We start from the raw sequence: 70,025 nt of genomic DNA, 5'->3' as shown, positions 1-70,025 counted from the left end.
TCGTTCAATCCATAAGGAAATCAATGTTTGAGCTGATCCATACCTTCAAACTCACACATGAGCTTGTTGCGTGACTCTGGGTAGAAGCAGGAGCAGATGAGGGAGAGGACAGACAGCTCCTTCATCTTCTCTTTGTATGCTGTGGGAACATGAACACATAGCACAGCATCCAGGTGATTTTCTCTGTGATACTCAATATATACAAAAAAAAAGGGATAATGAATGAAAAAGAAAAAAAATATTCCCAAAATCTATAAATTTATAGATTAAGATATTAAGGAAAATAGCTCAATAGACCAATTACCATGAAATAACCACAGTGTTAATGATGGCTGGACTAAAGTCTAAAATGTTTAGATAAGTGCTGTGTTGTTTAATATTTTGTATTTTGTATAAATGTGTCCTGTAGAGTGGTTTAGATCAGGCATTTATAGTTAAGGTCGGACGTTACAACATCACAAACAGAAATGACCCCACCCAACTTCCTCCCATAATCTGTGACAGGAAGAAGACTTGTAAAGATGAAAATATAAAGAAAGGCACAATAATGAAACAAAAATAAATTAATGGATAGATTCCTAAATAAAACATAGTTCACACGTGCTAACAGCACCATTTGTTGGCAAAGACTGTTGCACATTACCATTACTGTACTGTCTGTTATAATAATACATTTGTGATACATTTCAATGGAAAAATCAGAATGACCTGTCCAATATAAATTTGTATTCTGCATAAAATGAGTGGCAGTATGTAGTCAAGTTGTTCAATGTCCTGTGTAATGTCAAAAAGCTGCACTTACATCAATTCTGCTCAATGACTGTGAATATAGTGGATTCATGATGCTGACGTTTTGTCTCCAGATCCTTTGGTTATTTTTAATTTCCCTGCAAATTCTCTCACTTTTTCCATGCTCTCCCTGTGTTTGACAAAGTGCCCACCTGGCTCTTCATACAGGACTACAGATTGTCAGGGCTGCTAAGCCTTCTGCTGCAAAGGCCAGTGTGTGAAGCGGCCCCTTGCTGCAGGGCTGGCCTGCCTCCCACCCTGCCATGCACCTGTCTACTCTGCTACATCTATGCCACCACACACACACACACACAGCATGATGAAGGCAGCCTGCACACCATACTGTTTCTTACAATTACTAAACTGTTGGCCTATGCTAATATGCTATAAATGCTGTAGATACACTGAGGCTAAAGATACCATGGAAACAACAGTGACAAATACCTGGCCTACCACAATAACTGTCCATCAGAGGGGATGACTAATGCTAGTCTAGTTATTATCTGTTGACTAAGTGTTCTCATTCTTAGACACAATTGTCTTGAATTGGACACATTTTATGATGCACATAAGTCTATTTTAGCGAAATAAATGGCAGCACATCTGCCACAGCTGGCGATGCATCCTTTGCGTGCAAGACATAGGAAAAGCAATAAAGATGAACAAAAGTAGAAATATCAAATAGATGAAAGGATCAAACAATCACGTCTAGGTTACAGAAAAACCTTTTTATATACAACCTGAAGCTGTTTAGGCTTAATCATAGCGAGGTACATAAAAGTCTGACCGATGAAGCCTTCTCAGCTTCGAGAACGGCTAAATGGTGGGCAGCCCAGCATCTTGGGTGGGGTCCGTCTGCATTATGCTGCATGTTGGGGCCGCTGTAGCATGAACAGCAGGTGCAGCGTTGTAAATAAAGCTGTCTACGCCGGTTTACCTCGTCTAATTTTCCACTGTTTCACAATATAAGCACCGATCAAACGAAAAATAAAAATTAGATATAAGGACAATAAAGGAGATATTCCAGGAGCCTAAATGACGGAGGATGCTCGGTTTTTAAACCCATATAAATCCATTGCTATCATTACCAGACTCATGCTGAGACAATAGGCTAATATAGTCGATAGAAAAATAATTAAAGTTAGCGAACCAATTTGAGTTTTAATATCTGAGAAGGGAAGAAATATCTCAATGGAGACATAACGGAGGCACGACCACCGGGCGGTAGACTACACCGGGGCCGACACAGAGAGATTGCATCTATCACAATTCCACCCATCCATACATCCATCCATGCATCGATTACAATAGGATCAGCCAGAACAATGCTTACCGGTTGCTGTTTTGGCCATGGCTGATGTATTTCTCCGCAGGGGATGCTGTAGCTCTCTTCAGGTGAACGGTGATGCTGCTTAAGGCACTGAGTCAGCGAATAGACCGGGGTAGGATCGGATGGCAGACAGGAGGTGGGCACGCACGGGAGCGCGCAAGCAGACCCTCCTCTGTCCTCTGACGCGCAGCGCGGTTTCCAGCATCCACTGTAGGCCTAACCTTGTACAGCTGGCGGTTAAAGGACACATACTCCAAGCTGATGATAAATATGTTCTCCAGACTGGATACATGTGTTAGGCTTTATGAAGAAAAAAACAAACAAAAAACAGGTTGACCACGATTCAACCAAGCAATACAACTAAACCCCATGCCCACAATACAATATTCGCCTTACCACGTATAAAAAGGCATTAAATAATCAAATTTTGCAAGCACAGGGGGTCACTATCTAATCACACCTATTCAGTAAATAGCCTAACGCTTGGATGTGTCATCTAAAGTCAACATTGGCCAAAATGTAGCTCTTACTTTAACAAAGGCAATCAAAGGCCTATATAGGCCTATAAAAACAGATATTTGTAGGAATTAAAATGGAATCCAGCAGCACCACCACTCTAAAATCTTGAACTCTATTGATCAGTTATTTAAATATCTGTGTTAAAATTAAAAAAGGTTCAAACTAATACCAGATAATAAAGGCTTACAGCTTTAGTTTAAAGGAGGCGCCTGCAGAGACAGGACTGTGTCTAACCATCATGTTTGGTTTCCTCCTGGTGATGATAGAAATAAGGCTCAAGCATTCAAGGAGGAGAAGATTAAACTGGGCCACTGGGCCATTTTGGTGGAGTGCTGTGGTGAGAGTTGCCCTTCTGGAAGTTTTTCTTATCGCCACACAGGATCTCTGGGGCTGAGCTAGCGTGACCATCAGGATTTTTGGTCACCTTTCTTACCTAGGCATACGTTGTTCCACACCTCTTCCATTTTAAACATTTTGGCAGCGACTGCTAATGGAGACCAATTACTGCAGGATATTTTCTGTAGTCTTTCCTCGATCTGTGCCTCAATACAAGTCTGTCTTAGCTTTGCAGGCATTTCTTTCCTCCCCATGGCTTGGATTTTGTTCTGATAAACATTGTGAGATGTGAGGCTTTCTGAGACAGGATATACATTATACTGGGCTTCATTAGATCTGTAATTAACAACCACATAAAATCTTCCACCTTCAAGTATTGTGTTTCATGCACAGAGTGAAAACAGCAGCATGTTGTGAACTTTAACAAAAAGTAGAACAAAAAACTATTTCAGGTTGCATGACACTTTATTATAAAATGAGTGACAGGTTTTAGATTGATGGTCACAAGGACATGTTTATCCACATCCATCATTTTGTAAGTAAGCATTGATTGAAGCAGTAATGGTAGTATGATGATTATGGCTTTACAGAATTAAAAAAAACATGTTGTAGTATAAAACAGAAGCAAGCTTTGCTAAGACATATGATGACCTTAGGCTTACATGACGCTCTTAGGTTCAATGGTTACCAAAAGAGAATACAAAAGTGAAACCGCTCATTGTCAGTAGTTCATTGTCATGATTTATACTTATCAAAATCAAATATCCCAAAACAAATTATGTGATAGTTCTGCACTCACTGGAAGTATAGCTTCTGGTGAGCAGGTATGCATGCATACATCAAGAGAAAATACCTGGAACTTGATGTACTTTGCAAACAGTATGATACTGACTATTTCTTTTGAGCTGCTGCTTGGGCAGCGCTCAGCTGCTTCTTTATATAGTGGCCAACCAGTATCTGAGGACGTTCTTGGTAACTGACAAAAACTTCATGACTGCTGGTCAGCTGATCCCCCTCCAGCCGATCCAGTAACGTCACACATACCACAGCCGCTTTAAAAAGAAAAACAAACAGACAGAAAAAAAGAAATGAATGATACAAATTGAGCAATGTTGACAAATTTGTGCATTATGACACTGGAAATTGCCATAAAATTATTGGATCGCGTTTTCTTACCTCGAAGACCACTCATTTTGGACATAGCAGCAAAGACTGTTGACTCCATTTCAATATTGCGGATTCCTGCTCCTCTGACTTTCTTTAGATAGTCCTGTTTATCCTTTTCAGTGTATTTGCAGAAAGCACCATCCAAACGGGCTTGCCCTGAGAGAGTGGACACAGAGAGATAGACAAGAGGATGGCAAAAGATGCACGTTACAGACAAAACACTGTACATCTCTGTGAATGAAGTCATTAATTTATACAGCAGGACATACCTTCATAGAAATCCAGCGTACACATGGTGTTGCCTACCACTGTCACAAACTTGTTCAACTCTCTACTACATTGCTCCAGCTCCTTAGCCAGGTCTTGGTCCAGATCAGTACTACGCTCCACCACTTGCCCCAGGATCACCTGCGCAAATCTGGGCTTGAAGGTGTCATCCAGAGCCTGTTTGGTCACAACAACAGTGCCAGGGTCGACCTCTAAACACCAAGAATGGCAAACAAGGTAAATACTTTAACAACTAAAAGAACAAAAATCATAAATGAAAATATATTTCTCATATTCAAGTGACACAATGGACTAATATGTTAAGTTGATTAAGCATCCTGTTCATTTTCAAACTGAACACAACCAAATTAAATCATAAAGATGCTATTTGAAGATATTTAATACCATGATGGTTTGAATTAATTATATGGTTCATACGGTTCAACCTGAAACCTTCAACAGGGGATACCAGGTTTATAGCTTAGGTTAAAGTGTAATGAGAAACAAAGAAAACAAAATAGTTTTCTCACTTTAACAAAAATGGAGAAATAACATTATCCATCAGCAGAAAGCCATGTTGTGCAATAATCTTAGTGAATTTTGCCTCCCTATTGTGGTAAAAGGTTTAAATCATTCTCTTTAGAGAAAGCAAAACCAAGCACTCAACTATCATCTGACTATAAAACCTAAGCCATCCCATGGAAAGGACATGTGACCATACAGGAAGTCTTGGGCAAGTCCTGGAATTTCCTTTCACCTCATTTGGTAAATTCATGCACAGAATAAAAGGAACTTACGATTTCTGGAATAATAGCAGTATTAATGGTTTGATAATGCACCAAATGAGAAAACAGATTTTAATATAAAAGAGAAAAAAAATCTAAGCTTACCAATTCCTCCTGAGGTCCCAATACGGAAGATTGTGACATCTTCGCATTGTGCATAATGGAGGAGTTTTATTAGCTCGTGCATCATTATGGCAATAGAGGAAATTCCCATTCCGTGCTGAAAATAAAGCATATAGTTATATATATGAATATAATATATATAGATACATTTGAAGGACACAAAGCACACACAGTTTTGTGATTGGTTGAGATTTTTGTTCATACATACGTTGATGGAGAGTACAGGGCCAACTTTGTACATCACATAGCGATCTGTTCCTTTACAGAGGTTTGGGTACTCTCCTTTAGGATCTTTCATACCAAGCTCAGCAGCAATATACTCAATAAATATTTTCATCCTTGTGGCACTGCCACCAACACAGACAAACTAGGAGAGAAGGAAAGGAAACAAGGAAATATGAATATTGTAAAAATGATTAAAGATGTAGGCCTATGTGTTTTTTATTTTTCTCACAAATGAATGAAATAAAAATGATTACCTTGACATCACCAAACATAGCAGGTAGGTCATGAGTTTCTGTTCCAAGATTGAAGTGGTAGAGGAAATCCTCCTTCAGTGAATCCAGGTTTGGGTTCAGGACTTTAACACGCCTAGGACCAGGAGGAGAAGGAACAAATATTGATGGGTCAGTTATTCCAAGTAATTTGATTGGCGATAAGAGACATTCTATGAGTGCTGATCAGCTGGACAGGAGCTAAATCAGAGCCACGCTCCCCAAACAGGAGCTGCCCCATCCTTCTGTTGCTCCGGTGCTAATCAGGCACTGGCTCCGAACCAGCACTGGAACCAGCTCGGTGGAAAAGGGGCCACTAGTAGCAAGCTTGTGTGTAAGAAATGTTTATGTGTTGCCTGGCAGCAGCCTTGCCTCCCTTCCTCGGTCTACGGCCTCGTGCCTACGACAGAATCACACCAGTGCTGATATTCAGTACAACAGCACTCCCTCTCGTGTGATATTGCTTTAATATTCAGAATTTCCAGAGCACGTAGAGGTAAAACCAGACTAGGGTCATTCAACCAAACCCCCCATCATGAGGGTTATATTGGTTGCAGGACCACTATTTTCTGAATGCTTGACAGCTAAAATAAATAAAGTAAATCACTTATGAAGGTTATTAAAACAAACAAAAAAGTAATGGATTTGAGGACCAACATTAATATCTTGATATCAACTCAATTCAAATTTGCTTTATTGGCATGAATGTTACGAGAAGTATGTTGCCAAAGCATCAAGAATCAATGAAAAAAAATACAACTCACAGAATCAAATATAATAAAATTAAAATAAGAAGTATACATTTATATACTGTGTGTGTGTGTGTGTGTGTGTGTGTGTGTGTGTGTGTGTGTGTGTGTGTGTGTGTGTGTGTGTGTGTGTGTGTGTGACGGTGTGTGTGTACTGATGAAGTGCTGTCTCTCTCTCTTATACATTGAGTTATACACAGATTGTGTCATTAGGCAAGTTGCAAGTTGTTATAGGCTATATAATGAAAAATATATTATCTCATACCAAGCCCATGACAGTAATTTTCTTGTTTGAAAATAAACAAGAGAACATAAAATGGGAAAATACCACAGATACCTTTTTGTTAGACGTAAATATGAGAAAGGGCTAAAGAGTCTCACCTGCTTGACATGTTTGGCTTGTGGTCCTTTGAATCCATCTTCCTGAAACCTAAATAAAAAATAAAATAAATAAAAATACAATGAAAAACAAAAAAAAAAGACTAGCTTAGTTTCAAATATACAACACCTAAGAATTTAAATAGCTACTGCATTTTTAGGAATTAGAAACAATTAGGACACATTTTTGACATTAACATCCCAGCATATTTACATCACCACATAGCTCTCAGATCTGTCTCCCAGGGGGACAGATCGATTACTGCAATAAATTATTAAATCTGGTTGTTCAATCTTTACCTTCAAAATAAAACTAGGACCATAGAAAATGCTACGACATAAATGAGAGATGCTCACCTTTTGTATGCCACTGGTGAAGTGCCTTCTTTCAGCTGATCGCAACTTAATTTCACTTTCTGAACATCAGACGTCAGCAGAAATACAGGGAGGAGACTGCACCAGCACGTAGCTAGTTTCAATATGACTTAGTACGGTGGCGAAATATTTGTATTATTTTATTTGTTGTCATTCATATCACGGTGCTGTTAGTGTATCCGGGCTGTACATCCCTCCCATTGTCTTTCCCAGTCAATTTTGACCACGGGGAGACGGTAGATATGAGCAAGTGTAATCGCTGGCGGGGTGCGCGTGCGCGTGCGCGTGTGTGCATGGGAAATGGGAGAGAGAGGGTCTGTGTGTGTGTGTGAAGGCTTGTGTGAGAGGGGGGCAGAGTTTTCAAAAGTACTTTTTTTTTAATGTCACCTCATTGCTGTGTTGTTCCACAGTGTGTTTACATAGCTGAATCACAGTGACACAATACAAATAGGCTAAACAAAAACTGAAAGTTTATTTGAAGAACCTACTGCAGAGTAAAAACCTTACAGCACTTTGCCAGTAAAAATGACCATAAATAACAAGTGGATCAATCGAAGTGCAGCTGATGTTGTAATTCTTGATGTAACAAAAAGTAACAAAAATATAGGCTGCCCCACTGATTTCTCTCGCTTTTATTGGCCACATTAAATCTTTCACATTGTAAAGAAGATGACCTTTTTATTTTCAACTGTCAGTGTCAACATTAGAATTATAATCAATCAATAATCAACTTTAAGTTGTAAACAAGAAGTCTCTCACAAGGAACAGCAATATCTCATACTCTCGCAGAAGTTAGAGCTCAGCATCTCAGTGTTTTGCGTGACAGTCAGTCAATGTATGCAGAATAACTAGAAAAAGCATTACTCAAAATGTGAAATTGAGAACAATAACAATTTAATACAATTTTTTATTTAAATTTACAACACACAACACTATAGGATGTTTGCTGTACAGACTTCAAGAGCCAGAACTTACCATTAGTCAATCACCATTGGGGAAGGGCACACAGAGTGGCCAATCAGATTGCCCACGGTGGAAGAGTTGGCAATGCAATTGCAAATAAAAGCTCTGCTTCAGCTTTGCAGCAGCATCAAGCATCAATGAAAAACAATCAACAACAATAAATACAAAGCAATAAAACACAATATTTATCAAAAAGTAGTTCAATATTTGAACTGCGCATACTTTTAAGTGTAGTAGAGCAAAAGTCAGAAGTTTAATAGAAGAACACACAAGGTCCTACTGGACTACGCTGGACTACCCTGGACATAAGTTTGATATTATTATATTATAATTACAGGATTTTATTGCTGTTATTTTTGTTTTCTTGCAATTTTTGTTATTCATGGTGGTTTGGCAACATCATAGGTTGTTTCTCTGTATAAACAAATCATAACCACAGTTGTAACATGAGAATTTAAATATAAAAGAAAAGTATATGCTCTTGCTTCTTGCTCATACTGTATACAGTAGCCTATCAATTAAAACAATCAATAGAAACTTCAAAGAGTGAACACAAAGACTACAAATAACTCAGTTGTTGTTGTTTTTCTATTTTTGTTTGACTTTAACTTTACTTTAACTTGTCTCAAGTCAAGTGTGTATTATCCATCAATTGTTGATACACCTGCCACAGGGCCAACATGTAGAGACACACATTCACATTCACACCCATGCCATAGGCAACTTCGCCGCTCATGCATTCAGACTGTGGGAGGATGCCTATGTTGTAGGCATCCTCCCACAGTCACAAGGAGAACGTGCAAACTCCAAACAGACAGATCTGGGAATGTGATCCAGATTCTTCTTGCTGTGAAGTAAAAGTGCTAACCATCGTACCACCATACCCGCACCATACTTCTTTCTCCTCTCAACCCAGCAGGGCAAGGCAGATGGCCCCCCACCCCGAATCTGTTTCTGTTGAAGGTTCCTGCCTGCTGAAAAGGAGTTTCTCCCACTCTTGCCAAGTGATTGGCCAAACTGTTGAGATGACATATTTGGCATTACAAAAAAAATTGAATTTTGAATTCGGTAAGTGAATCTAACTGAATCTCTGCATCCCGTCTTCACAAGTAATGAGGCCATCACTTCCACCTTCAGTCGTCTTTCATGCACAAAAGACTTCAAATTAACCCTAAGGATACTTATAATCTTATTTTGGTAGTGGTGATAACAGCACACACAAACCCACAAGAAAAAGGGCAGGGTGGGAGTTAAAAAAAAAACAAAAAAAAACTTGGACTTGGACTGGCCCACCACTTTTTAGGTGTCACACAATTCAAGTAGTAAACACACTATGAATTAAGAAAGTGTAAGATTAGGATTCAGATTGGATAGTACAAGTAGCCTATACAGTACCAGACATATCTAATTTTAGTGTTTTATTTATTGGACTCTTTATACTTAAATTAGTTTATTCAACGATCAGAGAAGCCGGTGCATATTCTCATTTGTCCAGGTCATAGTATTTCAAAGGAGGTTAAATCGAAAGCAACTGGACTTAGTTATTGGTCTAGGACAAATAACCTAGACAAATAACTAAGTCCAGTTGCTTTCGATTTAACCTCCTTTGAAACGATCAGAGAAAAGAACAACAGGACATTATCCTGATAAACTCCAGTTCCCCATTGTCTTCAAACTGGACAATGTGAGCTGTGGCCTCCAACACTCTTTGTACTGACTTCACAATTTGTCTTACTAACTATGGATGGAGTCTTTGATAGGGAAACGTCTGGTAGGAAGTGTTTGTTCAGCCAAGAAGGCTTTGGAAGCGACATTGCCTAATCACATCTGGACAGATATAGGCCTAAATTTTGTTTCTTAGGCAACATTTTGAGTTCTGGTAAGAGAGGTCTGTTGGGCAATATTTGGTGTAAATGTGTAAATATCCTCTGCTCTTGTAAAACAGATTATGGTCTTTTAAAAGTGTTTTTCATCTAAAGCGGCAGATGTTAGACAGCCCAGTCCCAGGTGACATAGGTTGGGGTACACCCTGGACTGGTCATCAGTCTATAACAGGGCAGACATAGAAGTGGTCAAGGCATGCATGCTCAGTCATACTTACACCTATAGGCAATTTAGAGTGTGTACTGTGCATGTCTTTGGACTGTGGGAGGAAGCTGAGGAACCCAGAAAAAGCCCACACGGGCACAGGGAGAACATACAAACTCTACCTGGGAGGCCCCAGGCTTGGGAATCGTACCTGCACCTGAACCTGACTGACAATCCGGCACAGCTTATCAGACACAGCTACATCTTTCCCTTCTTCTTTCTCTCTTTATCAATTTGCCTCTTTTCAGATTTAGATATTGGCTCATCAGAGTAGTAGTAGTAGTAGTTGTAAGTTTATCTACAGAACTTAACATGTGACAGCCTCCATGATCTATTGATAAATGAATTGCGTATATCGTCATCTGGAATGGTTTCAGCTCAAACCCTGTTTGTTTTAACATTAAGCTGTTGGAGGATAATTTTGATCCCAGTCAAATATTTTCTTTAATTTTTAGCAAACTTGATTCAGTAGATGAAAAGGCAATTGTACCATGCTACAGGTTGAGTAGTCCAAGACCAGTCCTGCCATGGAATACGTTCTTAAAAACATACGTGTTGGTACACACTGTCAAGTGAAACTGAGACTTGAGACATGAATCAAATGACATTCTTTGGTTAATGTTTAAATGACATTGCTGAGTGAGTTAGAATATGAGGACATTAACCTCCATGAAAGTCAAGATATAGCACACATAAATGATTTAATAAAACTCTATCCAGTTTAGGTCATGTAAGTCATTTTAATGTGGCAAAGTAAATGGATAAACACACCTTCATAATGATGTTACTGCACTTCTTCATAGTTCCTCCTCAGTAAAAACGAAACTTATCAACCAGCGCATCCAGCGTTTATCATTAATAAAGTCTGTGGCAGCCGCGACAGCTCTCTCTCTCTCTCTCTCTCTCTCTCTCTCTCTCTCTCTCTCTCTCTCTCTCACACACACACACACGGACAGGTCGCATTATGAAGGTAATAAATATATGCGCCAAATCGCTAATGTGTTCAAATCAGACCAAAGCACTCATCGCCGGCCAGTCACACAGGAGTGTCACGGAGCTGCTCCGCTGCCGCCAGAGACCCGCACCGCTGCACTCCACGCTGCCACACTCCCCAGATTTGCCTACAAATATACTTATTTAGCAGTAGAAATAATTTGGGAGACATGCCACACTGCAGAGTAGGCTACCGGTAAAATGAGCGGATTGCCACTTGACACAAAAGTGCATTTTTCTCTGAAACTAGAGCGGGAGCTCCGTTTTTGGAGAAACCGAGCTCTCTTCTTCTCCTTCGTACTCACGAACGAAACGGCGGAAAAACTCGCCGTTTTTTCGAGGAGCACGTTGGAAAGTCACTTTTCAACCACGTGAAAACCGTTTGTTTCTAGGTGATGTACAGAGTTCGGTTCGACGTGAGAAAAAAGGTAAAAAATAGCCAAAAACATGTGGTCCGGAGCGGATGTGCTGAGCAATTAGTGTGGTCGCGAAAGAGTTAAAAAGCAGCAAAAATATACTTTAAAAAAAACAACAACTCTCCTGTCCATTAAAGGCAAAAAAGCCCCCCAAAAATATAGGAACTTTGATAATGGAAGGGCTGCTCATCAGCCAGTCATAGGTGATGACAGTCATTTGTCATCAATGAACACAGTACTGCTGGAGTTGGAACAGATCACAGTGTCATGTTTTTCTATTGTTTTGTTTTTTAACCAATGCTATACAGTTGCTGCCTCTGACCTTGAGACTTCAAGATGATTCTAAAAAGGCAAAAGTTTGGCAGAAAAATACTGTGATCAGCTGTTCATGTTGAATGATCAGCAGTTTTATAAAATAAGGATTGTGATTTCTAGCAAATAAAAGGTTACTTTCGATAACTCTTGGCATGAAAAGTGCTGCAACTGCTCCCTGCTAAACCATATAAACCACGCCTGAGATAAGAGGAAGTTGCCCTCACGAAGACACAGTCTGTTCAAAGTTATGCTCTTGCTTGCAAATGTGACAGTAAAACTCAGAATGAAAGCGCAGTGTCACAATGAAACTCAGAGCCTACGTTTTGCAAAAAATCCCACTGCATACAATTAAGTGTGCAATGATGCTTGAGGCTCCAAACACTCATCAGCATGTCCTTCCCTGTGTTAAGTGCGTGCTTGGATCAATGCATGATAGGCACTGGAAAGTAGGTTTAGGTGCAGGGAGGGGCATTTTGTGCATTAGATTTGATCTTTAGATGATTTCTCAAAGTGCCATTGTGCATATTGTGAATCCTTCAAGCAGTGTGTGCAGTGCCCCTACTCACTTCCACGAGGTCATCCACTGCTCATTGGTCCAGATCACAGAGACCTGATTTTTTGAGCCAACATGCCTCAGCTCACCATGAATCCCAGCAACAGTTAGAACTTGCAAGAGCCTTCAAACACCTTCAGGGTCAGCATTCAACCTCTCACAGCTATTCATTGTCTCCTTTACTACCGTAGAGCTGTTCGGCCAAGTAGAAAGCCGGTGAAAGTTGGACAGTACACCCTACCCTTTCTTAGCAAGAGGATATTAAGAGGATCAAAACCATAGACTGTAAAAAGAATGGACGTAGCGTCCGTGACGTCACCCATTGGTTTTGGGGAGTCTGTTTTGTGCCGCTACTACGGGGGTTAGAACCGCGCCATGTTGGATTCTACTTGCCATATTTGGAGCGGTGCGGCCGTTGGCCGGCCGAGAGCCCGCCCACTGGCCTCGTAGCAGCGGTTGCCGGACCTGTCGCTCAACGGTTCTGCGCCCTGATTGGCCAGAACTTTAACCCTAATAATAGTAAAACGGTAGAGTTTAAAAAAAATTCACCCCCCTCAGAGTGTGTGCGGGGGTAGAAACTATCGATTGAGACCAAAAAAATAAAATGTACCAGGCTGTAAATATGTTTTTTTAAGCTGTAAAATCGGCTATTTTAACATGGGGCTCGATTGGAGTTGCTCCCTTCTGGAGCCAGCCCCCAGCGACAGCCGGGGGGATTGCAGCTTTTTGAATGCGGAAGTGAGCTTCACTTCTCAGACCGACAACTGCCCCCTTGATCAAAACACGCCCACAAAGCAGTTGACATGCTCGAGGCAAGCATGGTAAGAGTGAAGAAGAGCGGAGATCTATGGCAATGGCCTTCATTGCACCACTCTTGAAAACCAAGAATATGCTCCAGCTATAGAGACTCAGTTGTGTTTCACTACCCACTACCCCATTTTAGGGAGCAACCTGTGGCAATCAATTGAGATATAGAATAGATGTTCCATGAAGTCCATAATTTTTCCAGTGATCACCCCCAATACAATCCCTATGGTGACATCTCCATCCAGAGAAGCTACCAGACATTTATTAACGGCGTGTCATCCCATCTGAAACCAAGTAACCCCCCCACCTTTGCCATGTAGAGCTATATGCTCCACCATGATGAGCAAAGGTCTGTGTTAATCCAGCCCGTCAACTGCTTGTTCATTGTGGACAGGAAGCCAGACTATTGGTGCACCAATTTAGAGAACTGCTTCTGACATCCCGTGGTTTTGAAATAAGACAGTGTGTGTGATGTTGCCTGAGTGGTTGACAACTATCATGTAGAGACGAAGAGTCATAGAATGCAAATGGTGGAACTCAAGAGTCCCAATAGTCAAATGACCATGCCCTTGGACCACCCTGATATTGGCCAGACACCCTTCAGTAGCAGCACAATCCACCTCCCCCTCCAAGATGGCTCTGTATGCAATGCCAATTGGATTATTGTAGGTCTATGATCCTGTAGCATGCATACTTTTCTTTTGATCAGCAGTAACTGCAATGAAGTATTATAGGTTTCCTTTGTGTTGACCAGATCCTCTGTCACAAACACATCTGCAGATCAGTTCTGGGCTCACTTAAAAAAAAAAGAGAGAAACTATGGGAGAATGTTTCTGACTGATGACTTTTTTTTAACATTATCTAAATACTAGTAGTTATATGCAGCTAGGAATTACTGTACAGAACATTTTGTTTGTTTTGTAAAGTAAAAATACAACATGCAACGAAGTAGACAGTAAGTAAATATTTGAGAAAATTCAGATGATGCATTTTCATTGTGTTCTGCTTTCACAACCTCACCAGCAATGGCTGGAAGTAGACTTTGATAGGGAAGCATCTGATAAGAAGTGTTTGTTGATTTATATTAACATGAACAATTTTGGTAGGGACTTTGCTTCATGTCAAACAAATTTGCTGATGACTGCATGTGAATGAACATGGCCCTAAGCTCTGAAGATGAGTTGGGCAATATTTGGTTTAGTTGTAAGTCTGCCAAAGGGAGTTGCCGAGCGTTTGCCAGATGTTTTCCATGTGAGTGCAGGATAAGACTTGCTAAATTGTACTTAAAGCAGAAGCGAGTGATATATTTGTGTTAATATAAGTCTTAAATAGTTATATCTTCCGACAGCAATCACTTACATAGAGTGTTTGGACTGAAACACGGGTCTCTCAGTCCCTCTGCTCTGCTCTGAGCCGAAGAGAAAACATTTATCGTATCCTACAGTTTTTATCCAATGAGGAGAGAGAACGGCATGCAGGGCTGTGTGTGCAGCCAAGGAACGCCGTGAATGTGGTGACGTAGCGACGAGGACTGTTATGGTGCGTTCAAGGAAACTCGTATTTTTCCGACCATGAAGTGGTACCAGTTCGATCTGGTACGAGTTCACCGGTCGGAAGTTACGAGTGGCCGTTATAGTGACTTTCACCGGTAAAACAGGTCGGAAAAACACGAGTGGGTTGCCTGGAACGCTACAAAGTCGTAAGTTGTGACTTGAAGCTGTAATTTACGATTTCAAAAGCCTGCCTGGAACGCAGCATTAGCGAAAACGACCGGATCACTCACTTCTGCTTTAATTTTTTCTTTTCTTTTCCATCCATGTAAAAGAAAGTGTTTTTGACAATGGTAAGACACAAACACATCTGAGTATGTTCAAATGTTCAGGTTACTCCATTATTTTTTCCATCTAAATACCAAAAACATTGGACAAAACATTGAAGTGTGTACATCAAGTCACTACTGACAATGTTCATAATGTTTACTGAGCTGAGAACATTGCTGCACAAACACACACATGCCAAGTGAAGGCAACTAACCTTTGACAAATATATTCCTACAACTTGGAATAGTATGATGTGATTTTTAAACAGACCAGAGCAAAGTGGCTTAAATAAATGCACAATGGACATGATTGGGCTTTTGTAGTCAGAATAAAAGTACAGTGTCTAGACAGGCAACAATAAGATATTTATGGACATTATTATGACCTTGTGTTTTTTCAGATGACAACATTTTTGTACAAATTCTACCACATTTATTAATGTGGTTAAAACAAAATAAATTGGGCATATCCCAAAGCAGAATCATTAGATAAAGTAGGTGGTAAAGTCCAGGACCTGAAACAAGAAAACTGCTAGTGGAATGCATGGCATTTTGATATTTACTCTCTATAATTAGAAGAAGAAGATACAGGGCTCTTAAAGCAAAAACAAATAGATTAAAGAACAGTTTTTACCCAAGAGCCGTTGCTGCCCTAAATGCCTAAGTCAGTGTGTAATATACACTGGGTACGGAAAGTATTCAGACCCATTCCGATTTTTCACTCTTTATTTCATTGCAGCCATTTGCTAAAATCAAAAAAGTTCATTTTATTTCTCATTAATGTACACTCAGCACCCCATCTTGACAGAAAAAAACAGAAATGTAGAATTTTTTGCAAATTTATTAAAAAAGAAAAACTGAAATATCACATGGCCATAAGTATTCAGACCCCTTTAAATGTTTCACTTTGCAGCCATTTGCTAAAATCAAAAAAGTTCATTTTATTTCTCATTAATGTACACTCAGCACCCCAGCTTGACAGAAAAAACAGAAATGTAGAATTTTTTGCAAATCTATTAAAAAAGAAAAACTGAAATATCACATGGTCATAAATAACCCTTTGCTGTGACACTCATATTTAACTCGCATGCTGTCCATTTCTTCTGATCCTCCTTGAGATGGTTCTACTCCTTCATTGGAGGTTACAAAAGAATTTCTGCAGCACTCAAGGTTCCTAAGAGCACAGTGGCCTCCATAATCCTTAAATGGAAGAAGTTTGGGATGACCAGAACTCTTCCTAGACCTGGCCGTCCAGCCAAACTGAGCAATCGTGGGAGAAGAGCCTTGGTGAGAGAGGTAAAGAAGAACCCAAAGATCACTGTGGCTGAGCTCCAGAGATGCAGTGGGGAGATGGGAGAAAGTTCCAGATGGTCAACTATCACTGCAGCCCTCCACCAGTCGGGGCTTTATGGCAGAGTGGCCCGACGGAAGCCTCTCCTCAGCGCAAGACATATGAAAGCCCGCATAGAGTTTGCCAAAAAACACATGAAGGACTCCCAGACTATGAGAAATATGATTCTCTGGTCTGATGAGACGAAGATTGAACTTTTTGCAATTAATTCTAAGCGGTATGTGTGGAGAAAACCAGGCACTGCTCATCACCTGCCCAATACAAAGGGCTGCAGTGATAGTTGACTTTGTGGAACTTTTTCCCATCTCCCCACTGCATCTCTGGAGCTCAGTACATTACATTACATTATTTAGCCCAGATTGCAATGATTGGAAAAATAGAAAAATAAAGAGTTGTCTATATTGGTTGCCTAGCAACGAATATTGTTATTTGTTTTAATGAGTCATTTCAGCCCATGTTTTGTTTGGTCCTCTGCTGCCATCCTCAAGAATGTTGTAACAATAACTACAGCAAGCTGGCTGAAACCGGTCTTCATGAAAAAAATGCCAAGTAGCAATGTCTCAGCTCCACACATCCCCCCCTTTGCCTATTTTTGCTTTTCAGTGTACAGAAGATTGGCAATTAAGGCGGCAAAAGCAGAGCAGCTGACTCTCTTCAAATTTGCACTTCAGAAACTCATATCATATATATTGTGCTATACTGTATGAGTACGTATCCCCCCAAAGGTGCCTGTCCGGAGCGAGTGGACCTATCGGCTAGGGGTGGGCAAAAATATCGATATGGCAATATATCGCGATACGTTTTACCGCGATACGATATCGATATTCAATATTTAAATATCGATTTTTTTTTTTCAAAAAAAAAAAAATCAAATTTTTTTTTTTTTCAATTTTTTTTTCAAATAATAAATCATGTTTCAGACCTAAATCCAATTGAAATATGTTGTTGTAACTTGCACTTGTATAAAATGGGGGCGGCACTGTCTTATAATGTTACAGAAAATGATTTTTAAATACCATGAATGGAAAATTACATAAAACAAGTTGCTACTGACTTTTCAGTATCATAAAGCACTGTCTTGGTTTACATAAGACATGTTATTAATGTTCATGCACTTTAATGTCTCCAGCTGTACAGTGTTTATTCATTTGTACATTGTACAAAATTTTGGAATAAATGCATGAGACTTTTTCCTTTTTATGTTTTTTTTGTCATTCACATATATCGTGATATATCGTTGATGAAATTTCTTGCAATATATCGAATATCGCAGATATCGTGTATCGTGATATTATCATTATCGTGGGCCAAATATCGCCACAGTATCGAATCGTGAGTTACCCATATCGTCCCACCCCTACTATCGGCACATGTTGAGTGGCCCACAAGCCAGTTCTGACTTCCATATGCTGTGGATGAACTCACTAGCATTCATTCTCGGCCTGAACCCGGCCAAAAAAAAAAAACACGATGCGTCTGGCCTGAGAAAGAAAGAAAGAAAGAAAGAAAGAAAGGAAGAAAGAAAAAAGGAAGCCCGAGTCATTTGGGTTGGTCGGACCAGCCCCGTATTTCCACATGTGGGAAATTTATTTTCTTGGTCATGGATTTGGTATGAATGAATCAGAGGTTGCGCTAGACTTTTTCGTCGCCGGTCATTTTGACCGGGTCATAAAAATTCCGTCATAATCTATTTTTACCAGCCACTTTAATTTTTTTTTTAATGATAATAATGCCATATTCAATTGCATTCAATTTTAATTCAAGTCCAAACAAATTACAGAGTCGGCGTCAGAGCACATCTAACCGTGGGTCAGTCAGTGAATGCGGGGGTCACTTTCTGCCACTCAACATCTAAATACAACGTTAGATCAGTTTTCTGTCAACAATCAACATGCTAACCCATGTGTTATACCAAAACATCCAAAGGAGCACGTTGTCACATAGGCACCGCATAGTGCACTGGCGTTAGCTCTCTCTCTCTCTCTCTGTGCCTCTCATTTCTCTTTTACGCACGCACGCAGCCATTGCGCATCACTGAAACAACTGAAGCTATAGACCACACAGCCAGATGCAGCACAAATTCAGACAGGACAAGACCCACTCAGCTTTAAGTGTTATAAACAATGCCACGGCGGGCAAAATATTAAAAGAAGGCTTAGCGTTACCTTTAGAAGAGTTGTGCGCGGCGAGTGTGTGAAACGGTGATGTCCTACCCCCACCACTCTACCTGTACCGAGACACACCGCTGTGTAGCTACAGCTACGTAACTTAACAACAGCCGACTGTCGGTCCCTCGGACACTGCAGCTGAATCTCGCCCGTTAAATCATTATCGACCGTCATATTTGCACTGACACGACTCCCAGTCAACATTTAATCAACTTGAAGGAGTTTGAATCGTGCGGGGAAGCTTTCTGTCTTCTTCTCTGTTGTTAGTGTTTCTGTGTGGCAGCGCTACAGCGCCACACACGCTCCACACAGGCCTAGAGGAGGTACTACAGCGTTTTCTACTGAGCGCACCAGCCAGCTGTGAGTTGTTGTTTTTTTTATCTAATTCTCACCGTAGTGACTTTGTGTCACTTTATTGATTATCCGCCGGCTTCATTGTAAACAAATGCACATGGCCAGACGGCTGTGAATTGCAATCTGTCAAAATGACGGAGGGCCTCAACATTTTTCCATCACAGTTTTAAAAAAACGGTCAATGACGGAAAATATCCGGTTAACGCGACCCCTGGAATGAATATTCATCAAGGGTGTTCCTGACCTTATGGGCGGGGTAAAGCGCTTCCTCATGTGCACTGACTTTAGAATTGATTGTGATAAATGGAAACGGGTGTAGGATGTGCGTGCACACTCCGTTATAAATCTGAACGTTTTTGTGCGCACTCATTTTCTGTCTTTTCTCCGTACGCCACCTGTAGTGATCTTTCCTATGCACAGTTTTATAAATGAGGCCCCTGATCCCAAATTTCTCACGGGATTGTGGCGTGCGCAGACTTTTTGAAGGGCAGGGGCGAAAAGAAAAAAAGGGCACATACAGCGGGCCTCGCCACTGAAGAGGGCACTTTAGCACGCGCTTTGGCTCCCAAAAGGGGACTTTTGCACAACTGAGCAACGAGGGGGGGCAATCGCCCCCCCTCCCTCTGTGCACACCACTGTTATTGTAACAGATATTTGTGGGGATTCACAATGAAAAGTGACACCATAGAAATTGTTGAAATTATATTATTTGGTGGATGAAATATCTGAATTGAAACTAAAAAGATTCATGGTTGATAGCAGATAAATGTATGATTGATGATGATGTAAAACATCATTAACATAACGGTGTAAGGATGCCAATCCTCATTATACTGAGCTTCATTAGAGCTTCATCAGATCTACAAATAGCTCAAGTTGAAAAGAAATATATCCTCCAGCTTCAAACATGTCAGAGTGAAACAATTTAACACTTTATTAGACAATGAGTGAAATTTCTTTTTCCCAAAATAAGTGACAATGTGTTACATCTTAGGTTCTGAATGAAACCTCTACAAACATTGCATAAGTCTATTACTAAAAAAACAACAACATAAATACACTCTGAATAAAAAATTACTCAATATACATGTTTGTAGAGTTTTGGTACAACCAATAACATCACAAGAACAAACATTTGCAAAGTCATGGTTGTACAGATAAGGAACTTTAAATGTTAGTATAAAAGAGAGGCAGCCTTAAATAAGACATTCGATGACAAAAAGCTTCTATATTACATTCAAAGTTCGGTTAAATGGTCATGGAAAAACAGTAAGGGTTGTGCGACATTGCATATGCCTTCTGGTGAGAAGACATGCATGCATGCAAATTATTGTTTAAAGTTCAGTTAGGCTACTGCTCTGTATGATGTTTCGGGTATCAGGAGAAAAAAAACAGGAATTTGGTATAGTTTGCATAGCTTTGTATTAACTGTCTTATTTACCTGCTGCTTTGGCTCTCAGCTGCTTCTTAATATAGTAGCCAACCAGTATCTGAGGACGTTGTTGGTAAGTGTGAAGAACTTCATGGGAGCTTCTCAACTGATCCCCCTTCAGCCGATCCAGTAACGTCACACATACCACTGCCGCTTTACACAACAAAAAATGGATGATAGAAATTGAACAAAGTTTGAAGACAAAATTCTCGATCTTATGACACTGAAAAAGAGCCCGTTCTAACTAGGGATGGGTACCGATACTCTGTAGACCGGCCTCCCCTCCCTTCCCATGGACCAGTCTGCCACCCAGTCCTCCCATCGAGCTGACCGGCTCTCCCTGCCCCCCCCCCTCCCCTCACTAGAGACTGCCTTCATCAACCCCTGCTAACATTTCCATATTCCGCACATTCTGTGACAAACTGTAAACTGTTTTCTTGTCTGTAACAACATCTATTGCACGTCTGTCCGTCCTGGGTGAGGGATCCCTCCTCTGTTGCTCACCCTGAGGTTTCTCCTGTTTTTCCCTGTTAAAAGGGTTTCCATGGAGTTTTTCCTCAGTCGATGTGAGGGTCTAAGGACAGAGGATGTTGCTACGATGCCATGTAAAGCCCTTTGAGACAAACTGTTTGTAAAAACGGGCTATACAAATAAAATTGCCTTGCCTTGCCTTGCCTTACCATAATGGAACCAGTGCTGACTTAAATGGTAGTAACCAGACCGAAAAATAACGCAAATTTCGGTGCTTAATTTCAGTGCCACTGAATTTTTTTATTAGACCTATCGCCCGGTAAGCTCTATTACTGTGCCGAGACGTGTTGTCACATCGGTTTTTGTGTGAGAGAGCTGCCAATATCAGCAGAGTTTTTTTTTTTTCCTAATTGCCTGTTTATTCCGCTGCGGCGGTGCACCTTGTGTTTTCACAGTATGCACAACTTTTCACTTCACAAAATGCCTTAAAGGTGTACAGAAATGACCGTTTGTCCTGTTTGTCGCACCGAGTTGTCACGAGTTGCCGCACGAGTTTACCCCAGTAAGGAAAACGAATTTGATTGGTCATTATCGAGCGGGCGGGATATTCAAAGCTTGGGGCGAGACCGAGTTCAGTGTGTGCGTGTTGTCTCAGACGTTTGATTGACGGATGACGGATCCAATATCAGTGGCGGATGAATCGTGAGCAGGCTGACGTATAATCTGTGTGCCTGCATTATCCAATGCGAAAAAAAATACCACACTTTTATCCCGGATTTAATCAAAAATAGAATTTTGCACAAAGTTTGGCCTACGTCGTCTGATAGATGAGTTATTACACTAATTTTATGACCCAGAGTGGGCTCAAATTCTTTTCTGTACAGCTTTAAAAATGAAAAGGCACCGTTATTGGACAAAGTTTGTATGTTTTCTATTCTTTAAGCACCAGTTCAGGCACCATATCAAAAGTAGCGGTTTGGCACCGGTACTGGATAAAACCTAAACGATGCCCATCCCTACTTCTAACAAAATGCTGATATTGCACCTTTCTTACCTCGTAGACCACTGAGTTTGCACATAGCAGCAAAAGCTGATGATTCCATTTCAATATTATGGACCCCTGCTTCTTTGGCTTTAGTGAGATAGTCCTGTTTATCCTTCTCAGTGTATGAGCAGAAAGCACCATCCAGACGGGCTTGCCCTGGGAGATCACATAGAGAGATAAGCAAGAGGATTGCAAGTGACACACATTACACATGAATTGGCAACTCAAAGCAGCAGAACAACATACCTTCATAGAAATCAAGCGTACACATGGTGTTGCCTATCACTGTCTCAAAATCGTTCAATTCTTTGCTGCATTGCAACAGCTCCTCTGCCAGACTTTCGTCCAGATCAGTATTGCGCACCACAGTCCTCCCCAGGATCACCTGTTCAAACTTGGGCAGGAACGTGGCATCCACAGACTGTTTCGTAACAACAACAGTGCCAGGGTCAAGCCCTATAAACCAAAAGTGAAATGTAAGATACACAATATCTAGACTAAAAGTACAGAAAGCATTAATTAAAAAGGAATCTCTCATATGTTCTTGGAGCGATAAAGACCATATTAAGATTATTAAAGGGATAGTTCAACATTTTGGCAAATTTGACCATTGTCATAATCCCTATAGTTTTAGGAGTAGGTCCGTTACCTTAAATTGTGGGTGTAAGCTGTTTTTATTCATTCTGTTCATTTTGAAATTAAACACAACCAAACCTTATTAAAATATAAAGTTTGGTATAGGTGAGAAAAGGTGTCTTACTTTATAATAAAAGTGAAAACAAAAATATCAGAAAACTGGAGAAATGTGTCATAATAGTAACAATTTACACAAAGTCCCCTCCCTTTATTTACAAGAAGTCGTTGTGGGCGGCACTTGCCTGAGCTATTAAAGAATTTGGACTCCCTCTTCTGGTCAAACAAAATGTGTCTTTATGGACAAGAACTCAACTGTCTGATGACATTGGTACAGTATGGGCATCTACATTATGTGAATGACACAAGTAATTTGTAACAGCTGTTTACAGATTGTTTAGTTTAGTTGTTTAGTTTTACATACACTAAGCTGACCATGCCATGAAAAACACCATCATCACCATCAAACCACCATCCCAACCTTTAAACAAGGGGCAGCATACATTTATTGTGGTGCTTTGCTGCAAAAGAGACTGGTGCACTTCAAAAACAGAGGGCATTATGAAAGTGGGAAATGTTGTGGGTATATTACAGTAACCTCTTCAGACGTTAGCCAGACAGTCAAATCTGAGTCACATACTGTATGTGTCTTCGAAAATGGACAATGACCCTAAACATATTTTTAAAGGTGTGGCAAAATGGTTTAAGGACGACAGGGACAAGGTAATGGATTGGCCATATCAAAGCCCGGACTATAATCCAATTGAATATTTGTGTGCAGGACTGTAAATGTGTGTATGAGCAAGGAGGCCGGGAAACCTGACCAGTTCTGTCAGGTGAAATGGGTCGAGATTCAAGAAGCTAGTGGAAGGCTACCAGAGACACAGTATGAATGTAATAAAAGCAAAAAAGCTTGAAATAAGTAATTCTCTCTACTATTATTATTATGACATTTCAAACTCTTAAAATTAAGTAGTAATCCTAACTCACCTTCATTAATTAAGATTAAATGTAAAGAGTAATTAAGATTAAATGTAAAGAGTAGCGCAAAACAGAGTTTAAATGTATTTGATCAAAGTGTATATAAACTTCTGACTTCAATTGTATGATTTGATCATGGTACCAATGTGTAATTGGATGTAATACGGGGCACTTACGTATATGACAAAAAATGTACCGGTATATCCAAATAATTAGCTTACCAATTCCACCTGAGGTCCCAATACGTATAATTGTAACATCTGTGCAACGTGCATGATGGAGGAGTTTTATTAGCTCATGCAACATTATGGCAATGGAAGGAATGCCCATGCCATGCTGAAAATAAAGGAAACAGTTGTTTTTAATTGAAAGGACATAGAGATTATAGAATCTTATAGAATATTTGTTTTGTATCAGTGTATAGGTGTTTTGTTTTTTATAAAATATCATAAAATTACCTTGACATTTTTAATCATACTTACACTGACAGACAGTACAGGGCCAACTTTGTACATGGCATAGCGATCCGTTCCTGCACAGATGTTTGGGTAGTCTGCTTTGGGGTCTTCCATGCTTAACTCAGCAGCAATGTACTCAGTGAATGACTTCATTCTCCAGGGACTTCCTCCAACACACACAAACTAAGAGAAAACACAAGAGAGAAATATAAATATTTGCTATTGGTTATGGAGGTGATTTGCTTCCACAAATGGATGTCATAAAATGCATTACCTTGACATCACCAAACATAGCTGGTAGGTTGTGAGTTCCTGTTCCAAGACTGAAGTGGTAGAGGATGTCATCTTTAAGGGCATCCAGGTGTGGGTTGTGCACACAAACAGGGCTTTAAAGGACAGAAAAAATAGATCTTTAAGGGTCAGACTGGGTTAGGGTTCCAGTCGTTCGCTGGATAAATCAGAGATCTGCAGGACTAAAATCAGACTAAAATGTTACAAGACGTCGTTGTGGATAGCATTTGCCTGAACTGTTAAAGAATTTGGACTCCCTCTTGTGGTCAAACCAAGAAAATGTGTCTTTATGGACAAGAACTCAGCAATCAGATTACATTGATAGGGGCATCTATGATATGAATGACACAAGTACTTTGTAACAACTGTTTACAGATTGTTTAGTTTTACATAAGCTGACCATGCCATGAATATGACACCACCATCACTATCAAACCACCATCCCAACCTTGAAACAAGGTGAAACATAAATTTGTTATGGTGATTTGCTGCAACAGAGACTGGTGCACTTCAGAAAATAGATGGGATTATGAGAGTGGGAAATGTTGTGGGTATATTAAAGGAACCTCTCCAGACATTAGCCAGAAAGTCAAATCTGAGACACAGTGTGACTTCGAAATGGACAATGATCAAAACCCGGACTACAATCCAATTGAAAATTTGTGTGCAGGACTGTAAATGTGTGTATGAGCAAGGAGGCCAGGAAACCTGACCAGTTCTGTCAGGTGAAATGGGTTGAGATTCAAGAAGCTGGTTGGAGGGCAACCAGAGACACAGTGGGCTATAATACTTAACTCTTCTTTCTGACTTGTTTCACTGCAGAAAAGAAGCTGCATCACTCTCTCCACCAAGTATGTATCTTTATTTATTTATTTTTAATTAAAACATGTTTAATATTTGGTTCCCAGGAAAACACATGGTCCTTTAGCTGCTCTTGTTATATAGTTATTTTTATTGCCTGCTAGGGTGGAGTATTGTTCAGAATATCTTTATTGATTAGTGTTCTTTTGCTTGTTTACTCAATCAATCAGTAACTTTGCCAAAGCAATGAGAACAGGTTTAAAGTTGTGAGTCGTTTGCATTGTAATTAATTAGCCTAAGTGTGTAAATTTCGAAAGGTGTAAACTCCCTTAGAGTGCAATACTTAAAAATACTTTGTTGTTGATTAGCCTACTAGGCTACTATGTCTAGGAACTCAGTTCATGTCATGATGATCATGAGGAAGTGACTGTGAGGAGGTTATATTGGGTGAAAACGAACTGAACATCTGTAAAGCTCTTCACTCTTTGCCTCGTTGATAGTGACTTCTTACGTGACCTGCTGTGAGTGCAACCTAAAGCTAATTGCTACCGTGGGAGCAAACACATTACATAACGTAGAGACGTGACTTAACCGTGCGTGTGTGTGTGCGCGTCGTAAGTGCGCTCTGGCACATAGCCTAATGATACATCTAGCCTACCAGAAAACATACAAATATAGGCCAGTAGCTACATGGATTCTAGAGTAGCCTAGTTTATAATGTAACTTCTCACCTGCTGCATGACACGTCCGCCTTGTCGTCCTTTGAATCCATCTTCCTGAAAACAGCTGTGTCCGAACAAAATCTGATTCATTCACCAGGAGCAAAACCCACGACCGACACCTGGACGCATCAACAAGCTGAGGTGTACGCTTAGAGATAAAAGAAGTGAGGAATTAGTCTCAACTAAAGCTCTAAATAGCACAATTAAGTCACATTTTCCACATGTGAACACCTCAGCATATCATTAGACATCGCAACACATTGCACTTTGCCGGACACAGGAAGGGGAAGGGAGACAATTGGCGCTGTCCTCACCTTGGAGATAAACCAAAGGGACAGTAAAAGTCTATTATAGCTACAAACAACAGGCAGACACTCACCTTTGGTACGTTGCCGCCAGAGAACCGTTTCCCCTGCTAATCACAAATTAATTTCGCCCTGTGGTCATCGTCGACACCGTAGCGCGAGGATCCAGCCCACGATGATGTGACGTAAAGTGCGTCACAAGCGTCACAGCTGGCCCAGTACGGGATGCAGGATGTAGCCGACTCTGCCTCGGTCACGAGCAAAGTTGAAGAAATAGTAGGTGTGCAATTCCCACGCTGTGATATCCACAGCGGAAACCACATTGTGTTGAATCTAACTGATTCCAGCCCAACTTCAGTAGTATTTGAATGTACCACGGTTGCTGTTGTTTTTTTAATCGCAGCAGGGTATCACAGTAACTGTTATGTGTGACAACATTACCTGTTGGACCCATGCATGCAAGAACAAAACAAAACAAAGCAAAAACGTATAGCCTACAACCAGAGACAAAACAACCACAATGAGGGGCAACCCCACCACAAAAGACACAAACCACCACTAAGAGACTCACAACCAGCACAAAAAGAGAAAATGTCCGAAAATAGACAAAAAAAACAACAACAACAACCATACAGATAACTAAAATGAACACAGGGACACAATAACTAACAATTCAGAATGCTGGTTCTATGGTTCCCAAAAGGGGCCCAGGGAAGGGGGTTAAGCAGTACTTCCAAGCAAAAGGGAAGCATAATATTTTATCTAATTTTAATCCATAAGTAAAATAACAACAGAGTGTATTTGGTCATTGGTTTTAAATATTTTTTGTAATAAAAACATGTAAAAGCTGGGACAAACTTTTTTCAAGTCTGAGATCCAAATATTCATCAGTTTGGGGGGTCCTTAATGTAAGACAGAAAAGGTTTGACAATCACTGCTATAGCTGGGGCTTTAGGGGCCTTTTGTGTCCATTGTCCATTTGTGTATGAATGATCCCAAATAAGAAGCATAAGATTGATAGACGGATTAACCAATTTAAAATAAAATTGCTGGCCTCAGTCCTGACATGTCTGTTATGATCTGTTCACATCCCTTCACTTGTATTACTACTGTCAAGAGCAGGCAAGCCAAAACATTCAAAACCTTTGTAAATGAAATGAAATGCCTTGTAAGGTCTTATCATGAGGGACACTGAATATTGTGTCATGGTGGTGGCAATGACATAACTATCAAAACCTGAATTATTGCTCATGTTAATGTTCCTGACTGGATACCACCTCGCCAATTTTCTTAACAGAGTAAGCCCTTGTGCCCCATAGGTAAATTCAAGTGTTTTTGTACAAATGGTGTAGGCCTACAAGACTAGTGTAATCACCTTAAATCAATTGTTACAAATCTGTTTGCTTAGTCTTGAGTGCTTTCAATATATCACAGTACAATGTTTGTTCTATTAATATTTATATCATATCCCATTCGCTCCATTCTGAAAAGGTGAATAGAAAAATAAACACTGATTTATAGTCACAATGTTATGTAAGATGTATAAAAAAAAAGGTAGAAAATGTTTAATTGGTTTCATTGGTTCATCTAAAAATTAGAACAGAAGCACCAATATTATCATCCATTTATTAATGTGATTGCTGAAGGCAAAAGTAGATCGGCCTGATGATGCAAAACCAAATATTCACCCTCATTTTAACTTCTGTTTTAGCACTAATTCAAGGGAAAACCTTGTTCTTTGCTAAAAGCTCCCCTGTGTTCACTAGAAACTCCCTGATTTTGTTATCTATTCGGTGTTGAAGGAGTGAAATAGCTCCCAGCTGAGTTATACACCACAAAACCAAACACAATCAGCTGGAAGGTGATGCAGAGTTGGGTGACACTTTTCTGTTGCTGTTTTTTTTTTTACGACTACATTGCCTTTAATATTACGCACAGTCCTTCAGTGCATTGCAAATGTTCCTTATTGCTGCTTATGTCTGAATTACATGCGAGAAATAAAACGTCAATACACTATACTGTTGAGTCAAACTGTCCTTTATGAGAAGAAATTAACATGTTTGGTAGGCATGCTAAATCACAATGCTGATGTAACCCATGTTAATACAACTGATGACAAACACAATTTTGTTCACTGTCACTTTAAAAAGAGTTTGTTTTATGATTCCAGTATAATGATTAATGATGAATTTGCATAAAAGAGCAAGTTTTCCCCATATTTTCTTGGAAAGTAGCCATGAATATCTTATGGTTAGAACATTCAACACAATATAAATATTTCACCATAACCAAAATCCTACACAGCAGAAAATAAGCAAAAATGCAACACTCATACTCAAGCAAACAGTGTTTAGTATTATGCCCGTGCAACTTCACTTCAAATAGCTATCAAATAATAAACATGCAATATAAATGTCACAAGTTAAATAAAATTCAACAAGAAAAGCAAAAAATGAAAAAACAAACACTCTTTGAGGTAAACAGTGAACACCTGTGCAAATTTCTTAAGGTGAGTGAAGTCCTACTGCCGCCCTGAAAGTAGAAAAAATATTGGTAAGTTATGTTGTTTTTTTATGCCTGAGACTTTATAACAGGCCAGGGATAATAAGCTCAGCAGTTTTCAAAAAGTGATCTGCATTCAACTGAGTGCAGATCACTATTTGAATTATAACCAAGGTTGTGTAATGTGCTACTGTATACAGATTAAACTTACATCTCATCTTTACCATCACCGCTTTCATGAAGCCTTAGGTCCCCAGGATCTCTCTGTTAAACAAAAAAAACAGCCCAGTTATAACTTTTTGACCAGTTTAGTGAAGAAACGTTTGGAGATTAATAAAGTAATTTGTATTTGTATCTTCGTAAACCTGTGTGTGTGAAGAGCCAACTTACTGCCTCGGTTAAGACTATGGGGTGCTCAGGCAAGAATTCTGGCTTCTTCTTGGCCTCAGGACAACTTGCCAACCCGATTAAAAAGTCACGTGTGTATGATATTCTGCCTGCAAACATAGATATATCACATATAGAATACATACATCTTAAAAAAAAATAAAAATCAACATTATAAAAGTACAAAGCAAAAAGTAGGCACTCTTGACAGCACAGGGGGCCACTGTCACAACCTGTACTCCTCCCTAAACCTCCCTACTTGAAGTTACATTAACATTACAATATTCTCCTTAAATACATTTCATCTTACCTTCGTTATGTTTTTGGAGGTTGACAATCTTGTAGAACTGCTCAATGGTAATGTCTGTCTGTCAAGCACAAGATTAAAAAATTGGAAACAACAACTTGCATTGTCTGTTTTCACATGTTACAGATAACTGACAAATTGACAAAATTATCAATAATGAACAGTTTGTTGTCTTGAGGATTTCTTACCTCTTGATCCACTTCTTCCATCATTGCCTGTGCACATGTAGAAGCACTTATCTTGGGATCTAAATAAAGTGATAAAACATTCATCTGAGCACTCCTTTAACAATAACTTACACAATGGAAAACTGTGACCCTACACATTTGACCAACTCCTGCAAGATTACTTACCCATGTCAATGTGGAGGCAGCGACGCAGGGGTCTTGCAGGTTCCAGATGTTTTTGGAGGACTCTTCTCCTTGACACCTCCATCTCTGGTGTCATTAAGGTTCAGATATATTTTAAGGCTACTACACTCTACAAGATTCATGACATTTTTACTAGGTAGTGCTGTATTAATACAGGCAGACAGATTACTGATGTTTCAAGGTGTCATTATTGTGCTTTCCAATTTGTGTTTTGCGTACAATTTGGAATTCTGTAATGAGTTTAAAAGTTCAAAAAAGTTCAAATACAGGTAGGTGAAAAGTTAAAATATTATAGGCCCCAATTGATCTTTCCCTGTTCATGGCACTGGCTGATATGCATAAAAATCAAGTGTTGTTAGTATTTCTTTGCCAGATCATCCTGCACAACTTTGATAATAGGATAAAGTTTCTGACCTTGAGTTTTTTTTGAAAATATAAATAAATAAATACAATTCTAACAATAACCATTGGCAGTTTGTGATGGCCTCCTGAATGTATCATAACAGCTAACGTAGGCAATTGTGGATTAGGCTATATAGATTACTGAAAGGACTTAACTCGGTCGTTTAATGTTGTCTGACAGTTACCCCACAACATATAACTTAATATTAATTCGTAACGTATGAACACTAGTCGTGAGAATTTTTTTCTTTTCTTTCTAAAAATCTCTCCACCTAAACTGGAGTGGAAGCAGATTCGGGAAAACAGGTGGAAAATTCCTGTTGCCCATTGTAACGTATTCATGGCAGACATCTGTGTGAACCGTAGGCTGCATGTTAACGACAGAGCGGCTAAGTTAAGTTACCATGAGTTAGCGTTTGTGTTAAAACGTTTACAATTCCCTGCTCAACTTACTAACCGTCGTGATTGTGTATTGATATTTTCCACAGGTTAATTTTTAAACAGTGCCACCGCTACAAAATCACAGCCCACTAGCTAACGTGCACTGATGGCAAATGCAACTTCATGATGATGCAGAAGTTTGAACAATTTCGAGACGGTCAGTCTAGCGATAATACAGATCCGATAACTATTTTTGACCAGTTCAGGGATTCTCGTCCTTGTCGTTTTACTTTTGAAGAAAAAAAAATTAAACATAAAATGATTAATTATTCACCTGTGGTTCTACCAAATTCCTGCAGCGTGGTTATCTGTCTGCTTACCTCACCGGTGTCATGCTAGTCAAGTCGATGCCAAACCATAACTTCCGGTACATCACTTTCAAAATAAAATCTTCTTCTTTTTTTTCTCCGCCGAATGCAGGATCATGTCGATTTCATCGTATTTCAATAATGGCTTACAAATAAGTAGACAATTTAAGTGTGGATATAATTAATTCTGTTAAATATGGCTTATGTGGCTATCTTACCATTAAAAGGCAATTTTTTTACATTTATTTTTTTCCAATATATTTATGACATTGTGAAGGGTGGTTTCTGACTCATGTTCAATTTGCCTTTTTGAAAATACTAAATTGATGTTTTCATTATCCTCCTATGCACTAACAAGGTTTTTTTTTTTTTTTTTAAACGATATGATGAGGGTATGTATCATAGGCGGGCAAAATTATTGCTGTGTAGTTTATTTTGTACTTGTTCCATTTAAATTTAGGTACTAAGATCTTTCCCAAAAAAAAACAATTGTGTGTTTGTGTTAAAAAACAACAACCTTCTTTATATCAAATGATAAGGTAAAATGTGTGTATTGTGTCCTGCACTGAACTTTAAAGTCAAATTCCTTTTCCTAAGGAATCCAAAATGATGATTTACTTGCTGCTGTAAAAAAGAAAATGTTTAGACTAGAGGGTGCAACACTAAACACAGATACATTCCTACCGTGGAAACCTTTCCTCTCAGTGATTTTTTTCTTAAGTATGGTAATGCTCTGACTGAAAACTGAACTGAAGTTTTATAAAATGCAAATACTGTACATCCAAACTTAAAATTCAGTAACAACACAGAAATCACTTTATTTACAGATTCATGTCAGGGAGCAACATTTGTTTGCAACATAACTGTGAAGACTGTGTGGTGAAAAAAAAAGACAAAAATGCATTAACTACAACTCACAAATTGAAAATTTTAAATTCTGTGTTTCAAGATGATATTAAACAAAACAAAAAAAATCTTTCAATGAGAAAACCATAACTCAAGTATCTCACCTTAAGATTAGCACTGTACAGAAATCCCATGTTTAAATCAGCAGGCTAGACTGCCTGATCAAAAAAACAAAATGCAGTTAGAAAAATAAACATCAGTAAATTACATTACTCAGTGAACCCATGGCACATTAATCAAAAAGAGAAACAGACAATTGCTTGTCTTACATCAGCATTGTGTACTTTTCCAAACCATGCTGTTAGAGCATGTGGGCGGCACGGGGCACAATGTTGCTCTCAAACAAACATTAGCTTTATTTTTCTTGGACCGATGGGTCTTCCACTCAGTTCCCCTACTGCTGTCAAGGCCTCCTGACGAGACTCGAATACCACAGTTGCAGAGCCTTTAGGTTTTCCACTCTGGTCATACAGCAGTGAGACAGACCCAGGGATAATGCGATATCCGTAGCAGAAGTCATAGATTTCCTCGCTTTTGATTTGGAATGGCAAGTTTGTTAACTTTACACAAGTAGGACCGTCAAAGTGCTGCTGCTGGACAAAGTCACCACGAACACCATTACCCCTCTCCCGTGGAACACCAGGACCCATCTCATAGGGTTCATAATCACGGCCTCCATGGACTGGAGTCTGTCCACGCGGCATCCTGAAGTCAGAGTACTCAGCGTCACCAGGGCGATAGGATGCCTCACTGCTCCTGCCTGAGTACAACTCCTCTCGTGGCAGCGGCTCTAGCTCAGCTGGCTCTTGTGCCATTGGTAGGTCAGCACTGCTCATCAACTGCTGCATCTGAGATCGTGAAATGCAGTTCAGTATGAGTTCTGACCCAAGAAACCTCCGTCCATTGAGAGAGAGTGCCCTCATAGCTTCCGCCTCAGACTGGAATAGAATCAAAGCCTTTCCCATTCCAGTACCCTTCTGGTTCAGCATCAAGAACACCTTGTCCTCGTTGATATTAAACCCACTGAAGAAGTCCATGATCTCAACTTTCCTCACATCAAATGGCAGATTGCGCACAGAAACACACACTTTCTCAGAGTCATTAAGGTCACTGGGGTAAAATGGAGACCTGTCCTGAAATCTGTCACTGGGATACGACGGAGGTCTTTCCTGAAATCTTTCACTGGGGTATGATGGAGGCCTCTCCTGAATCCTTTCAGTCTCTCCAGAAGGTCTGACATCCATACTCTGAGACTCCAGAAGCGTGATCATGCTCTCTCTTGAGATTGGACGAATAGAAACCAAGCGATTTGAAAAATATATTTTTTCATTACTCAAGGCCTCACAGTAGTCACGCTGATTCTTGAACAACACAAACGTAGATCTAGTTTTTTTTCCATCACTGCCAATCAAGTGCAGGATCTGGTCATCCTCAAGCTTTGCACGGTGGAAACGCTTTTTTATGTCTTCTTTTTCAACAGCATAGGATAAATTGTCCATTATAACACAGTACTCGTTGTCAGAAGACGGAATGGGCCTCTGGGCCAAAGGTGATGGTGACCTTGCGCGATATTGAGGATTCCTCTGACTGCGAAGAGGTGATCTGTCCCGTTCAAAGGTGTTGTCCCTGTTGACAACCGTTGGTAACCTACCGGTAGCCCGATGCCAATCATGTACAGTTGTCTGGGAAATCTCTACATATCTTGACCCAATGTATTCCCTATCCCTTTTCAGGCCGTCGTTTGCATCCTGTCTTGTTGCAAATTTGACAAGACCTCTACCATTGCTTACTCCACGGTCGGTTTTCAGTAAGACTATGTCATCAATAAGTAAGCCACTGAAAAAATCACGTATTTCCATTTCTGTCACAGAGAAGGGCAATCCTTTTAGAAACACACATAGAAAGTCATCACCATTGTTTAATGCCCTCTGTTGCTGGGGGGGAGGGGTTTGACCCGATCTACTACCCGATCTCCTGCCCACTTCAGGGCCCAGAGATTTTTTAGCACGCCTTGCGTTCTCCTCAGCTCGCCTCCTTTGATCCAGCTCTGCATTTTTTGCACTTCTCTCAAGCACGATCTGCATCTCTGCTTTACTACTGAGTATCAGTGACACAGGTGAATCCTTAATGTAACCTCCCGATCGTGTCATGGCTCTCCTTGCATCTTCATCCGAAGCAAAGATAATGAAAGCTTCATCTCGCTCCCCACCAATTATGTGAACCCCTCCATCTGGGATTTTGAGGCCGGTGAAGAACTTGCGAATGTCCTCAGAACCTGCTGTGATTCTCAGTCCCTGTAAACGGATGACGACTGCCATGCTGACGAACATATGACAGCACCTGCAGACAGAAGGGTATAAAATATCATTATTGCCAAAAGAGCCTCTCTAGCTCAGCGTCATTTTCCTGGTACTCCAATATGACACTACTGAATTTGTATACCAATGTGAGGGAAAGGACCTCATGCACAAGATAACACCATTTCTGTCAATGTCCACAAAACTACCTTAAGAGAGACAAGGTCACTAAAAGATTGGTGGAGTTTACTACAACATTTCCAACAGGCTCCACAGCCCATGACACACCATATCAACTCATAGCTTCCGCACTTTGTATTAAAATGGCAGCCAGATTCATTAAAAAAATACAGGCGAATAACTCTAACCCCTTAATGACGCAACTTCATCATTATCAAGATGAAAACACTGCTTGCATAGCATGAAAAATACAGTCCAATTCTGATCTACATAATTAAAAAACAGTCCACAGACATTGTGGCAGCCGTCTACCACAATTATTTACCTTCCCCCCCCCCCCCCCCCTTTTTTTTTTTTAAATAGATCAGTTTATTTTTGGCAACTATACCAATAATCAACAGTACTATGTACTTGCGCAGAAAAGGAAATACACATGTAACACAACTAAACCTTCTAACCCACCACTCGACTATTCTAATCAATCACAGTTAATACAATACGCTTGTAAATATGCGCCTTTCAAATCAAACATTTCAAAGGCCACCACTTTGATTAAACACAGCTTCTAAGGTTATAGCTTTAACATCCCAGAAAGCAACAATCCACAGAGCACTCCACGCAACGATAATTGTGTCTCAAAATCCTGCATGCAAGTGTTGCCCATGACATTAGTGGTTAAAAATTTTCATGTTTACCACCAGGTATTTCCATGTATTCATCGAACGATGTGGTCAAGACACCACTTGAGAAAGTATGTCTCCAACGCATTTGAAGAAGTTTTTGTAATGGTACAGTCTTCACGATCCACAATAAATTCAGTCTTGAAATGCAGACTTTGTAGGCAGCAGTCCTTTAACTAAAAGCTGCCAAGTATCATGGACAATATCACCGCTATGTCATAATACATACACACTGTTTGCATTAGCTGCATCAGCTATGATCCGAAGCAGCACCACGCTGTTGTGGATAATATAGTTTGGCAATCTATCCTGCTGATATCTGTTGTCTGCTCCAGAGATCGGCATCCTGGTTTATCCATAAACAGCAGTGTCCCCTTTCCTTGGCTTTTCCTCGTCTGTCCACTCGCCTCATCACCATTTAGCTCTTGATACACCAATGCAACTGATAGAGTTCAACACTTCTGTGTTCAGAACTTCTGTTCTGTAACAAGTGTGACTGTCCTCCGAGACAACAACGGTCATGTTAGATAATTTAGTATTCCCTGTTCGGTTCCCAAAATTAACTTATATAAATGCAATCCCATTTTACAGCTGAATGGCAAAGACAACATAGTTTTAACTTTCACTTCAACACTGAATGCACCACATGAAAGAAATTCACAAAACTCATGCAATATTATCACTATTACACTACATTCATTGTGATATGGCTAGCATCTTAGTTCTACATAGCTGAACCAAACCTGAAAGTCTCCAAAAAAAATAAATAATAATACCATGTTTCATTATGGCTTAAGTATAGCCACCATATAAGCTGTGCTTTTTCTGAGCATGTGTCATTGAAAACTCATAGCAGCTAACGTTAGCCAACTTAGCCGCCTGTCAACCAATACAAGTTTAATACGTCTTCTAAAAAAAACACACACACCAAATAATCCAAGCAATTGCCGAATAATAAATCAACTGCGTTGACACCTAACTGTGACTTCCGTGGTTATCCATTTGAGTAATCCACCGGGCGCGACACATTTACGGAAGAACCCCTGACTCCTGATTAGCAAACCACAAGAAGCTACACACCACACACAAACCACAAGAAATAATACACTTGTAGTCATAATATCAACGGCATTTCGTGACCAAGTCGCGACGCTATTGTTACACTGGTAAAACAGAAATGCGCGACCTCTTCCGGCGCACATAAACACAAATCCCACAATATGTCGAGTTAGGCTAATGTTAGCCGTGTAACGTTAGCCAGCTAGGCCTCGCGTCCCCTCGTTAGCGGACACGGTCGTTATAGATATTTATAAACGCCACAGTATAGATGTCTAACCAACGGTAAACTTACACAATTGACAACCAAATACTCTGGTGTAAAATCGAAATAAGACGAGATAAATGGATTTTGTGCGACGCTTCTTGGCGACCCAGTCTCTGTACCGTCTGGTTTCTGCTGATGGCTGTCGGTAGCAAACCAACGTGTCACAGGCCCGCGAGACTCATGTTGTTAGATGATGGCGCCGCCTACAGTTCCGGAGGGTCCTTGGTATGATGCATAGATATTGCACTGCTGCAAGTGCCTGTTTTCAGCATGGTTCAACGATTCTGCGACATTTGATAACACTTTAATATATGGAGCTTGTTTTAAAAAGACACGCACTGTTGCGACCCCCTTTTCCATATGTGTTTGTATAGTATGAGAAGATTACAGTCACAGTTGTGCGGGGGAGGCATCTGGTTGCAAACTGTCACAGACATTTGGAATTTCCTCCGATTAAGTGCTGCTGTATTGTAAGGCCCGTCTAAATTCTCATTCCTCATACAATAAAAGCAGGGAAGCATAACAGTCCCAAATACATTGTACAGAAACCTCAAAGCACACAGCCAGTCATAAAAAAAAATGTTTTCAGATAGCCTACTAAAAGATGCATGAAGTTCTGCAAAAGACATCCACAGAGCTCTCTGAACCCAACATCATATGGAGTCAGTCTAGGATCATAATGTGCGAAAACTAAATTCACAAGATGCTTCAGACAACCTGACTGCCAAGTAACTGTGTAGGCTGTGCAAGCAAAGGGTGGTCACACCAAATGTTATTTCGGATTATTGCATTTTTGTGTAGGTTAGTTAATGGATAAATAAATAATAATACTTTTTTTAAAAAAAACACAAAAAAAACGATGTATTATTACCAATGGTATTTGATTTAGTTTTGGTTCTTGAAACACAGTGGGCTGCAATATTTGTTTTAGCCTGAATAAAATACAGACCAATTACTACTTCACTCTTTTACAGGACCCTCAATGAGCTTGGGTCTGATTTCTTTATCTGATCGCGTCCTTCCACTTAATAGCAAGACAGTGGAGCTTTTGGTTTTAACTCTCTCTCTTTCTCTGTTTTTTTTTTTTTTTTCGTTATCGATAGCTCGGACCGGTGGTGCGCTCCAGGGTTCGCGCCAGCTGTGCACCCACATCATGTGATGTTGTTGAACACAGCAGCAGTAACAACCAGAGAGACACACAGTGAGGATCAGTGTAGAATAAAATACGGTTTCCCCAAAATACTGTCCATGCTCACAGTCCCCCAAGCGGTCAGATTGACAGTTTAACTAAAACGTACAGGCTAAATTAACGCGTTTATCAGAGGGCTTGGTTTTCGTGATTATTTGGTCATTTGGATGTATCCTCCAACTCCTAGGCTAACTATGTGAGCTCATGCTGTAGCTCGATAGTACCTAGATTCACCCAGGCTGAAGCTGGGGCGCAGCAGCAGCAGCAGCAGCAGCAGCGGCGGCGGAGCCACTGAGCCGACGATCATTTCCGACAGCTCCGTATGGATTTGACGGCGGCACACACTGCTGCTTGATGTTTTTCAAAGGGTCGATTACCAGCGATTTCAAAGATGGGGGAACCTTGTGACCTTAAACACGTCGTAAAGTGAGTATCTCACGAATCGATGTTTTTTTTGCCTAGTTTTTACGTTAGTTTTTGTGAAACCATCTCACTACAAACAAGACAAAACATCATTAGCTAACATGCTAGTAAAGCCGGGTGCCCAGACTCGAGTATATGGGTCCATTACATCCTAAAACGGAAACGCATATGAATCATTCCTGCGCTTTCACAAAATTAGAAAAGTAACGAGCCACTGGTTGTGGAAAAACGTAAATACAGACTTTACACTCTGGGAGAAGCTCAAACAGCGGTTAGCACATTATAAGTTCAAAGCAGTAGCGTTAGCCAACTTAGCTGCTAGTCACGACAGTTAGCTAACACAGCTAGTTAGCCACAGATGCTAGTGGAGCTCGGCTAACCGTGTTCATTTATATACACAACCGAAATGTGTTTGTTTACTTATGCTCCGCTGTGGGCGATTGTGTTAAACGTCACATATGTAGCATTTCCGAGCACAAACTTGCCGGTTTGTTCACATTAATCAACAATTAATACAGAGCACAACACCGGCTGACGCTATCTGCAAAGATGGCCCACGACAGCTCTGTTGGTGTTAGCTCGCCCAGGTTAGCTTTAGCTGGTTTTCCAAAAAGAAAAAAAAATCCACAGTCGAAAAGTTACCGTCATTTATCATTTACCGTCAGCTTATTACTTATGTATAGGTTGTGGTAAAGCTTATTAGCAAATAGGGGAGAGACTGTTCAACCAAAATTGGCAGGTTTGCTGCACAGCCTCTACTCGTTTTCACAGTGGGTAGTTTCATCCATTTAAAGGCCATGTTTTGGCTGCATCCACTCTTCCCGCACAGGCCATGCGTTAGTCAGTTTCCTAATAAGCTTCAGATCTCTCTGTTTGTATTCATGAGCGTGTGGACCTGTTTCTCTTTCACATTAAAATCCATTCTGCAGGCACTTTGTTTTCTGTAGGCCATTTGCTTGCGCTTTACATGTTTCATAAAGAGATACATGTTCCTTTCTTCGCCTTGCATCCCATGTTTTCCATGTATTTCGTTCATATTAGTACTATATTAGTAACTGTACATACACGTAACGGTTTGTTCATGCTGAGATGCAGCTAAAGTAGAATAGATCAAAAGTAGAGCTCAACAGCCCGCCGAGGTGGGAGAAATAAATTGTGTCACAGCAGACCCCGTTCATTTCGACGTGCAACGGGTCTGCCACATTGTAACGGCAGATAAGAGGGACCTCAGGAAGGGATGTTTGTAGAAGTCGTTAATACTCAACAGCTGCAAGCATGTGACACCACTTATTGTTTTTAACTGGTGTACACACACAGATACAATACATATGAAGTATTTTGCACAAGCACCTTAAATAATGTATTTAGTGACTCAAACAAAAACTCCAATTTGTGCATCTCTCAGATGCTGATGATGTCAAAATTATTACAATTCTGAAAGTTTCTGACGGACCAGCTGTAAGTTGTTGTGGACAAAGGAAACTCAGTTCATTGCAACCCTATCTTTCTTTTTGTCAGGTGTCCTGTCACTTTGGAGGGCTCATTTCTCTGATTTGGATTATACTTGGCCAGCAGCCTCTTCAGGCCTACTAATCCTAGACGAGTTTCTCAATGGACTCTCTACTCAGGTCAGAGATCAGCGACTAGACAGCAAAGAATGCAATTTACAGTTGTACTCATGTTTGGAGTAGTTTGAATGAATCTGGAAATATGTATACTGTGGTTATTAAGTTGAGTTTTCTTTTGGATGCAATATGTGCTCATCTTTCTTGCAGCTATATACTGTTAAAACATTTGCGTTCAAGGTCATCCCAAGACTCAGTCTTAATTTGTGTGCAGATAGTTATTACAATTGACAAACAAAGATTGTCTCCTGCAAAAATATTTTTGCTCTTTTTCCAACATGTGGTCTTCACAAGCAGTAGTCTTCTGCGGAAGAAATGCCTCTAAATAAAAGTGAAAACTTTTAATGTAAAACTTTTGCATGAATATTAACTATGACTACATTTCTTGGATACTATTACTACCTATGAATAACATTTCCATATTCGGTGTCAGAAAAAAGCACAAACATGCCACATGAAGTAAGAAAGGAGCAGTTAAAGGTTTACTAGGCCCAGTTCATCGTTTAAGGCTTCTTGTTATAGCCCTTACTATAGCTATATTAGAATATCCCTGCAGTAGTGTCTCGCTTTGAAGGTCACACAGAAAAAGGAAAAAATTAAATCCTAAAGGATTAAATGACCCAGTTGTTGCCTAGCACCCATATTGAGCCCACCCTAAGGAAACTATGCACACTTTAATAGGACAAAAAGAGGAACAAGAACCTAATTATTCTCTTTAAATGTTAAGTACTAAACATATCTATGCCTCATTGTTTTCTGTGATTTGTTTATATCCCTGCCTGTTAAAAGAACCCTTTCCACTGCATGGCACCATCTCAACTAGATTACTCGTCTTTTTGGTTTTCCATCAGGCAAAAGTACTGTACTTTTCGTATTGGTGGACAAACAAAATGATGGTCGTCACAAATACATAAACTAGTTGTTAAAGGCTGGGTAAACATGATAAACAGGAAATCATTTCCGTTCTGTCCACACGATACATTGTTTAGAAACTGGAGCCATGCACGCTGTCATCATTGTTTACTTTTAGAACGGCAACCTGAAAAACCACCTCATGGTGAACTGAGGACGGACAGACATTTCTCTGTTTGATATCACTTCATTACCCTCCATTGCTCATGTGTGTGTCATGTTGAAGATACATATGTCATCCCTGTAGTAACGACAGTGCTTTGGGGGAAACTGAGCCTTGTTTACTGTTGGTTTGCAGGTTATTTGTTTGTTTATTTTGTTTACTTAAAGTATGGGGTTAGTGATGAATATGAATTAAATTATTACAGACTCACAAAAACTGTTAAACTCAAATTGTTTACCTAAAATGCGGACCCTTTCCTACCAGAATCTTAAGGCCCCCACACTACGCCCGGACGCGAGCCGTCGGCCGACTGCCTTTATCCAACGGCTCCGTTGCCTCTTGTCAGACACATTTTGCGGCGCGCACACAACATTAGCTTGTAATTTGTTTTGAGAAGACCTTTTTGGAAAACCAAGCTTGGCAGCAGAATGATCGCTCTGGCTGAACTGATGGTCGCGTCTGCTCTCGGGGTCGTTCTTCCCCGATTGAAGGGGGGAAAAAGTAAGGAGAAAGCGCAAAGTGTGTAAAGCGTAAAGCTGCTCCTTCAGTGCTTCACTCCACGTAGCCATGGCTTCCAGAATTATATTAAAAAGCGATGCAAAGACTAAAATGTGGTTTGTCTCTGCACCATCTCTGTTTAAATGAGTGGTTTGTTTACTATCGTCACTTCTGCCCCACCCACACACCGCGCTGATTCGCTAGGGCACCGCTAATCAGAATGGCCATAGCTAGCACACAGCCAATCAGAGTATCCAACGGCTCTAATCCTCTGACAGGCGACGCTCCCCGGCTGTGCATGTCGAATTGGGCCCGACGGCGCCCGATGGCTTCCGCACGTTCCAGATGGAGCTGAACACACCCAACAGACGTGTACCCAACCTCGTCCATGTGTTCCAGCCTTAAAATTACTTAAAATATAAACAATGGAATCTGTCAACCTATCCTTTGACCACGCTCAGCAGATAAATTGCGAACCTAATGTAATATGGTAAACATAAACACTCAGGATCAGGGAAACACTGCTGAAATGGTAAATAGCTGTTCTTGGATTCCTTCACGTTTTTCTTTGTGGAACATTTATCAAGATAAACTGTGTGCCTACAGGCATGTATATAATTTGTATAGAGATACATGCAGAAACACACACATATTTATTGTACATACATGTACCTACACTATATACGTTGATATGTAAAACACATTTAAACCCACCAACTGTCTGCAGGTAGAGATAACCTCTTTATTTATTATGCAACTTGCCATATTATTCATATACATTTCTTTCAGTCTCTGTCTCTTTCATCATCATTGTGCCAAGTTTGTCAAATAGCTATATTCTTCTTCCATTCCCCGCCACTCTCTAATGAATGCCATGCAAAAAACAAGATCAAATGGTAAAGATGATTTCAAAATGCATTCTATGAGTGTATAGTATAAAGTCTCAGACAATTTTCACACGTGTTTATTCTGAGTATATAAATGGCCTTTGCACTTTACAATTTAGGAAAACAAAAGTTGTTGCCTATTTCTGTATGACTGTGCAAATTGATTCGTCTTTTCTCTCTTTCATGTTCCCATGATGTCTTATGTAACCACAGAGAGGAGGGGAGTGGTGCCTCGGTAAGTCACAAAGCTAATGAGCACTTTAGCAGTCTTTGTTATGATATTACTCCTATATGTAATTTCTTAAAGCATCTGGTCACCATCGTTGAGGTTTTCTTTTTCTGTTATTGCAGGTAAAGGTTGAGGGACTATCCAAGGCAGCTCTAATGAAAAGCCTCTCACCCAGAGTGATGTTGTCCAGCCATCTCTTACCTAAAGGGACCAAGACGAAGGTCAACCTAGAGGATCAGGGTCGTCAGAAAGTGTCCTTCAGCTTCTCGCTTACCAAGAAGCCACTGCAGAGCCCGCTCTTCATCCCTACCAGCCCTGACAAGTCTGTCACTGAACCTCAGGCTGCCTTGTCACAGTCAACCTCTGACAAAGGAGGGCAGAGTACAGACAGCAAAACAGAACAAAAGCAGACACCTGTGGTGCCAACATCATTAGCAGAGCCGTCTTCTCAAACACCAGTCTCCTCAGCCACTAAATTGAAACCAGACTTGGCGAAGATGCATTTCAAGAAGCAGATTCTCAGTGTCTCTGTGACTGAAGATCAACCAACATCCTTTGTGCCAGATGAGCAACTCTCTTCTGAATTGCTATCTTTGCAGACAGAAAGTAATATTGCAAGTGAATTCCCAATGCCCCAGCCCCAGATTGTCGCTGGTGTCGGTCTGTCAGAGTTTTCTCACCTTGAAGCCTCTGGGACAAGGGTAACCCCGAGCCTCAAGAAGCCTGCTGCTTCCTCAGGAAAAGATGGAGAGACTCCCAGCGGTGCTGAGCAGGATAAGGCCCACAAAAGGAAACCCAGGTCCCAGTCTGTTAGTGCTCCCCCTGGCTCAGAATCTGATGGAGATTCAGTCCAGATGTCTTCCAGTCGCAAATCAGGTGACTCCAAAAGTAAAACAAACTCTGACAGTAGAAGCAAAGAGGTAAAAAAGTCTTTCTCTGGTTCACATATGGAGGAAAAGGAAAAAAGTTCCTCAAAGCGGTCAGAGCACCATGAAAGGTCTTCTAGTTACTCCAAATCAGACCGTGATTCTAGACATACATCATCACGCTCAGTGCGATCAGACAAAGATCGCAGGCGGTCCAGGTCCAGATCACGGTCGCGATCAAGAGGATCTCGAACAAGCTCTTCTCACTCCAGATCAGAGAGGTCCAGAGGTGACAGAGGATCACGCTCAGAAAGGTCATCATACTACCATGACTCTGACCGGCGAACACACAGGAGTTCTCCACGCAGAGAGAGAAGACGTTCTCGTTCTCGCACTGACAGAACTCGGGACAGTTCTGACTCTGAGGATGACCATAGGAAGACAAGGACAAGGACAAGTGACTCAAGTAGATCATCTGGTCATTCAAGCTCACACAAAGAGTCAAAATCATCTTATTCAAAATCAGAGAGAGTCTCCAAATCTATAGATTCTCCTCACTCTTCAGAGATGGATAAAAGAACACAATTATCAAAGTCTGAAAGGACTTCAAAACGATTATCAGAATCTGATTCACAGCGCAAGTGCTCTCCTGATCTGGACTCCAGTTACCGTAAACCCAACGCCCATCACAAGTCAGAGACCAACAACAAATCCTCTTCTTCCAGTATGCATACCCACTCTCAAATACATGAAAAAAGCCAAAAAAGCAGTTCCAGTGACTCTGAGGCAGACCATAAAGGAAAATCATCACAGGGCCTTGACAAAAGCTCTGGCTCTGAGGAGAAGAGCAAAGACCCCCAAAAGAAAACCAGTAGGCCAGACTCAAAACAGATGACCCCTTCTAGATCTTCTGTGAAAACCACTGAACATGATAGACAATCAGATGATATGTTTCAGAATTCTAGCAAAACACTGTCATCTGCAACCACCATAGAAGTTTGTTCTCAGAGTGAAAAAGAAAAAACAGATTCCCATCTAGATGGAAATGAACATGGTAATCAAGATGTTAAGGAGATAGCTTCATGTACTGAAAAGGGTTTACAAGAACCTTCATCCACAAGAGCAAAAGAAACTCCGTCAGATCTTGTCGAGAATGAAAGTACCTCAGCTCTTACCTTGAGTGAAAGCCTAAAGCATGTAAATGCCAACCTGGAAAACTTGACCAATGTGAAGGATAGCCTTTCTTCTAATCAGCCACATGTGAACTCAGATGCAGCTGTCTTAAATTCATGCAGTAGTGATGAAAGTATCGTGCACAGCCAGGACCAGACAGTCATTGGCTGTTTACAAGGGCCAAAGTCCTTACCTGGTACAGTAGATGTAGATGTAGATGTTACACAGAATGTCCAGCAGAACACTAAACCTGAGATTGTCGAGTTGAATCAAGTCGAGAATCAGTCTGATACAAGCGTGCCACTCACATTTGAGTCACAATGTTTTGAACCTGAGAACCAGCTGACATGTGAACAGCAAAATATGGATAATGTTAGAAAGAGTAGCACTACTACCAAAAAGTCCAGATGGGATATTGTTGGGCAGGACACTTTAGAGAACGATAATTCACAGAGGATGCTTACTGTAGAGAGTAAGCCTACTGTTAAGAAAATAATCTCAGTCAAAAAAATACAGTTCTCTAAAGACTATAGTCAGCAAGATGCTGATGTTAAATATAATTTTCAACCAGAGGCTGAAACACATTCCACATCGGTAAAGCAGACTGAGATCTCCAAGCAAGACGTTGGCTCAGACAGCACATCCGTGATCGATATAAACAAAGACCAAAGTGAGCCTTCACGCGCAAGCACCAGCATTGAACACTGTGACTTAGAACGGACTCCTTCTCAAAAAACAAACACGGATGAGCACAGAAAGGATGCATCACAGGTTGATGCTGCTGCAAGGATTAAGAGCTGGAATGGAAATGACCATGAAGAAACATTCAAGGACAGTGGCCATAAAAACAAATTGAGTAAGAAAACATCAATTCATCAGGATGCTTCAGGAGGACAGAGTGAGGCCAGTGATAGTGACAACTCAGAGTACGACTCAGACTGTGGCGAGGCTATAAAACGATTGCACTCTGTGGTGGTGGTGCCAAAGAATTCTTCCCTAACAATGGATACCAAGGACACTGGATCTCCCTGCAGTCCCATGAATATTTCAGAACGGTACAATGCGAATATAACAGCTGATATGAATACTCATGAAGTCAGCTCTCCACAAAGACTGGGGAGTCCCTCCACTGCATTTGGAGAGACCAGTGGTCAGTGTGCTGGTGCGAATAACTCATCCAATAGAAGTATGTTGTGTCAATCCCAGAGCAATATGATTGATAGCACCAGTCACTCTGAGAGTTCCAGTACCATCAGTGCCCTGCCTTACATGGTTGGTAATATCAGTGCCCACGGAAGTGCCACAGATCCTGCTCACAGCCTTGATAATTCCAGACAGTGCGAACAAGGGCTCAAACAGCAAACTTTAAGTAGCAGAGGTGAACGGCTGTATTCCAGTTATCAGCATGGTGATTTTTCAAATTCTGACCATATCGGCAACAAGAGTGGACTCGTAATAGGTTGGGATTTTTCACAATCAGAGCAGCCAAGTAGTACATACCAGCAGCCTGATAGCAGTCATGGGCCACAGTTAACTAACACTAAGTTGACAGAAAACTCTCCCAAAGGACAGGAGCACCGGCAGAGTGATACCATCTGGAACCATCAATCCCAAAATATTCAGACTAGCAAAAAACCCTACCTCCATGCACATGAACATTATCAGGATCCCACAGGTGAAATCCATCCCGACTCTCTCACTAATGACCATGATGACTACAGTGGGGATAAACCATCAAATCTTAGTAAAGCAGCTTTTGAATGGAGCAGATCTAACGCAGCAGGGTCATCAAGCTTTGTACAAGGCCACGAAATAAGCAGCAACAGTAGGGGCTCTGTTGTACCTGATCCCCCCAGAGAAGACAACTTTAGACCCCACAGAGGCAGAGGGCCTCCCAAGAAAAGACGTCAAGAGATTGAGTCAGATTCAGACAATGAGGCAGAGGCTGGTCCTGCAGGCAAAAGGGAGCGTCAGGGAGATTTGGACATCTCTAAGGAAACCCCTGTCAAAGCTGAGGTGCAACGTCCATCACACACTCTGCAGGACTTTAAAGATGCTAATAAATGGAAAGAGTTTTCCAAGTCTAAGAAGATGCCTCCTTACTTTGACTTGATTGAGGAGAACCTGTACTTGACTGAGAGGTATGTTATCTTCTAGCCTGACTGACACAATATCGAAGTTTGTTGGAGTAATGATTAATCAATGATAATTTTAAATGTTATTTGCAGGAAGAAGAGCAAATCTCATCGGGATATAAAGAGGATGCAATGTGAGTGTCCAGTGCTGCCCAGGGAAGAGCGTTCAAGAGGAGTTTTGGCTTGTGGGGAAGACTGTTTAAATCGGCTACTCATGATTGAATGGTAAGTTGATTGTTAATGGTAAAGCTCTACCACGTGTTAAATGTTAGGGTAGGTTAGGAAAATCTGAAAATATAACAAACTCGTTTTGAATTGTCTTTTTACTTAGTTTTTTTTTTTTTTTTACTTTTTACTAATATTAACTACTTAGTACTCACTTCAAGGTTTCCTAAAGCGCTGAAACTTTAGTGATGTCCCTCACTTCTAAATTACTTTCGATATAGACAAATGAGGAGAATTTTAAAATTAAAATTAAGTTTTAGGAGGTCTAGTAACATGTCTCCAAATGAGACAAGATGAAAGTTGATATGGGTCATGTTGTAGACTAGGCCTAGACGATATGGTCTAAAATTTCTATCACGGTATAATTTGAAGCTGGGATGCCGATAATGTTATCATGGCATATTGATATAAATGCTTCTGAGGGGGTCACTGTTATGGAAGCTATAGTACTCTTGAGTTTCAAGGACATATTTCACATAATAAGGACATATTTTACCATTTATTGAGCAAAACTGCAATAAGAAAAGCAAAACATCCATTTCCTTACTTAATATTCAAATACGTTGTCAGACAACTTCACACACACACACGTGCATGCCTATGGGTAACATGTCACCAGTTGACCCAGAGCTCAGGTCTTTGGGAGGAGCTGAATAACCCAGTGAGAACGTATGGGCACAGCGTGAATAGGAAAACCCCACGCTGAAAGGCACTTAGCCCGAACCTTTTTGCTGTGAGGTGACAGGGCAAACAGCTGTATCACCACCATCACAGATTTTGTCACCAGTTAAAGCCCAGTGTGTCAAAAGTAATAGGAGCCTTACTTTAATGTATTCTTATTTTTCTGTTCTCAACTTTTTTTCCTTCTTCCAGCTCATCAAGATGCTTGAATGGAGCCTACTGCTCTAATCGACGCTTTCAGATGAAACAGCATGCAGATGTTGATGTCATCCTCACAGAGGACAAAGGTTGGGGTCTACGGGCAGCTAAAGATTTGATTTCGTAAGTTCTTAGTACAACATGTTAAAATGTTTTTCTACCATTTTAACATTAAAAGTTTCACAAAAGTTGTAGTTATTATGGTTCTGCCTACATCCCTCTACTAAATATGCAATGTTTGAATGGGTTCATGTTTTTAAGTGTCATGGTTGAAAAACAGACAAAATGATTCAGGATTATTTCTATCTCAGAAACACCTTTGTCCTGGAATACTGCGGGGAGGTGCTGGACCACAAGGAGTTCAAAACAAGAGTGAAAGAATATGCTCGCAATAAGAACATCCATTACTACTTCATGTCACTGAAAAATAATGAGGTAAGAAATGATGCGCACATGCAGTTAATGGTCATATTTACACTGCAGTCTGGTAGAATGTCTCAAGTAAAGTGGCTAGCAGACGTATTTGACATTGCATTATGTCTCTTCAGATCATTGATGCAACGTTGAAGGGAAATTGCTCCCGGTTTATGAACCATAGCTGTGAGCCCAACTGTGAGACCCAAAAGGTACAGTTGCAAAAGACGGCGCAATGATAATAGTTTTACAGTTTATCCTGCTAATAGCTGAATAACCTGATGATAACCTTGCACCCCAATTTCAGTGGACTGTCAATGGCCAGCTGAGAGTTGGGTTCTTCACCACCAAGCCCGTCGCTGAAGGGACTGAACTGACGTTTGATTACCAGTTCCAAAGATACGGGTACTGTTTCTCTGCAGTTATTGTTTTACACACTTGTGTTTTCTCCTCTTTATGCTTTCATTGCATGTGTGAAAACAATCGATTCTGATTTGTTCTGTATGTTTACCTAACTAGTGCATGTTTAACCTTTTCAACGTTTGGTTCTGTCTTTGTGATTTCACCTTTGTTTTATTTAACCCTCCAGCAAAGAAGCACAGAAATGCTTCTGTGGTGCACCCAGCTGCAGAGGCTTCCTGGGTGGAGAGAACAGAGTTAGTGTTCGAGCAGCTGGAGGGAAGATGAAGAAAGATCGCAGTCGAAAGAGTGCTCTCACCACGGTTAGTCCTTTCAGTCATATTTGAAATTCTCTCTGGCATCTGTTTAAACTGTGACCTTTATTAGAATTAAAAATGCACTAATGCCATCACAAGCTCCTAGAGCCTAGTAGTGTTTGATGGTTTTTCATTAATATGGTCAATAATGCACCTAATCTCATAATGACAGACTGGCTTTGGTATATAATGTCTCATTGACAAGTCAATTGTAATAATGATAATGTAGTTAAACATGGCTAATTACATTAACGTTCAATTTATGAATCAGCATATCTTCCACTGTCATTACTGTTGGGCATTTGCCATCATGATGTTAGTAGTAAATTGTATTAATACACGCTGAAATGTGTCAAGAACACTGAGCAATAACCTCATATTATCCTACCACAGGTTGATGAGGAACTGGAAGCTTTACTGGAGAATGGAGAGGGCCTTTATGATGAGAAACAGGTGGTTTCTCTCTGCAGACTGATGGTCCGAGTGGAAACCATGGAGCAGAAACTCATCTGTCTCAAGCTCATACAAGTATGACCCGAGCAAGTAACAACTAGTTTGACAAAATAGTAACCACTACTCCCCTGTTAAGGATTTGGCGAGAATGTTCCGACATTAGTTGTTATTGTTATTTGCAGTTGGTAATATGCTTTTTCTGCATAGGATACTCAAAATCCGTCATGCCTGAAGCAGTTCCTGGACCATCATGGGTTGTCTCTGCTGTGGATCTTCATGGTGGAGATTTCTGAAGCCAAAGGCAACAGTGCCAACAACGTCAAATTGCAGTTAGAGGTGAATTACATCATTGATTTTTTTTAAAATCATACCCATGGTCATACATTTGCTGTTTGAACGCTGACAATTTATTTTATTTACAGATTTTGAAGACCCTGGCTGTGCTTCCCATATCAACTAAGAACATGTTGGAGGAGAGCAGAATCCTGACCTTCATTCAGCGATGGGCCCAAACAAAAACTCTCCTTCACCCTACTGAGATGGATGGCTACTCCAGTGAGAACACCTCCCGTGCTCAAACACCACTCAACACTCCCGATGGTTCCTCCACCAAACTGGGACCAGAACTGGATGGTGACACCTCCAAACCTGCTGTGTACCGCCCGCTTAAAATCATCAGTGAAAACAGTTTGGACAGTGCTCTTTCTGATGCTAGTAAAGCATCAGATGGAAAGGAGGAGGAAGAGGAGGAGGATGAGGAGGAGGAAGACGATAACTCAAATGCAGGGCTTCCTGACGGCAAACAGTTGAAGGCAGACACAGTGTGTGAAACCGCAGATCCAACAAAAGATACGGTGGAAGAGTCTGAGAAAGAGGTCAAAGAGGAGAAACACGAAGAGGAGAAACACGAAGAGGCAGGGATGAGCTCAAGCAGTCAGCTCCAATCTCAAACTGAGGAGGAGAAAGACAAAATGGAGTTGGATTTGGAGAAGGACACTGAGTTGAAAGAGAACACAAGTGAGGGTTTGAAGGATGAACCTGAGAAGTCAAAGGAGACAACTGAGGAACAAGAGGGTGCGGAGGAGCAGACCGATCTGGCAGTGACAGAAAAGGCTGAATTGGAAAGTGACCAGTCGGCTGTAAAAGTTCTTGAGCCAGAGAGTCAATCCATCCAAATGGATGTCGCTGAAGTTCCACCTGAGCAGCCTCCAGAGCAGATGGAAGCACAGTCCGAGACACAAGAGTCTGAGATTGCTCCTCCACCTCCACCCCCGCCTCCCCCTCCTCCTCCTCCTAGCATCGAAGTGCAACCTAGTGAAACTACCACTGAAGCTCCCCCAAACTCTGAGATCCCAGAAGCCAGTGTGCCCTCTGAGGTCGCAGCAGCCCCCGTCGACCCTTCAGTGATAGGAACTCCTTCTCAGGATGAAGAGGAAGGTGTCTCAGATGTGGAGAGTGAGAGGAGTCAGGAGCCCCAGCTCACTGTTTTGGACATTAGTGGCATGGCTGCCAGGCTTCTGGATAGCTGGAAGGATCTAAAGGTGATACATTGTCAGACATGTGTAAAAAATGTAGAGATTTCTGTTTGTAATATTTGCAATTAGCATGGTATTGTATTCTGAAGTTTGAATTCAAAGTTGTGCTTGTCTTTTTAGGAGGTGTACAGAATACCAAAGAAAAGCCAAGTGGAAAAGGAAGCAAATGGTAAGTGAGTCCATCGCTGATTCTTGTCATAGAATTATATGCATACGGTTTGAACTAATTCGATTCTTCTCTTTCTTTTTTGAAATTCACAGATCGCAACCGAGATCGAGACACCGCTTTGACACCACGCACCACTTCTGGTAGCCGAGAACGTGAAAGGGAACGGGAGAAGGAGAGGGAGCGAGACAGAGACAGAGACTACGACAGAGACAGGGATCGAGAATGGGACAGAGACAGAGATCGTGACCGTGATCGTGATCGTGATCGCGACCGTGACCGAGATCGTGATCGTGATCGTGATCGTGAACGCGACCGTGATCGTGACCGAGATCGTGACCGTGACCGCGACCGAGATCGAGCCTCCGACAAAACTCCTCGCAGCACTGAGAGACGGAGGAGACGTTCTGCATCACCACCGTCATCCTATGAGCGAAGCAGCCGACGCACTGAGGAGCGGTAAGAGCTCCTTCCACTGGTGTAACACTTGTGTATATTGCACACCGTAGTAAAGATTTGGTATTGAGCTTTGGTCTTCTCTAATCCTAAAGGTTTGACCCATCTAACAGCAACAAGACACCAAGGGGAGTCAGTGGCAAGGAGCGCAACAAACTGTCCACAGAGGAACGCAGGAAGCTGTTTGAGCAGGAGGTCGCGCAGAGGGAGGCTCAGAAACAGCAACAGCTTCAACAACAACAGCAACAGCAGCAGCAACAACAACAACAACAACAACAGCAGCAACAGCAACAGCAGCTTCAAACGATGGCTTATGACCCTGCACTGGCCTATGCCTCCAGCTCTGGCTTCATAACGTACCCCCCTGGGTATCCCATTCAAACCTTTGTGGATCCCACCAACCCTAATGCAGGCAAAGTACTTCTCCCCACCCCCCCAGTTGAACCCGCTCTCAACTACGAAGAGACTCCTCCTCAGCGTCTTATCTCAGACATTGGACTCCCCTCTCCATCCTCCACTTCCCAAGCCACTCCAGTCTCTAATCTCTCTCAGCACATCACCACCACCAACCTCTCCACTGCAAACCCCCAGCAGTACGCCCAGCCAACTGTAGCAACTCAGGACGCCAGTGTAGCCGTCCTCTCTGTACCAGCCCAGACGGCCCCTCAGGTGCAGAGCCAGCAGAGCTACACCACTCTCTGGGACCCTGCCACTCAGCAGACAGTGACCGTGCAGACCCAGCCAACGCAGCAGTATGCCACAGCTCCAGCACAGGCCCAGACGCAGACAGCTATCTATTACCAAGGCCAGCCTTGCCAAACTATCTACAGTATCCCCACCGCCTACCCTCAGGCTAACACTCCAGTCATACAGGTAGGATTTCTTGTTGAGTTTACTGTACTAATATCAGTATGAAAAAGCATAGATTAATGCATTTTTTGTCAACAATATCAGAAATACCCCATTTTTAGGGGTAGAAAATTTTGCGGTTAACACACTTTTACACTAAATAAGACATTACAGAGCCATAATGTGTAAGATGTTTTTTATTCAATGCTCCAACACAGTGCAGTACATATGTAACTACTTGATTGGTATCTACAGTGGGGAAAAGTGTTATTTAGTATTTGATCCCCTGCTGATTTTGTAAGTTTGCTCCCCCGCAAAGAAATGGACAGTCTATAGTTTTTATGGTAAGGTTATTTTAACAAAGAGACAGAATATCAACAAAGAAAACTGAAATAATATCATCATATAAAGGTTATAAATTATTTTACATTTGATCAAGTGAAATAAGGGCAAAAATCAGCAGGGGATCAAATACTTATTTTCCCCACTGTATATTTCTAGAGCACCTGTCTGATCTGATTGTACTTTGTGTTTGTGAAGGCGTACACTGAACCCACAGCCAGCTACCTGCATGGCCAGCCGGTGTATCCTGGCCATCAACAGGGAGTGGTGGTGCAGCAGGGAGGCACAGTCACCACCATTGTCACATCCCAAACTGTGCAACAGGTAACGCATCCACGCTCCAACTGGTTTCTCTAATATGTGGGATGAAAAGAAATCTAGTCTGCGGGTTTTGTATTGGATTCATGTTTTTTGGCAGCATGAGGCTGCATAAAAATGAACTGATTTAAAGGTGTTATCAAGTGTGTGGTCACAGTTCCAAGGGTCTTCGACATCTTTACAAATCGGCTTTGTTACATGTGGCGCCCCTCTGTCTCAGTGAGTGACCACAAGGGGGTAGTAGACATCTAAATCACACAACCCTTCAGGGCCGTTTTGGTCCACGACCTGTCTTTTATATAATGACCAAGTGTTTTTTAGGATCTGTCTTAAACATGGAACTAATCAAGGAAAGTATTCAGCGGGCTCCATTTGTAAATAACAACCAAAATGACACTCACCTACGACGACGTCTCTATCTTTAAACATGCAGCTTATGATTTTTTTCTTTTTCTCTGTGCCAAACTCAAAACAACTGTTGGTCCTATTAATGGATTTTTCTTTTCTCCTCTCTAGGAAATGATTGTACCCAACAATGTGATAGACCTGCCTCCTCCCTCTCCCCCTAAACCCAAAACTATCGTCCTACCTCCCAACTGGAAAGTGGCTCGAGATCCTGAAGGGAAGATCTACTACTACCATATTGCCACAAGGTTGGTAGAGCAGTGTGTCCATTGCAGTGTGTGTGTGTGTGTGTGTGTGTGTGTGTGTGTGTGTGTGTGTGTGTGTGTGTGTCTATGTCCTCAGAGAGCCCCCGTTTGTACCTCTATGCCTCATTCTTTCCTCTGCACATTAGGCAAACACAGTGGGACCCTCCAACCTGGGAGGGGAGTAGCGACAACACTAGTGTGGACCATGAATCTGAAATGGACCTGGGAACACCTACCTATGATGAGAACCCTTCCAAGGTGAGCTTTTAGTTATCATTTTAGTGTCGAATGAAACCTTAAATATGTGTTGTAGTTGTGTGCTAGCCCCTTTTGTATAAAATCCGCGAAGACAAAAGTATTTTTCCTTCCCTTGACAATGAGGAAGAATCATCTTCACTTCTTTGTTTGGTTCCCAGGAAGTTTTGTGCTTGGAAGCAGAACATGATTATAGTGTTTGTTCCTTGAGGTAATTGAAGATGCTGCACCAGTGATTACTTTCAGATGTGTCTGAAGGAGGAAAAAAGAAGAAGAAAAAAAAAACCATCAGCACAACACCACATTCAGTGACTGTTTATGTCCTCGCAGATGACTCCTCACAAAATGGCTTCATCAGAATCTACATAGAGGCTTGAGATTTGAAGAGAGAGTCCGCTCACCCCACCCCCTGCTCAGCTGTCTGTCCCATAGCCTCAAGGCCGTGCAGGGAGGGGTGGCTTGCTCATCTCCTCTTCCTCTGCCTCGTTTGTTTTCCCTCTTCATTTTTATCCTAACTTTGAGGATAATAAAAACCATCTGGAGGACCTAGCATTCATTTATTTGCGGTTTCTTAAATATATGAGTGTCCCTTTTGTCTTTTAAAAAGATGTAAGAGTTAAAAAAAAAAAAAAAAAACACATCAAAACTGAAATGACGAACTCTATGTTTTTATATAAAGTTCTTCCGCCAAGAACAGCGTCAAGGTCATGGACCATTTCCCAGTATGTGTTTACACAGTGGTGGTGTCCATGTCCAGCATAAAAAAAATGACACATGCCCTGCTTGTACATGGTTCAGTTTTACCGTTTCTGGATTTTTGTCCCTGGCACTGCGCGTGTGAAACCTTTTGTGCTTACTTTTGATCCGCACGACTTTGTTGTGGGTACAGTCAGTCAGCTGTTGCCTGCTTGCCTTTGTTGTTGAAGGCCGAGGCAGGAGAGGTAGCATCCTGGCAGGATATCCCTGCTCTCTGTCGAGTAGCTGCTGAGCAGGTGCTGTTTGATGCCCCACTGACCTTGATAGCTACTGTTCTGCAGCCAGTTGCCGTGCTTGATTGAGCTGGTGCACAGGTGGGGCCTCCGTTGCAGAGGATTACTTGAATGTATGACATAGTGAGGCCGTCTCCCCCTTTAGCTTAAGAAATAGTCTGATGAAAGATGAAGAAATTGGATAAGACGTTGCTTGTGACACGTTACCGTTTCCAAGCCAAGAGTTCAATGTGAAACAAATTATGTTTGTTTGCAAACACACATTTTAATCAAATCATTTCTCGCTGCTATTATATTGTTACAGTTCTCCACGAAGACGGCTGAAGCAGACACTTCAAGTGAGCTGGCTAAAAAGAGCAAAGAGACATTTCGTAAAGAGGTAAGCCTACACAAACATTTATTTTACGGATGTTTCAGTTTTCTAGACCTCTACACTTTTTCATACGCCGAAGAGAATGTCTTCTATTAATCCACGCACACCCCAATTTGACATATTCTTCTTGTCTTTTTTCCTGTGTGTGTGTGTGTGTGTGTGTGTGTGTGTGTGTGTGTGTGTGTGTGTGTGTGTGTGTGTGTGTGTGTGTGTGTGTGTGTGTGTGTGTGTGTGTGTGTGTGTGTGTCAGATGTCCCAGTTCATTGTGCAATGTTTAAATCCTTATCGGAAGCCAGACTGCAAATTGGGACGCATCAGCAACACCGAGGACTTCAAACACCTGGCTAGAAAGGTACAATAATAATATTTTTTTCTATTAATAACTGAGAAGCCTTCAACCCTTCATCGGCCTCGATATGGTCGGCGCACAATGAAAGTATTGGTCAGCTTTTAACTTAAAAGGAAAAAGCTTTCAAAGTTTCCCTCAAACCAGAACTAAATAGTTGAGCTCCCACGATGTCTTTCTCCAGCCAAATGTTTTTGTATTCTGACTCTGCAAGAGACTAAGAACATATTGTACATGTAAACTATTATCTGCTCTTTGTTTCACTGATTCCTTAAAAAAAAAAAAAGCTTTGCAACCAGCATTTCTTCAAAGGGAAGCATTATTTTATTTCTATGGTTCCCAGTCTGTCCATGGATCGTTGTGTATGTGGGGAGTGGTTTGCGCTGAGCACCACCCGGACACGCCATGACTCTGAGGACATGGGCACAATGAACAGAAGAACAAGCAGGGGTTCACTCATTCAGAGATTGCATTTTATTGTCTCAAATTACAAAGGGCAGAGTCACTGAAGGAAGAATCACTGGCCCAGCTCTTCCACCACAACTTAGATATACATTGTAATTATATCATTTACTGTTGTCTAGTGACAAGAAACATGTCTAACTCTTCTTCTCGGCTCAATCTTCCAGCTAACTCATGGCGTTATGAATAAGGAGCTGAAAGCCTGCACGAATCCTGAGGACCTTGAGTGTAACGAGAATGTGAAGCACAAGACCAAGGAGTACATCAAGAAATACATGCAGAGATTTGGCTCCGTGTACAGGCCCAAGGAGGACACCGAGATGTACTAGCCTCCGAGGCCACACATGCTACCCTTGGCTCTGCATTAACACAGGAGAAGCACAGATTTGCCTTTTCCAGTCACTCCTACATGTATGAACTGGCCAGCCTGAACCATGAAGTAGTTTCTTATCTGTATTTATAACTAAGAATTGCACTGCACAGGAGCTCTCCAGGCCCCATGGATCATGGAGGAGCCCCATTATTAGTAGACTGTCGGAGACTCGAGCGCTGCTGAACGACCCGAGACTCCAGGTGCAGTGTTTTCAAAGGACAACACTGAGGGGTGCTATAGAGACTAATGTTCTCACTGACCGTTTTGATTTTTAGCAATTTTTTTGTTTTCCTTCTTCCATTTGTGGCTCTTAATGTTCCCGAGATGATCACCTCAATTCCACTTTTTAAACTCTGCAAGCCCTGAATGAGGATTTCTCAACTGAATCAGCTCTGGTACCATACACATCAAATTTCTTTCTTACTTTCCACTCTTTGAAAAATGGATCAATAACAGAACAGTCCAGTCCCTTTCCCCCCGCAGCCTTCATTCTCTCGTGCACGCTTCAACAACCCCCCACCCACCCACCCGCCCCTGCCACTGACTCTGTATCTGGTGCTGCTTTTAACTGGGCTGTGGAGGTCCAAGCTTTCACTCCTCAAACCCTGCCTTCTTAACCACAAGATTTTGGAGCCTCTGTTGTTTTATGAATGCATGATATAGGCTGAGGTCAGAGTGGTATCCTTATGGAAATTCCTTTATTTTTTATGTCTCTAGCTTCAAGTAATGTGTCCTTCGGGGACAAGCTTTTACTCACAGTACACTTAGGGATCAGCTGTTGACTAGCAGGTTGGCTAAAGGGGTTAGAGATTAATGTTTCCACGTCTTTTATCAATTTATGTATAATAACGGGAGCAGGGTTTGAATGCTATGTTTGATGTGCTGTTTAGCTGTGTGTCAAAGTTTTTCCTCATTTCCTGTCTGACTCCTTTCCCAACTTGTTCTGCTCCGTTTCCTCACCTCACAGGAATGATGTTGAAAAATGATGGTTGTAGCATTGCAGTTTTAACAGTTTCTAAACATGTTGTGTGTTCAGGCTTTTTTTTTTATCACTGTTGGTCCTAGTTAGACATTAGAGACTCATAGGTTGGTCTTACTCCACAAACTGTCACACATTTATTTCCAACTTTTACAGTGATGGAGGTAGTCTCACTAGCATTAGGTTACCAATTTGTTGCAGCCTATTAAATTGCATTAAACAAAGTTCCAACATATGTACATTGCTTTATATGTGAATATATTGAATAATAGTTTTGGGAATGTTTAAATAAGCAGACACTTTGTAAGAGGACTATCATTTCATGATTTAAAGTGTAAATAATGTGTAAAATTACCAAAGCTGTACACAGGAGACTAGGGTCAGGGAGCACAGTGAGCCCACCCATCCTCACCAGCTCAGCCCTCCTGATGCAGTTACCACATCAGTCCGTCAAACTTAGGACCCCACTGACTCACAGCCCTGTATTTTATTTCAGTGGTGGGGGAGATTTTCATCTGTTTTCTTTACTTCTTTTTTGTTATTATTTTTCTATGTACAAAGTTTCACCCTATTCTACTGTAAGTATTGTGTAAGCACATTGTCATACCGAGTGTACAAACATTTTAAAAGATAATAAACTTTTTTGTAAAATTACATCCCTGTTGTGCAGTTGAGTTGCGTTCCCCTTTGAACGGAGCTAAACAAATGTGACTGACCTCTGTTGCATGATTAACTGCTGAGTGCACACCCAATCCCATTTTAGATTGGCTCCCTCCTCTAATAAGGGGTGCAGATGGCATGTATGCCACTATAGGCATATACGCACAGTGTTGATCCAGATGTTTGGCCTCTGCAGAGGGAATCAAAGTGATCGACTGCCTTCATTAGAGACGTTAAGTGCACTCTAAATACGGAGACCCATGACGAGTGGAGAGAGGCGCTGCTGTGCTTCCCCTTTCTCCGCTGTCCCAACCCCCCTCCCAGTGTATGCACATTCCGCAGCCCAATGCCTGTGTGCTCCAGACCGCAGTTAAGCAGTCCCGTCTGGAGTGTCTGACGATATGTAACGCAGCCCTAGGCCATGCGAGATGCCTGCTCCCACTTAAAACTGAAGGCAAAGAGATCATTAACAGATCTTGGGTTCAGTGCAGAGTGGGAGCAGGAATGAGATTGTGTCTCAGGGAGAAAGAGATAACTTTCCCCCCACGATATTTTGGATCAAGTTTTTATTTTTATTTCACCCTCAAATTATTAAATACCTCTTAACTGATTTCCCGCAGGGTTTTGGATAGGAAATGTTCTTATACACTAAATCCCTTGATAAGGGGTAATATATTCCAAATATGTCCAAACTTCCACCGTGTGCAATCCATCAAGTTGGGTTTACACTTAACCGTAAGTGACAGCCATGTCTGAAGTACTGTGGTTGGAGTCAAGTTCAGCAATAATTTTCATATTTTCAAGAGGATATTTGCGATGAGGTGAAAGAAGTTGAGTATTGCTGTAACAGGCATCTAGCAGTATCACATACATACATACACAAAGTATCTATCTGCAAAGCTTTTATTCTACAGTTGGATGGTTATAGCTTAGGCCCTATAGGGGCCTGTTAAATCGTTGGTGTTGTATCTACCTTTACTAAACAAAATAATAATAATTTTATTTTCATTGTATATCCATTCATTTTATTGCCTAGTCATTAATTTCAGCTGCCACAACTTTTATCTATTTTAGTCACCAATTATATCCAGCTCCTTCACCAGTTATCCAGGTTATTTATCTATTCATCCATCACCTCCAGGTATGTTTATCTATTCATTTTCATTAGTTCCCCACCCATTATGTTAAGGTATTTCACACAACTTACCCATTACTTAAACTCACTGTTCAACAGTTAATACATCATTTTTATCCATTCATTTTAACTAGCATTTAGCTTTTGTTTGAGGCTGTGTCAACCTTTTCATGTGCTTTCTAACATGTTCAGACTTTACAACTGAATGAATATGATGCTATGTACAGTCTATTTCTATTCAAACTTTTTTAAATTAATTAAGCTGCTCGACAATTACTTGTGTCCAAGCAAATACACTTGAAATCCTGTAACAACAAAAGCGCACTGACTTATCAAAGTTATTTATTAAATGAATAAAACTCTTACAAAAACAAATAGGCATACCATCAGGAAATATATACACAAAACCATACATGGCTAAAAAAAAAAAAAAAAGATCAAACCATTTAAGGTCGTCTCATAGTGTAACTACCACATTACTGATGTTCTTAAACATTTTATTCAAATTTAGACTTGAAATAGTGGTAAAATAAATACAGGCTGGTACTAATGGTGTCTTTGGTTTGTTTCTGTCTAATTCAAGGATATTATTTGACAGAAAAAGAGTTGAGTAAGGAGACTAGATTAGCTTCTATTCCTTTTCTCTTTCATCTTCACATTTCATAAATGATCTCACTTTAAGCCATGGCTTATCAAAACAAATCAATATTTACAATCACAGGTGATTATGACGAAGAGCTAATAAAAAGATGTTTTCATATTTATGCTTCATTTTCATGTCTTCTGATGATATTTGAAACATCATTGGTGCATAATATATCCTCAGTGTAAATAAATACCAAGGCTACTTTTTGGCTGCAAGAGAGAAAGAAGAAAAAACAACAGAATGGGGCAACAAATAAAAAAATATAGCCTAGTGAGTTCATCCTATCTAGACATTAGTGTTGTTATAAAGAAAATAACAACTGAAAGCGATATTGGGATGATTAAGAAGTTTTAGTTTTCATCTTTTTTTCTTTTTTTATCACGCACATGTGCATGAAAATGAGCCCACATAGGGCGAGCGAGCCACATCATATTTTAAAGCACTGTTGTTGGAATAATCCATCTCCTTTTGGCAAAACACGGCAGCAATACTGAAAGTGGTTGCTGAAGTTGTGATTCATAAAACAGGGCTTGCCAGACATGAAACATAATGATCTAAGCCGTCCACGTTTGTTTACAATAGCACACAGAAGGAATATTTCCTTTGGATGGAGCAAGGAGACAAATCTGATTACAGTCCAAATATCAAGTAAACAGTGGTTTTTGAAACATCACACTCATGTAGCATTTTGTAAACACATTATTCTGCTTCCTGCCACATGGAGTGTGTTTGTGGAAGTGAATATAGGTCTAATCCAATCTCGGCAGGATCCTACAGTGCTCATTAAGCATGTCACTGAGGCTTAACAAGAACTGAAAACTGCTGGCGTTTAGAGGTTGCGCCATATTGTATATTCAGTAATGGTATTATATTTGTGAGTATTTTCACTGGTGATTTTCTCCGTAGCAATAACAGACACATCGCAGGGGATTATTACATGCGGTGGATCCATGTAAAATCAAATGGTGATATAAACTGGGTTGAGTGTTATTTGAATAATTTGATAAGTGTCCATCAAAGCAACAAGAACTGTCGGTGGAAGTCTCCAACAGAGACAGATGTTGATATGAAGAGTGCCTCCCTTGTCATTTGTCAAAGTTCTTCACTTGAGTCTGTGACTGTCACAGGTGTTGTCTGAAAGGCTGTCACACCACAGAGGCACCCTGCGCGGGGCAGTTCAGAGCCGTCACCACGTCAGGCCTCTCGATGCGGGCCAGCGCGGAGCACAGCAGTCCCAGAGTGGAGCCTTCTTTCTGGGCCCAGTTAGAGAGGAGTGTGTGAGCGGGGGCCTCTCCGCGCCCAAACAGATCTAGCTGTTCAGACTCGTAGCCCAGTGCTGCACCCAGCTGCCTCCAGCCCCGGCCCGCTCCCTCCTGCAGGAGGCGCTCCACCTCTCCCTGTTTGTGGGGGGGTAGGTTGATGTACAGACGAGTGTCCTGCTTGCTGTCCCTCTTGGTACCTGTGGAGACACAACATTATTTAGTTTATTTTATTTTATTTAAAGTGCAAAATCACCATGGTGCAACATGGTCCCGATACACTTTACAAAATCTCATTGATTCTCATTAGCTCATTGTTTAGCTTTATCAGCCAAACACTAACTGGATAGGATCTTAATAATAACAATAATCAAAATACTACTACTAAAAATAAAAAAAATAGCTATTAGGATAGATATTATACATATTTTTATATTGTTTTAGGTTGTTGTTATTTGCCTTCTGACAGTTACACTGACAGAGACAGGAAAGTCAGTCTAGAGTTGGATTTAAATCCATCGACCTGAGATAAAGACTATGTTTCAGTGGTATACACCCTAGCAGGTCTAGCCTAGTTAGATTTAGGTTTAGCATACGATATTTCTTTTTAGAAAGTTCAACATTTTATAGGCACAAAACTTGAAAGTTTCCACGTCATTATTCTTGTGGGAAACACTGGGAACTTAAAGGGAACCATGGCGTTTTCTTGTAAACAAACACATTTATGTTTACATCTATTGTTTCTTGCCAGATCCACTACATCTACTTCTGAGGCCTAACAAATGTGATGAATGCATTTCCTTCCATATAAATAATCTACAAAGCCAAACGTTCCCGAACCCGCATTGTTTACATTCATGTATTCTAGAGAAAAGTTGAAGTTCCTTGGTGCATCTCTGCCTCCAATCAGTCAACCGGAGGAACGGCCTAGCCGCCGGCAGGAAATGCGTCGCTGGTGCATTTGCGTGAGATACAACCAAAACAAAACAAGGGGATGCGTTCCCAACAACACTGCTTAATAGGAGCACTAGTAGTGGTGAAGTATCTCACAGGCAACCTTTATAAGAAAACAGTGGTGTTTGGTCTGGATAATGAAATGATTTATGAAAACAATCTAATCCTTCCTAAAGTGTACTCAAGTGTATCAGTGTACTCATTTGACGTTGCATACATAAGGATTTAAATGAACTAATAAACTAACTTTACAATAAGATAATTTCTGAAACCTTTGATCTTCTTTTCAGTCGTTTCTACAGTAATGCAATAATGCAGGCATGTAAGTTCATAGAGGGTTTGACGTATCAGTAACCTTGTTAAATTACACTCCGATGCCTTAGAAGCCTTAATTCAGTTTCATTTCAAAGAGCCTGTGTGTACCGCACCTTTGCTGGGCTGGTTGTCCTGCAGGCTGTGAGAGTCCAGAAAAACGCCGCTGTCACTTTGCAGCTTTTCTCCCTCTGGAGATGATCCCAACTCAGCCGCACGGGCCTTAGAGAGAGCTTTCTTCTGTTTACATGATCTCCAGCTGAGAAGAGCACAGGAAAACAATGTCAGATAAGTTACACACAGCCAGCTATTTGTCATCCCGGGGCCAGTCTTTAATCATCATTACGTCCATTTAAGGACTAGGACTCAAACCCAGTGCGGACTCACCATTTATAAGCCACATAAATAAGCAGACCCAGCACCACGGCAGCCAGGACAGACACGTAAGCCAGAATGTTGTTGCTGCCACCCTCGTCCTCTGGGGTAAACTTGGGCGCTCCAGGGGCAGGACTGGCCTCCTCTCCGTCAATTACTTCCTCTGTACTTGGAGAGCGGGAAGCGTCGCGGGGCCCGTCAGACTCAGCGGGACGAGATAAAATGTGCAGTTTCTTATCTGTTAAGATAGAGGGAGGGAGATGTGTCAGGTCCGGCAAACGCATGTGCACATATGGACATCAGAAACACATTTAGGCTGCATAAATTAGGGCCAGATATAACTCCACACAAGCCTGTACGCCTGATGTAACGATAGCCCCAGTCACCCCGGTCCCCTGGGGTTTCAAAAGCTTTCATTGCCCCCGTTTTCAGCCACATCTTCCCTCCTGCGGTCTGCATATTTTAAGATCAAACGCTACAAGGTACTGTGCTGACCTCGATGAGGTCAAAGAGTCGTGACACATGCACCCAGTGTGTGTACAGATGACCTGATGTCCTGCAGAGTGAGTGTAGCCATTTGGGAGCAAGCAGGCTAGTTGTCAGGATAAACAGCCTCCCTCGGCCTTCAGGTCCTCGGGGTCAGTTAACCTTAAGACCCCTCAAGCCCATACCAATTGGACTACAGCACTTAAGTGGACTCTTTTTCCTCTACTCATGTTTCCAGGCCACGAGTGTTACAGAGTGTTCAGATGAGGTGTGGATGCAGGTGTTGACCACATGTCCTTGTATTCTCACAAGCAGTCCTACTCCCTGCCCAGCCCCTCCGCCCCCTCCTTCCCTCCCTTGAGCTCATTCTTTTTATCTTTCGCTATTACTGCCTTTGCATGCGTTAGATCTTCAAAGGCTGTCGCTATTCTATATGTTTCTTACTGTCAGCAAATCCTCATTAAAAGACATTTGAGATCGGCCGTCTTTTAGTACTTTCCAACTTGCCTGTTCGATCTGTGGCACTTAATCCCAAATCATTCACAAAGAGGTCGCAAATTTAATTTGAAGCAATTTTCCTAAAACAGACTCACACTGTAGTTTTGTAGTCAAATTGTGTGCTAGTGATCAGCTGTGGGTTTACAGTGCCCATACAATGCATGTAGGATAATGAAGGAGCACATAACCCAGATCAACACTGTGTTTCTCACCAGGTCTATGGTGCAAGGACATAAATTATATTAAGAGAATAGTTGTTAACTGGCATCAGTTCAGAGGTGCTTTGTGGGCGTTTTAATGGGATTCAGTGATAAGACATTGTAAGACAAATAAGCACTTTCACTTGATTTCAGATCAGATGTATTATTTCACTCTAAATCCATGTCACAACTCACCCATGCAGAGTGTATCAGAGTCGGGCATACAGGCTCGGATCTCCACTTCGCTGTCAGAGCACTGCGTGCACGTCTGGCAAGGTTTGGTGCCTTCATGTTCCTCAGAAAACGTTCCCGGGCCACAGGACTGGCATATAGTTTGTCCCTGAATGCCGCACTCCCGGATAATGCCCTCGCCACGTTTGCATTTGGAGCAAGGCATGCACAAGCCGAAGTTTGAATAGAAGCCTTTCTTACATTTGCATTTTGTGTCTTGACTCGCAGTGCAATTGGCCACCTTGGGGTAGCTACGTGGGCACGGTGAGCAGGGAATGCAAGCGTGTAGGTCTTCAGATAGGGAAAATGTTCCTGGGACACAAAATTTAAAAAAAATAAGTGTCTAAATAAAAATCTGCAAATATCATGAGTGGCAGTACCATCTAAACTCAACACCTTGGACAGAATACGGAGATAAGGAATCTATATGGATGGTTATAATTTCTTACCTTTTTGGCAAGGTGCGCACTTGGTATCCTCCTTGCCGCATGCTACCTCCACTTCAAAGCCAGCGGGGCACAGACTACAGCACTGCCCTGACTCAGTGAACTGGTTACTGGCACAGGCGTCTCCAAGAGTAACCTGCAGTAAATAAATGATATGGTAAGAAGAAGAAAAAATAGCACCAAAGCATTTTCTTGTTTTATTTGAAAGAACAGAACAAAGCCCATCATATGTTTTAGGCCACTGTGAATCCATCTCAATCACAAGTCACCCAAAAAAAAAAAACAACAAGAGAGGATGTATTCTCTTTGTCCGGGTAGTTTTCCGTCTTAAATCGCTCACATCCCGTTCTTGTGAAGTTTGTGAACTGAAAATGGCCTTTTTATCTTTCTGTCTGCCTCAGTTTTCACCCTTAAAGTGCTTAGAGTCCTTATCTGCAAGTGGGTAATGGAGAGCCCAGCTTGAGTTGTGACATGAGGGATAGATCAGACATTCCTAACGGCTTGTGCAGCAGAGTTGGTGCCTGACAGGAGGGGCTGGCTTTAATCAGATGGCTTTAGACCAGTGGAAAGAATAAGACACAAAGGGGTGAAGGAAAACACTCAGAAAAGGAGGAAGGAAGAAGTAAAAAAAAAAAAAAAAAAAAGCTTCCACTCCACCACTTGCACCAAATCAGTGTTCACACGACGTCTGCATGCTTATTTCTTGACAACAGAAAAAGAGGGGATTGGGGTATAAAGGAGACGGTTCCAGCCCCAGGCAGGGGTGTCAGTTAACCAAGGCTGCCCAGCATGTGAGTGTCTGTTTGGGTGAGAGGGGGGCCTTTGAAGTCACCAAGCCCTGCAGGTGTGTCTATGAAGGTCAGTAATTCACTAACTCCCCTTTCTCCAGGCTCTGAACAACGGCATCTTAAACATGCACACATTTAATGGAGATTGGCCTGTTCTGCCTGAGGGTTGACAAGGGCAAACAGATGTCTAACAACCAACCTCCTGCAAAGGGGAGAAGTAACAGCTAAACAACCCACTGATGTCTCTCTTTGTCTCTGAAGTCTTCCAAGAAACACAGGCAACGTGTGTGAACCTGTAGAGCCTCCAATGAAAGTACACGCGCACACACACACACATACACACACAAACACACACAAGGCACACACACACATACGGTGCCATGCGCCCAGTCACAAAAAAACACTGAAATGTTCCATGCTGATACTACGGGAGAAGCAGCTTTGAAACGGGCTTGCTTCGTTCCAAAAACAACACCCAGTTTTACTGCGACGCTCACAGAAGGAGGCTGATGATATCTGGACGCCACAGAGCCCAGATCAGAGGTATTAAGTGTGTCGGGGGGGTAGGATCCAGCGGGCAGGAACCAGCAGGATGTTTGGAGTTGGGAGACTGTGACCAAACCTGGACCATAATAACTTGGAGCAGAAAGGCATTCTGGTAACTCTGGTTGGTCCTCTCTGTGTGACAGATGGAGCTCCTCCGCTAACACTAGCTCACCTTTTAGCCCTCAATCTACACTTTGATAAATATTTGGTGACAGCAGCTCTGCTTTATTAGTTTCTCCAGCTTGGATTTTTGTCATTTTACAGCGCCTGGTGTGAGCCTGGTGCGGTTGTGTGAGCCGGCCTGGAGGCCCGACTCGGCTCAGAGCAGGAACTCCCAAAGGTTTGGTACTTCAACCACTGCCCAGTGTACAATGAAATATTTAGTCCAAGCCCCAGTAGAGACGAGAGGGAACAGTGATCTACTCAGTAGAGGAATGACTATCTACTTTATACACTGTAAATAGTGCTATATATGGTTACCACATAATACTGATCAGTGTGATAGATAATGTAATATCCAGTTACTGTATATTTCACTTCAAGGTGTAACAGATTAAGGCGTCTTCATAATTAGCTTAATTTAAACTAAATAATTAGGAAAAATAAATTATTAAAACAAAAGGCACCTTATTAACTTGTATTATTAAGATTGGTGGCTAAAAATTGTCTGTACATGAGTGTTTTCACACATTTACAAGATCAGCAGATAAAAAGAAAAGCTCGTAAAAATGTTTTTCAGTTTTTGTGATGTCAGAAGTCAAAATCAGCTCATCTGATTGTAGTGATTTTACTTCAGTTGCACTTAAATGAACCTGTTTTCAATTTGTATAGTGGTAAATCGATGACTATGAAAGCTTTATACTCCATGGTCCAAGGCATGCCTGCAGTTGTACATGTCACCTTGGGGGCATTAAGTCTAACATTGGGTGTGGGGTGTGGGGGGGGCAGTTGCTTTTTCCATTTAGGTAAGAAGCTGCAATCTGAAGGAATTCCCCAGTGAGAACAGACAGACCACCGAGGAGGGCTGCTTTCAATGGGGCTCTCAGCTCCACGGCTGCCGGAGTCACTCAGTCATCGTGGATCTCACACATGCGCGCGCACACACACACACACACACACACACACACACACACACACACACACATACACATACACACAAACACACTCTGGCCTCCCCTGTGCCTGAAACATTTCCTGTGCCCTTGTGATGTGAGACCACATTTGAAGCGCCTACGCTGGAGTTTCCACAGTTAATCTAATCTGCATGAAAATAAACACACAAAAGGATGCCCTCTCTCTCTCTCTCTCCCTGTGAAGACACCGACCCATGAGCCTCGGCTGTGACGGCAACAGCCCGGGGTCATGCACCAGAAACAGCCTGAGTCCAGGGAAAGTTTTCCAAACTTCACATCCCATCTGCACTGATCACTGTAATCAGTATACAGGGAGGATAAGAGACATGTTAAAGGACATGTGTTTCCCCTTTTCCCAGCACAAAACTCACCCAACACTTTAATCCAAGATCAGCGCCAAGCAACTCCATTAACTATTATGTATTAATTTTCAACTCTCACCAAAGAGTACAGAAATGCTTCCCCAAAGAAATCTGCTTAACTGCTCTATGGAAATTCAAATAACTGTGGTAACAACCCTCCACTCCCCAGCTCACACACACACATACACACACACCACAAACTGGGAGAAAATGATGATAATTGCTTTGCTCCGGATATTCAGACCCCAGCAACATTGCAAGCTGCAAGCTAGGGCCACTTTTTCACCAGGAACTGCCGTAAGCAACGACTGTAGGCAGGTCGCACAGTAAACTACAAGAAACATGGGCCTCAGACACAGATTTAACATGTGGAAATCATGAGGTTTTGCTCAGATGCTGCAAGACACTGACAACTGTTGCACTAAATCCTCCAGTTAGTTGTAAGAGAATCATGTGACAGCAGTAATGATAACTTTTCAGTGGGATAAAATAATCTATTTCTATGTGGAGAAACAATATTAGACAAAGAAATCCTGTTAATATCACATACTTATGAAAAGAAAGAGATGCAGGTCTTTGCTGAAGTTCAATCTAAATGCTTTGATGTAGCAAAAGCGCTTTGACTCTGATGAGCATGTCCAGACAGGACTACAAGCCCCATGGGCTGGTTTGAGATGGATGAGTGTCAAATTATTGTCTCTGCAACTGTGGAGCAGGGCCTTTCTTTTTCACTGATCCTGGCTTAATGATATGCTATCAAACACCTCTGAAATTATAATTTCCCCATAACATACACCATTTATTCCCGAAACTGGTGCATAATCTAGGTGAACTGCATTAAATTCTTCTGTGTAGACAAAACAAAAATTCTCCCAAATATTTCCTGTTTGTTTAATGACCAGTTATTATAGGTCTACAGCTGACTGTATGAATGCTGCAGTTTAGGCCACAGCCTAGGGTGCATGCATCTCTGAGCAAATGTAGCCACAAAGCAAAACAGATTTTTATTTTGCCTCTTACTCAGATGAGTCATCACTCTTACATTGATTTTGAACTACAACTAGATATTCACAGGAAACATATTCACCAACAACGTATGTGAAATTGATCTGAAGGTGAAGATGCTGTTGTGGTGTTATGATGAAAATATATATTTTATGGAAATGCGTGACATGTGTAAAAACATGAATGAACTTGCTTACTTTGAACAGCAGAAGCGCGCAGATGACCAACAGTTCCATGTCTTCCGTCTCCAAAATCCCGTGCGTCTCAGGATCTCTGACAGAACTTTTATTCTTTCACTCTACAGCCTTCAAAAATGTGCGTAAAAACTCATCAACGCTGCTTTTACTCTAAATCTACCCCACAAACCTCAACGTGTGATAAAACGCGACACTTAAGTAAGGAGGAGAGTCCGGTCATGGTCCAGTAACCTGATGCTTTTACGCATGATAAAAGTGTTTTAAAAACGCAGGTTAGGTTTAATCCGTGGGTTCTTCCGGGTAACCGCGCATTTGCTTTTTTTTTCAGTGCGTTTCCCTGCTCATGCTGCGAAAAAAAGAAAGTTGACACAAAGTTTCGTCTGTTTAGGGGCTCGCAGGAAGTACGAGCTCCCTCCTCTCCCGCAGGTCCGCAACAGATGAGGAAGGCAAAGGCTCTAGCGGGCCCTCCTGGGCTTTTACTCCTCCCATCTACTCAGCTTTCAAACGGGCCTCGGGATTGGCTGCCCCTCTGCGACACAGCGCTCAGAGTAGGAGTCTGAAGGAAGGTTTAAAAAAGAAAAAAGAAAAAATCAATTTATTGAAAGTGTGTTCAGTAGTCACTTGAAAGACACGTCTTCACCTGTCTGCTGGAGATGACTAATAGTAGAATATGAGCCTGTGATGGTTTTTTGTTCATGAAGCTGCAATCTGCTAACTTTGAATTCCCTGTATGCACAAAAACATTGAGCAGTATATGTATAATCCTAAATGTTGAATAAATGATTGTGAAATAAACAATCATTACCATAAACATCAGGAGGGATATTAAGCACAGGCTTCATTCACCTCAGCGACAAGATACACTCCATAAATGTGCATTTGAAACCAATTTATACATGTAGTACTCTGCTCCAGATCAGAGAGAAATATTGTAGGGTAAAATGTCTTAACCTCACATTTATTTTTGTATTTGGCTACAGTAGCCTGTGACTCAAAATAAGACTTTACAAACAAAACATAATGACAAGCTTTTAAAATAGTATATAGCATTGATACAGATGAAAGTAACATGAGTGACTGCAACAGTAAAATGCTATTAACACATCCCTGCATCACAAATAATGTAGCCTATATAAGCATGATCATCATTAAGTACTTTTTAAAAAATGATTGTTTTGTTTTTCAAATGGAATAAATTGCTGCTTTTATGTGAGGATCTGCATATAGTATATCATTACTTGGTATGTAATCCAATATCTTAATACATTTCAGCTATTATGGAGTGTTTGTACTGCTTCCTATTCATGGGATTATAGTATCATATCTGTCTGTTCATTTCATATTAATAAACTTTTGGTGACTGCACTATGGCACGACCATTGCTGGAACTGGTCACTTATCTTATACTCCACTACACTTGAGAAGCAAAATAATCAACAATTACAACAGGTTGAAATTAGACCTAACTTTACCAGCTGCAACATTAATGAAACACACAAATGCATACACAATTGTAAAACAATAACATA

The 70,025-nt window shown here is 41.2% G+C and overlaps 7 protein-coding genes across 10 annotated transcripts in view; 1 reads left to right on the top strand and 6 right to left on the bottom strand.

Annotated features, from left to right (window-relative positions):
* stmn2a (stathmin 2a) overlaps positions 1-3,291 on the bottom strand; it is a 5,405-nt gene extending 2,114 nt beyond the window's left edge. The window contains exon 1 of the mRNA XM_083989657.1: positions 44-3,291. Within this exon, the coding sequence (XP_083845783.1) occupies positions 44-125 (82 nt within the window). The 5' untranslated portion in view covers positions 126-3,291. The remainder of the gene's footprint in view (positions 1-43) is intronic.
* Positions 3,292-3,420: 129 nt separating this feature from the next.
* On the bottom strand, positions 3,421-7,928 carry LOC310999311 (uridine phosphorylase 1-like). The gene is made up of 8 exons (XM_083989655.1): positions 7,295-7,928; positions 6,941-6,989; positions 5,796-5,907; positions 5,525-5,683; positions 5,299-5,413; positions 4,411-4,620; positions 4,151-4,297; positions 3,421-4,026 (listed from the first exon to the last, which is right to left on the bottom strand). The coding sequence occupies exons 2-8, from the start codon at positions 6,976-6,978 to the stop codon at positions 3,866-3,868; spliced, it is 942 nt and encodes a 313-aa protein (XP_083845781.1). The 5' UTR covers positions 6,979-6,989; positions 7,295-7,928; the 3' UTR covers positions 3,421-3,865.
* A 12,121-nt stretch (positions 7,929-20,049) lies between these two features.
* On the bottom strand, positions 20,050-26,466 carry LOC310999312 (uridine phosphorylase 1-like). Its single transcript, XM_083989656.1, has 8 exons — positions 26,353-26,466; positions 25,983-26,121; positions 24,434-24,545; positions 24,184-24,342; positions 23,923-24,037; positions 22,334-22,543; positions 22,097-22,243; positions 20,050-20,724 (listed from the first exon to the last, which is right to left on the bottom strand). Exons 2-8 carry the CDS (start codon positions 26,021-26,023, stop codon positions 20,573-20,575), a joined length of 936 nt encoding a protein of 311 aa, XP_083845782.1. The 5' UTR covers positions 26,024-26,121; positions 26,353-26,466; the 3' UTR covers positions 20,050-20,572.
* A 1,924-nt stretch (positions 26,467-28,390) lies between these two features.
* Positions 28,391-31,038, bottom strand: gra (granulito). Of its 2 annotated transcripts, none has more exons than XM_083988835.1 (7): positions 31,009-31,038; positions 29,828-29,911; positions 29,663-29,721; positions 29,478-29,535; positions 29,171-29,277; positions 28,992-29,044; positions 28,391-28,810 (listed from the first exon to the last, which is right to left on the bottom strand). In XM_083988835.1, exons 2-7 carry the CDS (start codon positions 29,907-29,909, stop codon positions 28,783-28,785), a joined length of 387 nt encoding a protein of 128 aa, XP_083844961.1. In that variant the 5' UTR covers positions 29,910-29,911; positions 31,009-31,038; the 3' UTR covers positions 28,391-28,782. The 2 variants fall into 2 exon arrangements, with proteins under 2 accessions (XP_083844961.1, XP_083844960.1); XM_083988834.1 differs by having other exon boundaries at positions 30,963-31,037.
* Positions 31,039-31,817: 779 nt separating this feature from the next.
* rbm12bb (RNA binding motif protein 12Bb) lies at positions 31,818-36,521 on the bottom strand. Of its 2 annotated transcripts, none has more exons than XM_083990082.1 (2): positions 35,866-36,521; positions 31,818-35,791 (listed from the first exon to the last, which is right to left on the bottom strand). In XM_083990082.1, the coding sequence occupies exon 2, from the start codon at positions 34,230-34,232 to the stop codon at positions 32,241-32,243; it is 1,992 nt and encodes a 663-aa protein (XP_083846208.1). In that variant the 5' UTR covers positions 34,233-35,791; positions 35,866-36,521; the 3' UTR covers positions 31,818-32,240. The 2 variants fall into 2 exon arrangements, with proteins under 2 accessions (XP_083846208.1, XP_083846209.1); XM_083990083.1 differs by having other exon boundaries at positions 31,818-34,242; positions 36,411-36,517.
* Positions 36,522-37,827: 1,306 nt separating this feature from the next.
* On the top strand, positions 37,828-57,866 carry setd2 (SET domain containing 2, histone lysine methyltransferase). 2 transcript variants are annotated; one of them, XM_083990176.1, is made up of 22 exons: positions 37,828-37,998; positions 39,514-39,623; positions 42,294-42,315; positions 42,432-46,489; positions 46,577-46,708; positions 47,582-47,710; positions 47,899-48,022; positions 48,136-48,213; positions 48,309-48,406; positions 48,591-48,723; positions 49,111-49,245; positions 49,378-49,506; positions 49,593-50,711; positions 50,826-50,874; positions 50,967-51,330; positions 51,423-52,200; positions 52,717-52,842; positions 53,353-53,489; positions 53,633-53,744; positions 55,035-55,109; positions 55,354-55,455; positions 56,079-57,866. In XM_083990176.1, the coding sequence occupies exons 2-22, from the start codon at positions 39,607-39,609 to the stop codon at positions 56,238-56,240; spliced, it is 8,079 nt and encodes a 2,692-aa protein (XP_083846302.1). In that variant the 5' UTR covers positions 37,828-37,998; positions 39,514-39,606; the 3' UTR covers positions 56,241-57,866. The 2 variants fall into 2 exon arrangements, with proteins under 2 accessions (XP_083846302.1, XP_083846301.1); XM_083990175.1 differs by lacking the exon at positions 39,514-39,623 and having other exon boundaries at positions 37,899-37,998.
* Positions 57,867-60,689: 2,823 nt separating this feature from the next.
* Positions 60,690-68,535, bottom strand: nradd (neurotrophin receptor associated death domain; the record flags this gene model as incomplete). The annotated part of the gene is made up of 6 exons (XM_083989882.1): positions 60,690-61,163; positions 62,346-62,488; positions 62,617-62,842; positions 63,984-64,331; positions 64,469-64,601; positions 68,497-68,535. 6 exons carry the CDS (start codon positions 68,533-68,535, stop codon positions 60,850-60,852), a joined length of 1,203 nt encoding a protein of 400 aa, XP_083846008.1. The 3' UTR covers positions 60,690-60,849.
* Between the last annotated feature and the right edge of the window lie 1,490 nt (positions 68,536-70,025).

The sequence above is a fragment of the Trachurus trachurus genome, assembly GCF_905171665.1.
Source record: "Trachurus trachurus genome assembly, chromosome: 16".
Classification (NCBI taxonomy): domain Eukaryota; kingdom Metazoa; phylum Chordata; class Actinopteri; order Carangiformes; family Carangidae; genus Trachurus; species Trachurus trachurus.
The sequence above is the reverse complement of the archived record's forward strand: the minus strand, read 5'-3'. Positions and strand labels throughout refer to the sequence as shown.

Excerpts from the sequence above, each read along its gene's own strand:
- LOC310999311 (XM_083989655.1), bottom strand. The coding sequence starts at position 6,978 with ATGGATTCAAAGGACCACAAGCCAAACATGTCAAGCAG. Across the intron at positions 5,684-5,795 it reads CTATGTTTGGTGATGTCAAG|TTTGTCTGTGTTGGTGGCAG; the intron begins GTAATCATTTTT and ends CTTCTCTCCTAG. Across the intron at positions 4,027-4,150 it reads CAAAATGAGTGGTCTTCGAG|CGGCTGTGGTATGTGTGACG; the intron begins GTAAGAAAACGC and ends TTCTTTTTAAAG.
- LOC310999312 (XM_083989656.1), bottom strand. The coding sequence starts at position 26,023 with ATGGATTCAAAGGACGACAAGGCGGACGTGTCATGCAGCAG. Across the intron at positions 22,544-23,922 it reads TGGGACCTCAGGTGGAATTG|GGCTTGACCCTGGCACTGTT; the intron begins GTAAGCTAATTA and ends TTTGGTTTATAG. Across the intron at positions 22,244-22,333 it reads TACGCTTGATTTCTATGAAG|GGCAAGCCCGTCTGGATGGT; the intron begins GTATGTTGTTCT and ends GTGATCTCCCAG.
- gra (XM_083988835.1), bottom strand. The coding sequence starts at position 29,909 with ATGGAGGTGTCAAGGAGAAGAGTCCTCCAAAAACATCTGGAACCTGCA. Across the intron at positions 29,722-29,827 it reads CTGCCTCCACATTGACATGG|ATCCCAAGATAAGTGCTTCT; the intron begins GTAAGTAATCTT and ends CACTTTATTTAG. Across the intron at positions 29,278-29,477 it reads CCTCCAAAAACATAACGAAG|GCAGAATATCATACACACGT; the intron begins GTAAGATGAAAT and ends CTATGTTTGCAG.
- rbm12bb (XM_083990082.1), bottom strand. The coding sequence starts at position 34,232 with ATGTTCGTCAGCATGGCAGTCGTCATCCGTTTACAGGGACTGAGAATC.
- setd2 (XM_083990175.1), top strand. The coding sequence starts at position 37,964 with ATGGGGGAACCTTGTGACCTTAAACACGTCGTAAA. Across the intron at positions 48,214-48,308 it reads CCAACTGTGAGACCCAAAAG|TGGACTGTCAATGGCCAGCT; the intron begins GTACAGTTGCAA and ends CCCCAATTTCAG. Across the intron at positions 55,456-56,078 it reads TCAAACACCTGGCTAGAAAG|CTAACTCATGGCGTTATGAA; the intron begins GTACAATAATAA and ends TCAATCTTCCAG.